The following is a 72,089-nucleotide window of genomic DNA, read 5'->3' on the forward strand; positions in this document are numbered from 1 at the left end:
ATCGTCAGACTTACTGGACGCAGGAACCCAAAGTCGACAGACTCACTTGACGCAGCAACAGCGTCAGCAGCCACTCACCCACACACGCTCGCCATAACACTTGGCGCTACTCAAATGGGTACAGGCGCATTAGAATCAACAACTAATACATCACCATTAAACAGCCATATCGTTTGTCTCACCTCCGATTCACTGGAGAGAGAGTCTGTGGTGAAAGCTCATAAGCCAGTTAACAACTACGCTGCACGAGCAATTGCTTTTGTATCATGATCATGTTACTGGACTGCGAGCCACAAGGTCCCAGGTTCTATCCTCGCCCATACCAATTCGCCACAGATCTCGGAAGTGTGGAAAAGAGTCAAAACTCTTGAGTCAGATTTTTCGACAATTCCAATACTCTCTTGTTATATGTTTCTTAAATAAGAAAGTAAAAAATTGGTATATAAGTAATGCGAAAGTAGATTCGCTATATGTAATTAAATTTTCACGAAGTAAGGGTTTATGTGGGAATGTCTTGCAGATTTGATAGACAATATAAAAGGATTGCTATACTTACATTATTACAATAATTATTTCTCATAGAGAATTTTTTTGAACATTTATACTTTCTCGCATACGTAGTAAAGAGAATATATTGCAATCGTTGAAACACTAGAACTCGAGAGTTTTTCGAATCTTCACATTTTAGATTTCCCTCGGTTTCGAAAAACACCTTTCTGAAAAAAGTCTGTCTGTCTGCCAGTCCATTTGTTTATTTATCTATGACAAAGATAATTCAAAAACGCTTTAAGCCACAAAGGTTGAAATTTTGTATATTTAGTGGTCCTTACACTAAATTTGTAGATTTCTATGATATTTTGAACAAAATCTGTCTTGAGGAAGTCTGTCTGTCCGGTTGTTTGAATATAAGTTAACACGATGATTACAAAATGAAGAGAGCTATACAGATAAAATTCATTACACAGATTTAACATCTATGGCGCAGACACCTGTTGAATTTTGTGCCAAATCCCACAAAGGGTTGACTGTCTGTCAATCTGTATTTTCATAAATATGTAAACGCGATGATTAAAAAAACGCACTGACTTAAAAATATCAAATTTGGTATGGAATTTTGTGACTACAAGTTTAGTTCTCTGTCAAATTATTGTTTTTATCAGTTTAGAAAAACGTGTCTAAAACACAGATTCAATTTTTGGATACTATCAACCGCATACCAGTGATTAATCGCCAAAACATTCGCCAAGGATCATTCGAAAAATTTAGTAAAAATGCTAAATTTAAGCCAAAGACTAATGTAAGGCGTTCGCTGGAAAACACCATTATTAGAAATTATGCGAGAAAATTTCGAGAAGACCACTTCCACTGGCTTAATAGGTTCTGGCGAAGTATAAACGAGGCTATACAATAAATTTCTTGTCCTTTAAAAATTTTTTTGTCTAATTTTTTCAGTCCATAATCCTAGCTTTACATATAATTTCCTTGATGACAATTATTTTTATTGGATTTTTCTCTCCTCTACTCTTTAATATGCTAATACATTTCTAATATGATAATACAATATGGCGTTTTTATTCCTAAATGGTGTAGGAAACCGATTATGAATTGTGGACGTTTTTCTTCTGTTGGATTCAAAATTTGATACAGGTGTACAATTCCCCATTTTTTTTCAACACATTCGTTTTTGTTTCAACTCCACAAATGTTTCTTGTTCTCCACAAATGTTTATTACTTAGTCTTGTTAATAAAAAGCTCATGGTTTTCTAAACTTTTACAAAGAAAAGAGTGAAAAAGGCAGGTCAAAATCAAATTCTAAATGAGAAGGCAACTAAGAAATTTCTCACCCAATCTTACACAAGGCACGAAGAATTTCTACATGTTTCAAGTGATCCGCCATCAACGAACTGAGTCGCGCGCATGTGCATGTAATGAAACATCTGGTTAAAATCTGGTTTATTACTACAATAATTACCCTCCCCTCTCACTTTCAATGATTTATTGTTTACACTAAGCAACTTTTTAAGCTACTTAGTGTAAACAATAAATCAGTTTAAAGTAAATCTGTTATTATCTATTACAGTACAAAAAAATCTGAGCTCTACGTTAATTCCTGAAAGTGTAAATATAAAACTATAAGTAATAGCCAATGAGTAGGGGGAGAAAATGCAAAGATATTTCTATATGTATTCTTTATTGAAATTTAATTATGACATTTATTATAGTATATAATTACAAATTTATATCTTAGCATTTATTAACACAAAATTTTCCATTCAGTTTATCTATTTATTCAATTGGTATTCTATGCTATTCTCTTGCGATGAACTTTGTGAATAATTGTGCTTGATGTGTTCTTAAAAGATCTTTTCTCATTGGAGTAATTTTTACTGCAATGAATTTAGATTATTAGAAGACGACGACGTCACGAACATTGATTCATCACTAGTGGCCAAAGGTATATATAAATTTGATTTGTATCTTGCGTGATTCGCTTGATGTGAGCTCAGTGAGAAATGATATTTGTTTTGGGCCTAAAAGACTATCTTCTGATTGCAGTAACTTTTACTGCAACGCACTTAGATTATTAGAAGCCGATAACGACATGAGCATTGATTCATCAATGGCGGCCAAACGCATGTATCTATTTGATTTGTATGCTATGTAATTTTCTTGAAATGAACTTTGAAAATAATTATTATGCTTTCTCTGTTCCTTTTATAATTGCAGCAATTTTTTTTCAATGAACTTGGATTATTTGAGTCCTAGGTTAGTATGAATATTGATTCATCATTAGAGGCCAAACAAAAATGAAAATTCTCTACAATAAATATTCGCAAATTTCAATAAAAATGAAATATTTTTATCAACAATATGAGAATAAATGTATATATGCAAAACTATTCAAAATTTGTTTACTTTCAACTTTCAGAAGCAACTTCGGACTATACTCCTAATAAAAAAATATCTTAAAGACTATGCTTCTAATAAAAAAATATCTTAACAGACTATGCTTCTAATAAAAAAATATCTTAACTGACTATGCTTCTAATAAAAAAATATCTTAACAGACTATACTTCTAATAAAAAAATATCTTAACAGACTATGCTTCTAATAAAAAATATCTTAACTGACTATACTTCTAATAAAAAAAATATCTTAACAGACTATACTTCTAATAAAAAAAATATCTTAACAGACTATACTTCTAATAAAAAAAATATCTTAGCAGACTATGCTTCTAATAAAAAAATATCTTAACAGACTATACTTCTAATAAAAAAAATATCTTAACAGACTATGCTTCTAATAAAAAAAATATCTTAACAGACTATGCTTCTAATAAAAAAATATCTTAACAGACTATACTTCTAATAAATAAAGACAATATTTCTAATAAAAAAAATATCTTAACAGACTATACTTCTAATAAAAAAAATATCTTAACAGACTATGCTTCTAATAAAAAAATATCTTAACAGACTATACTTCTAATAAATAAAGACAATATTTCTAATAAAAAAAAGTCTACCATCTTTAACTTGCCTCTACCATGAACCTATACATCGAGTTGTTACATCCAAGCCTCTTCAGCCCTTACAGCTGAAAATACCTAGAAATAAACAGAAATGTTTCATCAACGGAATGGATGGCGAAATCATGTTATTTTTAGGCAAGTTAAACTCAAATTACCGGGCAATGAATGATTTATAATACTGAAAAAACCCAAAGTGTATTTACCGATTTCGATTGTTGTGCAGAAGAAAAGTAATTTTATAATGCCTTAATCTTTATTTTTCAAATTTCAGAATCACGTCTACCATTTCCACCAATCAAATAAAATCTAATATTTTTCAGCTACATCTACTTCAATAAGCTGCATTTATGCTAAATGAAAGTTTTAATCAACGAAATGGATGTAAAAAAAATTTGAAATATTTCAGGCACGTGAAAATAAAACTACTTCGCAATAAATAAATATATTTAGTGTTGAGCAGAAATGCAATACACTTGTCAGTTCCATGCTTGTAGCTTCTTACGAGCAAGATAGCTCGAAAGATGTTCTACTCATTATTTTTCTGGCGATAAACTTCAGAATCACATTCATCATTTCTTTTAGTCAAATAAACTCTGACATCTTTCAGCTGCGCCTACTTAACAAGCGCCACATTTTTGCATTAGTAAAGCCCTAAAAAACAATTTATCTCTAACGGCGATATTCGTTGTTCCCCTCGCTCCAACAGCTGCTTTTGACGATGCTGAAAACAAGCAAAATCCAGACTCTTTTTCAAGAATATCCTCCCAAAGAGACTGAAAAACGAGGTTCCCGAAGGACGATAGCCTTTGTTTACCCAAACTCATCAACAGTTTAGGGGGAATCACTAAAAAAAGAACAATTCCACCCGACGAAAACCATGCTTCTTGGGCTGGCATCAACGGATCGAATGACGTCACGCAAGATTATTGGACTGTGAAGGTCCGTGAAGTCACTCGCGCATGCGCTCCGCCAGGTGAAGAAGCTGTGGATACGGGCAGGTAGGACAGATGCCAATTTTTCGTTCTAAGGATCGCATGCTGTGCTATAAGCTTGGAAAAATCTGTTACTTTTCTTTTCCGGCCCAACTTGGACGCTTTTTTTCTCGCGAAAATTAGCTTTTTGCAGCATTTTTGTTACTTTCTACTACTGAGTCAAGATGAGGATCGTGCTATATTGTATAAGTTTGCCATTTCAAGATTTCAGCTCAACTCAGTGAATCTGTAAAGGGTTTTAAGGAAGGAAATAAATTTTTCTTGCAAAATAATTTGATTAACGTAAATGAAGACTGCTGTGACTATGGATGACATATTTTGAATGGTGCCATCGGAGAGTGAATCTATTCTTATAAGTTTTAGGTGTTAGAGCAATAAACTCTATCTTCAGAGATATTGGAGCAAAAAAATTGCTAAAAGATTCATCTACAGAACTTACTGGATTCTAAAGAAGTTACGCTTAAAGACATTCTACATAGCTTGAATTGGAGTTTTTACTTTTAAGTTAAAAAGAATCTTTTGCAAAATTAACATAATGGCACTGATAAAATTTTGATGAGATGCTATTACTATAAAACACTAAAACAGCAGTTTGTTTTAGATACCATTTTCAAAAATAGATATACTGTTTATTTATAAGAGTTTTCAAAGATACATCTATATAGTATTTTTAATTCACAATTTTTAGATAAAAATTTAGCATTAATTAATGTTGACTTTATTTTGAAGAAATAATATACAACTGCATCGTCAAATCATCACATTTTTCATGATGACACATCAACTCAATCGCTCGAGTAGCAGCCATAGGATGTCCAGATCGCCTTCCAAATCCAGAAGCAGATCTTCCGAAAAAATTCTGGACAGCAAAAATGACTCCATGGATAAGCTAGATGCACCAAAATTCAGAATGATCACCAAAAGCCCCAGTCCTTGCAATCAGCGACGAGCCTCTGCTGTGCACTTCAGTAACTCTCATAATAATTCAAATGGTGGTGCCCGAGCCCGATCCAGGTCCTTGCGTGCCAAACGACATTCGGCCCACATCCCTCACTCTTTCAGTGGGACGCAACTGGACTCGAAAGTCTCCCCTAGCCCCAGAGCGAGTATCAGCCACTCACTGTCTGTACCATCTGGGGAGGAGGGAGATTTCCACCTGGTCAGAAATTTCAGCGTGACCTCGAAGGGTATAGTCAATCGTGGAGATTCCTTCAGATGCAAATCCAGGTCCACTTCGGTATGTTCGACTCCTACCTCGCCTGCTTCGGAAAGCGCATTCCCGGCATTTTCTGCAGATGCTTCTGCTTCTGCTTCAGGATCGTCCACACCAGCGAGTTCTTCTTCGCCAGTGACCACTGAATCCACTGAAGACAAACCCCTTCCGAAGTACACTGTTTGGTTGATGGGATCCAATGGTGTTGGAAAATCTTCCATTAGAAATCAGTTTATGACATCGGAGTATATCTGCCAGTATGAAAACTGGAGAGGTAGGTGGTTTGGTTATTTCCTTTATGGCAAAAATGTGGCTGTTGCTCTATTTGCATGCGATGATCATTTTTTTTAATATTGAGTTGAGCATTTAGAGTGAATATTCAAGATTTACTGTAAACATCTCATGAAAGTATAGAATAAGAATTTAAAATTTTTGAATGCGCCAATGTACTTCAAAGGAATGTTTCTATAGCTTCCATTCTTTTTATTCTAAAGAGATGAGCATCTTTGATTTCAACCTATGAAGTGCTGTGAATAAAATCAGTAGCGGATACTTAGTTAAGCAGTTGTTTTGGGCCCCTGGACTAAGGAGAATGATTTAAATAACGCCTAATGGTTAAATTTATTTAAAACACAAATTGTGTTATAAAGTAATGTGGCGAATATATTAAGATTTTAACTAGCATTACTACTTAGGTTCCTATTTCTTTCTTTATGTTTTAATTAGTTGTTACAGTATTTATAAGCATCTAGAATTTGTTAAATCATATCGTGTACAAACGGTTGTCACGTCATTATAAATAAATAAAATGGTTTACATTTGTATTTGCATTAAAGTTTTAAAATAAAGAGAATTAACCTATAATAAATAATATGTAAAGTTAAAAATATTCCGAATATCAAAGCTAAGATGTCCATCCACTTTTGATTAAACTTAGTAAAAGAAAGGTCTCATAATATGCACTGCCTAATACCGCTAAATGCCCCCAACTCATCCGCCACTGAATATAATCCAAAAATCAAGAAGAAAATATATCATGTGTATATTATGTCTAATACTTAAAAATGTTATGCCTGATACTTAAAAATAAACTAATTTTTCTTTATAACAATTTGTTAAAGTATAATTCTTTGACTTGTGACTAAAGAGCTTGTATTTTAGCAAACTATTACGAATTGCTTGCGAATTCCATTTAAAACGATGGAAATGTTGCATTTACTTTATAATATTAATCCGTTGATGTGATGCTGTTGTTTTTATGTAAAATTCAGTAACATTAATATATTCTGTCAAAATATATGAAACGCACATGAACGTGAAATGTCTAAAGTTTTAGATATGATCTCCAATAATATTGAAAAGGATTCTGACACATGAAGAAACATGAAAGGCCAGAGAGCTCTGCACCTACAATAATGTTGAAAAAAAGAACCCAAAATAAAAAAGAAATGCTTTGTGATAGTTATGTTAAATATGTTTAAAGATTTTTTTTTTTTTTACGTTTTATGATTTTGCCATCTCAATAATTATTCTTTATTAAAATCAATATTATTATTCATTTTAAAATCTGCTCAAAATGGAGGAGATAATACTTAAATTAAATAGTGTCACGAGCAAAAACAGATGTTGGCCTTGAGCCCAGAGTAGAGATGAGAGTCTGAAGTGGCTGCATAAATAGTCTTGTATAAATTAAAGCCACAATATTATGTTTTACACAGAATGCTAATAAGAAAAATAACACGGTAGATGGATATTTTTAACAGCTGCTGTAGACTTTAAACTCTGTTACTATTACATTTGACGAATGTAAAAATAATATGACCTTTACAGCAAACGTTTACATTGAACATGCAAAGTGATGGTATGGATTTATATATAATGCGGAAGTTAGATACTTCTAATATTTTGAACAAACACCCCCCCCCCTTTTTTTTTACTAATTCTTACACCATTTCTAGAGAAAATATTGTTATTGTCAAAAAACTTGAGATTTTGAGGAACTTCCACATTTCAGATATACGTGAGTTAGAAAATTATATTTTTGGCATCATTTTTGTCTATCAGCAATCTGTACGCCTGTCTGTGAACATGGTAACTTCAAAATGTTTTGAACTAGATGACTGAAATTCGGTATATGGAATTAAGACCAATTGTAGATTTCTATCAAATTTTGAACAAAATCCATTCAGAAGTAGTCTGCTTATCCGGCTGTTCATATAAAAGTTAACATGATAACTACAAAACGAAGAGAGCTAGATGGATAAGATTCGGCACACATATTTAACATCCATAGTGCAAACACGGTTCAAATTTTGAGCCAAATCCAAAGAAGTGTTGGCTGTCTGTCGGTCTGTATTTTCAGAAAAACGTAAATGCGATAATTTCAAATAACAATGACTAAAATATAAGAAATTTGATATGAGAGTTTCTGACTATAAGTTTACTTTTTTGTCAATTTTTTCGTTTCAATCGGTTTGGAAAAACGCATCCAAAAGACAGATTAGTTTAAGGGTATTATTTTCCACATAATTGGATTTATCGCCAAATTTGGATTAATCGCCAAATAACTTGCCAAAGATGACACAATAGATTCAGTAAAAATGCTAAATTCATGCCGAAAGTTAATATTTCGTAACTATTATATGCCACTGGCATGCAAGACGTTCTTCAATAACTTTATTAGAAAGTATGAGAAGAAGTTTTGTGAGGAACACTCCTGATGGTTATTAATTGAAAATGAAGCGAAATTTTAGTTTTCTTCTGTGAGAACTCATGAAAATATTTTTATGTAAAATCAATTTGAACACCATTTTGAAATTTTAAAAAATTGTATTTTTTACTATACCAATTTAAATATCAAACAATTCACCCCCACCCTTTCTCCAAAAATACTGCGTTTTCTTTTTTAAAAAATTTAAAAAATATTTCTTGCATGATTTTTGACTATAAATTTCATTGTTACAATGAAATTTTAACTCTTATCATTGTTTGATTCAATGCTCATTAAGATAATTTTCTTCCTCTGTTGAGTACTAAGAAAATACTTTACTAATTATCAGTGCAATTTACATCAAAGAGCAGAAAATTGAGTTACATAAACATCAAAGTCAGCGTGCAGTGTGAAACAGATAATACTTAATATTTCAAAGGTGCATGAGATTCAACTCCAGGTACGCAAAAAATAGAATAGGTAAAAATTCATGAAAATCAAACCCCGTTTAACAAGTGATTCTCAGAAACAAGCAAATCGAAATGTAAAAAAAGCCAAATTTGTAGATTTTTTTTTTCGAATTTTGGGCAAAATATGTTAAGAAGAAGTCTTCTGTTAAACAATTAAGAGAATAACTGCAAAATGAAGAGAGAGAGATAGATAAAATTAGGTATATATAATTAACATCTACAGTGTAGACATTTTAAAAAATTTTGAGCCAAATCTAACAAGAAGTTGACTGTCTGTCGGTCTGTACCTACAGAAATACGTAGATGCGATTACTCAAAAGCACAGTGACTAAAATATATTAAATTTGGTACTAGAATTTATAATTGTGGTATTATGTCAATTTTTTTTTCTCAATCGGTTGAGGAAACTCCGGTTAAACCGCAAATTCTATTTTCAGATACTTTAAAATACACACCAGAAATTACTCAACAAACAAATTTGCCAATGATCACACGATGGATTCAGCAAAAAACGCTAAATTTTTACCAGAGTTAATATTTCGTAATTATTGTACGCCACTGCCATGCATTTTCCAATATTATTAGAGATAGGTACCATTATCCCATTATTACCATTATTAGAGAATATGCGAGAAAATTTTATGGAAACCACTCCCGCTGGTTTATCACATAGATTTTTGCTAACAGATTATCTTAGTTATTTAAGTTTTAGTTTTATCATGTAGAGTTATTGCGTTCTAATTGGCAAAATCACGATAGAAATATACTCCGAATTTAACTAAAAAAATATAATACATAATATACAGAAAAAAATAATGAATCTAAAACCTAAAATCTAATAAAAATCATGATTCTTCTTTTCCCTAGTTTTTATCATATGTCATTATTTAAAGATATGACTTATAATGCTTGGCGAAGAATGATTGTGTCTGTGTATTATGTATTTTTTAAATATTTTTTTGCTGTAAATTATCTTTGCTGATCACGTTTTAACCCTTTCCAGTAAGAATTAATAATGGAAAAATTGTGCACGAAATAGCCATTTAATTTTTATTTAAAAAAGTTTCACTTTATAATTCTTACATAGTGTTAATTAAAACTATATTTTTAATACGGATATAATTGCAATTTATTAAGTTCATATTCAAAACTTCGTCAAAAACCTGTAATGACTTCGGATAAGCACATAGTTTTCCCAAAATCAGAGTTTTTACTCCAGGCACCCCCGTAAATTTCTTTATTTCAGGCACATTATCTATTTCCTTCCATTCTTCTGATGATGTGTCTACGATTCCAGATTATTCATTAGAATCAGTGATTAGTCACCTAGAATGTTCTAAATGTTCTAGAATGTTAGAATGTTTACATTACCATGAGTTTCATTAACAGTATGGCGTAAATATTTGCTTATTTCTTCCGATTCTTCAGAATACCTCCAATTATCTTGATATTCATAGTCTGCATTATCCATTATGGTGTTTATTTCAAATGTTTTTACTTTAGTAAAAACATAAATTGGCCTGACCGTTGTTTTCAGTAAATGTTCCCACTGATTCCCACTAATTAACAACAATCCCACTGATTCCCACTGATCCCACTAAAAATCCCACTGATTAACAACAATTTGGCCGTGACTTGTACTAAGAAATTCTAAAAATAAGTAATATGTGATAGATATCTATATCAACAAAAGTAATAAAAGTGCTGCCAAATTCAGTACTCTAGAATTTTAAAGAAAATTTATTATCACATTCAACAATAGCTTTAGTCGCATAGCGAGTGTTACTCGTCATCGTGCTGCATGGCATGAAAGTTCAACGACGAGCTATACTCATCATTTTATTGGAAGGGATTAATTTATTTATTGCTATTATGTTATCATTAGCAAGATTTCGATGGAAAAAATAGTATTTTGAATTTTTCCAAAATTATAGTGCGTTTTTTTTTAAATTACATAAAAATTATTAGAATATTTAACCATATCAAACCAAAATCATGAATGTTTTCTCCTAGATTTTATTTCATACTTTTTTAAAGATGTAATTTATAACACGTGATCAAAAAGGATTGTATTTGCTTAATATGTATTTGTTATATTTTTGCTAATATGTTATCTTCTTTATTTACATTATGATTTCATCGCTTATATTCATTATATTGTCAGCAGCTAGATCAAGATGAAAAGTGACTTCGAATTTTACTAAAATATATTTCGCCTTTTAAAAACACATAGAAATTATTATTTAAAAAATATGTTTAATAACGTAATATAACACGTTTTTAAAACGGATTAAATGTATAAAATACTTTCTCCTAGGACCATTCAGATTTATTGTCCCATAAAAATTATCCTAAAAATTTGTAATTGTGAGTTTTAAAAATTCCCAGTCACAATTTTTGAATAATTTTATGAAATTGTGCAATTGATTTTGAATTAATTTCCATATAAGCAAATGACACGGCGCCATCTTTCGGTAAGAAAGTTATTAATAGATTGCAAAATTTTTACTTGACTAACAAGCAAAGAGACAAACAAGAAAGCAAGTTAATATTGCATTATCATATATTTCTGAGTAAACAATTGAGTAAAAATTTGATTCAATTTTTTTTCTTTTAAGAGATTAATATTTTACTTTAACACTTGATGCTAAACTTTATTGATTTCCTTATGATTTACTGGACAAAAATTCATTGTCTTTTTTAAAAAGCTGGAATTATTCATCTTCAAAAATAAATAAATAAAATAAAAAAAGGAGAAAAATTAAATTCCTTACGAATCGATTTAAAAAGTGTTTTGATTTTTTTAAAGTAAAGTTAATGATAACGATTTTCTTAAAAATAAGTTAAAAGAAAAACACTAAAGGATTTCAAGATAATGATTTTGAATATCTAGTTCAGAATTGCTGATAAGAACGATATTTGTTCTTTTCATAAAGAGTTTAATGCAAACAAATTAAAGTTATGTTCTCGATTTTGATTTTACATTTATACAACGGTTATTGTATTCTTTTCAAGATTAAAAAAACGTCATTTTCACCCAATTAAGCATTTTGGAATTACTTCTGACATTCAAAAGATACATTGTAGAATATAGGAAAGTCACCATGCAAGTGACAATAGAAAATAATAATTAATTAATAAATAAAAGAAAACAACTCAACATTCTGAAATTCAAACCACCTTCTGGCGAAAGTTCTTTAACTATTATCGGCATATTCTGTTAAAATGTTTCTACAAAAAAGATGTTATAAAAAAGGAAAAAAATTCTTGATTAGTTTGATTAAATTAATTATTATATAGGATGTAAGTGGAAAAGATAAAAAAAGGGATATTGGCATATAACGTGTACTGACAAATTTTGTGATGAATTTCTAATGACAAGAAATGATGGTATGAATGAGGGTATCTAATGAATGATGGTATTATGCCTTCCTTCTTGTAGAAGTTTCGCAGTCTAAGGAAATTAACATACATTGTGTACTAAACAAATTCGGCGATGAGTGTCTTAGTGGCCAATAAGATCATTCCAATCAATGACGGTATTATGCCTTCCTTCTTGTAGAAGTTTCGCAGTCTAAGGGATATTAACATACATTGTGTACTAAACAAATTCGGCGATGAGTGTCTTAGTGGCCAATCAGATCATTCCAATCAATGACGGTATTATGCCTTCCTTCTTGTAGAAGTTTCGCAGTCTAAGGGATATTAACATACATTGTGTACTAAACAAATTCGGCGATGAGTGTCTTAGTGGCCAATCAGATCATTCCAATCAATGACGGTATTATGCCTTCCTTCTTGTAGAAGTTTCGCAGTCTAAGGGATATTAACATACATTGTGTACTAAACAAATTCGGCGATGAATGTCTTAGTGGCCAATAAGATCATTCCAATCAATGACGGTATTATGCCTTCCTTCTTGTAGAAGTTTCGCAGTCTAAGGGATATTAAAATACATTGTGTACTAAACAAATTCGGCGATGAGTGTCTTAGTGGCCAATCAGATCATTCCAATCAATGACGGTATTATGCCTTCCTTCTTGTAGAAGTTTCGCAGTCTAAGGGATATTAACATACATTGTGTACTAAACAAATTCGGCGATGAGTGTCTTAGTGGCCAATCAGATCATTCCAATCAATGACGGTATTATGCCTTCCTTCTTGTAGAAGTTTCGCAGTCTAAGGGATATTAACATACATTGTGTACTAAACAAATTCGGCGATGAGTGTCTTAGTGGCCAATCAGATCATTCCAATCAATGACGGTATTATGCCTTCCTTCTTGTAGAAGTTTCGCAGTCTAAGGGATATTAAAATACATTGTGTACTAAACAAATTCGGCGATGAGTGTCTTAGTGGCCAATCAGATCATTCCAATCAATGACGGTATTATGCCTTCCTTCTTGTAGAAGTTTCGCAGTCTAAGGGATATTAACATACATTGTGTACTAAACAAATTCGGCGATGAGTGTCTTAGTGGCCAATCAGATCATTCCAATCAATGACGGTATTATGCCTTCCTTCTTGTAGAAGTTTCGCAGTCTAAGGGATATTAACATACATTGTGTACTAAACAAATTCGGCGATGAGTGTCTTAGTGGCCAATCAGATCATTCCAATCAATGACGGTATTATGCCTTCCTTCTTGTAGAAGTTTCGCAGTCTAAGGGATATTAACATACATTGTGTACTAAACAAATTCGGCGATGAGTGTCTTAGTGGCCAATAAGATCATTCCAATCAATGACGGTATTATACCTTCCTTCTTGCAGAAGTTTCGCAATCCTCTTAATACTTGTGATTTTTTATTTTAAGCAAAACATTTGTAACTAGTATATAAGTTCACAACTTTGGGTTTGGTAAAATTAAAGATTTTCATTCACTCACTCACACACACATGCACACATATTTCAAGTTTCATGAGATCTGTTATAAGAATGGTCTCGTAATTTTTCACTCTGACTAGATGTTGAGGACGTTACCTGAGTAAGCAATTGTTCTGTAAATTCCCTATATACGAACGTGAAAATGTTTGACTCACCGTGATTTGAATAACTGACAAGCAAACAAATATAACAGGCCTTAGTTGCAACCAGTTCTCGAAGCCGCAGAATTTTCACATTAAAAGAGGAGATTTTTGTAGATTTTTTAATGTCGGCTGCATTGCATTGTCATTATATATGTATCGATGCTTTTACATTGTCAAAACTTTCTTTTCATCATTGCTGTCAATGTAATAATATATATGCTGCCAGCTTTTGTAATTTTTCTAGCGAGTTTGACATTTTTTTTTATTATTATTATTTACAGTAACTACTTATAAATGAAAGTGTATAAAATAGAAACTGAATAAATGTGTTTCGAAAACTGTTTCTGTTAAATTTATTAAATATAACATTTTATTTTTGAATCAACATATCTAAACTTCTTTTAGTTTAATTTCTTAATTGAGCAATTTTTTTTATTATTCTTCTTCAAAACAGGTGCGCATGGAATACAGAAAAAAAAATAAGTAACAGGCCATTCTGGACTTAAAACTTTAATTTAAAAAACAATTAATTTTTTAACAAGTTTTTTTTAACATATCTACAAACATTTTTTTTAACATAGCTTCAAAATACATCAGTCTAAAAATGGCGTAAGCATATTATTTCAAAAATCATTCATTAATTTATTCAAAATTTATTGAAAAAGATATTTAAAATTTATTGATCAGGTAATAATTATTATGATTTTGTTGTCTTCTTTTTACATGTCCTTGTGTCTTCCTTTCATTAGTTCGCTGCCCCTTAAAGATACAAATAATTGATCATTGTGATGAGCATATATCCATGCCCTTTGTAGAAATCGCTTTTAAAAAGAATTTTTTTTGGCATCAAACGAGAATAATTACGAAAGGACACTAAGAAGAATACTTACATACTTTATTCGATGTTAACTAAGTTGGTTACTCTTAAAGCATTTGAGAAAATCAAATCTACACGTGCATGTAAAAAAAAGAAAAAAAGCAAAACGATTTATTCTTAATTTAATATGTCACTCAGTTGGCAACAAGTTTCGTTAAAGAAGTATATAATGGATTCGATAGTTTAACGGAATTAGGAAGAATGTGTCACCCTGAAATTCTTTTGTATATTCACTAATAAAAGTAATTGCATATTATTAACAGCGTGCAATTGGCGAATAATAGCTACGAATAATAGTTAGAGTGCGATCTTTGACAATTAATTGTGCAGATGAGGTTATAAAAAGAGCGCCAGTATATCTATTTTGGATGTATTTATTTCGACTGATTGAAATCAAATTTTGATACAGCACTTCAATTATAATCACAAAATCACGTATCCAATTTCATATATTTATGTCATTGCGTTTTTGAAATCGAAATTAATAGCGTTTGCATTCTTATGAAAGTAAGGCCGGCAAACGGCCAAACCATTGACGAATTAAGTTCGAAATTTGATGAATATTTACACTTTAGATATTAAATCTGTGAGCCAAATTTTATACATCTAGTTATATTTGTATTTTGCTGGCTTTTTATATTTTGTGGTTATTGTGTTGACTTTTATTTGGACAGCCAACTAACCATCCTTCTTCTGAATGAATTTCGGTCAAAATTTGATGTAAATCGACGAATTTAATATAAAGTTCATATACCGAATTTCATCCATCTAGTTCAAAAGGCTTTTAAATGATCATGTTCTTAAACAGTAAAAACATAATAATTAAGGTATGTTTTCCAAACTCAAGGGGGTTTGAAATGCGCAGGTTCATCAAAATCTTGAGTCCGAATTTTTTGACGATTATATTTTGGTTTGGATTGGTTATATTAACGTCCCATTTTGAAGCAACACTAGGGCTATTTTGGGACGGACCTCGTAATTTTGAACCGCGGTCAGATGACGAGGACGACACCTGAGCTGACACCCCCATCTCCACACCACACCACACCAGCGGGAGGACGTTTGGTCATGACGGATTTAACGTGCAACTGACCCCCTTACACGCCGGTTCTTCGGTGGAATCGGGTCACGAACCTGAAACCGTCCGGTTCCGAAACCGAGACCTTACCGCCAGGGCACCGCGGCCCTTTGACGATTATAACATTTTCTCTTTCAATGCGAGAAAATTAAAAAGTGTATTTGAAATCTCAAATTTTCCTATTGGCTGAGGAAGGGGAGATTTTAAAAAAATGTTATTAGCGTAGTTAAGTACACAAATAAATTTATAAAAAATAATATTCTCCGAATATGAGATATTGGAACAGTAATGTATATTTATATTAAATTTTAAATATAGTATTGAATAAATTAAAGTATATTTGATTACTACTTTATAATATAATGAAAAAATGATTCATTTAAATGTTTATATTGCATTAAACTTGATTGGTTTTGTCAAATAATTTTTATTGTTATATTAATTTGAAATTAATTATTTTTTATAATCTTTCATGTTCATTAAACTCTTTGATTTGTATGTAAACAAATGATATAGTTATGGTGAAATTTTTTTTGGAATTATTTTTGGGTCATTTAATGATATACAGATTAAAATAAATAGAATATAAATTTTCACAAAATATTAAACTGTAGTACTTCTTTAACACGCTGACGAAGTTAAAAATGTATAGAAATAGGAAAATAAAGTGACAAGTTATTAAGAGATGGAATGTAAATTGATTAAATTTGCCATTCTATTTGAGTTATCAGAATTTCTAAATTTTGCGACATTTTTTTAAATTTTAAATCGAAATTAATTTTTATTAAAAATTTATTGAGTTTTTTTAATTTAAAATTTTTTAAAAATTTTTATTTTAAAATGATTTATCATTTTACTTTCTTCTATCATATACTTTAAAGTGGGCTGAAAAGAATTATTCTTTTTATACAAGAAACATATATCTACAAATAATAAAGAGGTGTGTGTGTGTGTGTGTATTGGCTACATATACAAACAATTGATCTATAAACAATTGACGGCTTGACATATACCTTCAATTTGATACATATATATTTGATTGAAGACAGGGAGATGTGCACTTTTGAGTGTTTTTGAATATGAATTATTTAAAAATTCAGCATGATTTTGACATTTTTTTCAACATAAATTCTGAAAATATTGGTTCTCAAAAATATCTTCTACATTTTTTCAAAATTAAAATATATTTTTTTCAGTAATAAATTTCATTTATAGTTATTTCTCTTTAATTCTAAATTATAGTTATTTTTCAATTTTCTCTTTAATTCTAAAAATCCCCCCCCCCAAAGTAAGTTCCCTCCGCCCAAAGAAGGTTTTACTAGAAAACATTTCATTATTGAAGTGAAACTCAAATAGTTTTCATTGTTGGTATTTACATTTCATTTTGGCTTTTTTTGCCGTTGTTGATTAAGATAAGAAAATTCAATTTATTTTCCATGTTGAATAGGTTGCAATATAAAATTAAGTGCAGTACTTTTAATAACACTTTGGAAATATTATTATGCTAACAATTAATCTTTAATTTCAGAGCTAAGCAAATGTTAAAATTTTAAAGTGTATTTGTTCGTTTTTAAATACTGCTGCTCTTTATGTTGGTATAATTATATGTATTAAAGATATTTACAAAAAAATTATGGAGATGCATTGCAAAATGAACATAGCAGTATAAGTCTTATAAAATGGTATTAGTTATATCTCTATTAAGAATTGAAGTTTAAAAATATTTTACTGAGAGAGTATTAAGACCAAGCTACATAAAATATTTAATTAAATTTTAGCAGTCGTTAGTTTCCGAGATAAAACTGGTCGCCAAAAGATACTAATAAATAAATAAATGTGTATTATTAAAAAATAATGATAAAAAATAAATTTAGATTATTGCATACAAAAGAAATAAAGTCTGTGATATATTAATAGATGTATATTGCTTCAAAGACATAAATGCATCCTTTTGAGCAAAAATAAATATAGATTGTTGCATGCAAAAGAAATAAAGTCTGTGATATATTAATAGATGTATATTGCTTCAAAGACATAAATGCATCCTTTTGAGCAAAAATAAATATGGATTGTTGCATACAAAAGAAATAAAGTCTGTGATATATTAATAGATGTATATTGCTTCAAATAAATAAATGGATCCTTTTGGGCAAAAATAAATATAGATTGTTGCATGCAAAAAATAAAAAATAATTAATCTTATCCTTGAAATAAACTCGTATGCATGTTTCCTGGGGAAGAAAACCCAATTTAGCATCTATTCCTTGCTCGGGAAAAATAGATATATCTTCCTTGATAAATAACATCTTGATATTTTATCCTTTCGAAATATATTTTTTTTTTCTATTTGATAGATGAAAGTGAAAACAGAAGTGTCATCGTATCTCTAGACGGTGAAGAAACAGAACTGGAAATCGAGGAATATGCAGCTGTCGAAGAAAAGGTAACGCCAATCAGTTTCTCTTTCTTGTAATAGAATTAAAGTATTTAATTTTGCTATTTCGATTCTAAAAATGTAACTAAAAATTTAATTAAAATTAAATTATTTTTTTTAAAATTTAATCAAATAGATTATTGATTTTACAGATAGAAATAATGAAAATTAATGATTTCATCGTTTCTTTCATGCCTGAAAAATTAGCCTACTGTATTTAGCCAAAAAAAATGTATTCAAATCTCTTGAAAATAACAGGTCCGAATTATTTATTTTTGTGTGTTTTTAATAAGGGGAATTTTAAATAAGTTCATATAGATGAATTGTAATTAATACGAATATTTTGGCATAGCATATTCATGTCAGATTATTCAATAATCTTAAATAAATACTCAAATGTTAGGTGGTTATATTGAAGGTCATATAGATCATGAAGGTCATATAGATGAATTGTAATTTGTACGAATATTTTGGCATAGCATATCCATGTCAGATTATTCAATAATCTTAAATTAGTACTCAAAAGTTAGGATAATTTTGAAAAAAGATGCATCTAAGATATTTGCGTACTGAGTGCTTGCTTTCGATGAGATTACTTAGCCAACCACACCACTAGTCTTCTAAAATCTTAAGGCTTGTTAAACTATTTAATATATGCCAAACTTTTTGAAGGTTATTTTCTCGGAGGCTGGTTATCTCTTCGCTTTAATAAATTGATGATGAGAATCCTACAGGGATACTCCCATTATACTAAATCTCATCGCGAATTCTATTTTCCAGTATGTCCCTTCCCCTTGTTCGATAAAAGCAATAAATTGAATATAATTAAATATCTTAATCTTAATTGAATATATCGTAATAAATTGAATATAATCTTCAATAAAATTTAATTTTATTTAAATATTTCTTTGTTTTGAAACAATATAAGGTCCATTTTGAAAAATGCCTTGTAATTTTGAACCATGGTCAAGGCTGAAAACTAGTCTTTGCTTTCCTCTCCAAATTTAATGCCTGACTTGCGGAAAGTTATTAGATTCTCGAGTCCTTGACTTAACATTTCATCAAATCTACATATATGACATATTTTGGTGGGATCGAGTTTCGATGGGCCATATCTTGAAACCTCATCATCAGATCACCATGATTCTCTGACCTTGAATATGAATATTTGATAACACTTAAGTTAAACTTTTTATACAACTGAGCGAAAATAAAAGGCATCGAAACTTAACGAATAAAATTCTCACTTGAAACAGAATATACTGGGAACTCGAAAACTACGCTAATGTTCAACTTGATATTTTTTGGGGAAAAAAAATCCTTTTCTGGCAGTGAGCTACGATGCTGATGAAAGGAATGTGACATTTGAAAGGAATTTTATTTATATTTATGGAAGTTTGGCTCTTTTTTTTTTTTGAAGTATTAGTTAAAACAACTGATACTTCAAAAAGAGTCACACTTAGATTTGGATTTTAAAATAATTCAAAACATATTTTTTTTAGAATATTGGATGTATTTCGTTAATAAATACGAAGAAATTCAAAAAAAAAAATAATACAGTTTTAAACATTTGTCTTCTTTTCCAACGGTCAAAATTATAATATATGCATAAATTATTCTTGCTTCCGTCCTGATGATGTCACATGTTGTATTATAATATTAACTCATCTAATATTGCTTTGTAAATTTCTCGTAAACTTTTGATTGTTTGTTGAAGAACATATAATATGGCCTACTCATTTCAATTTTCAGGGTCGCTTGAAAGAACCGTTGCCAGATGCGTTTATCATCGTTTATTCTGTGACCAATAGAAGAAGTTATATCCAGGCCAGACAGATTTTGTCCAAGCTCGAGACTACATTCGGAACCAAGGCAGCCATATTAGTTGGGAACAAAACAGATCTTGCACGGCTTCGAACCGTCCCCACAGTAGGTAAGTGACAACCCTAGGCCTTTAATATGAACCAGACATACAATCCTATAATGAAGCGCCATTTAAATAAGGATATACGAGAACACCAACCATCCTGATAGAGAAGGCAAATCATTATCAAAGACATTATGAGTCATCAGTCATCCACAATGTCATTTAGGCAGTTATTCCTCTAGGCATACAAATAAAGATTATTATTGACGGTATAATATTCCAGTAACAATGTCCTATATGAATCATTACTTACCATCGAATCAATTGCCCATAGTTCTTACGTACAGTTGACCATCCCAGTATGTTTGTAACCGACTGCTATATTTATCATAATTCATCAATAACCCTTATTAATTCACCAAACTGGCATGCTTTTCGAGTCGGTTGTCCCCAGCCATAAAGTGATCAATTTATAACCTTCCTCATCATCATCTCCTTCACCTATAACTAGGTCATGGTTTAACAAGGACTAGGTCATGACTTTGAGAAAATCTCCTCAAAATTCTTTGTATCCCTCTAAGTGTGCATTCCACAACAAAAGCAAGTCAAACACTTTTAAATTTTTAAACAATTGACAAAAAAACTGCCAATTTTCAACATGTTATCTTTCAATGCTTTAAGTTTTTCTGGTACCATCAATACTGTATTTAAGTCCTCATTTTCAACTTTTAGTTCCTAGACATCTACACGTTTTTTAAAGTAAGGTCAAATTATTCCAATTCCTCCACAGATGCAATTATTTTCCTGAATTCTTCAAACTTTGGAAATATGCAGGAAATCTCCCATGTCCTGGTATAATTTGCATTATTAGTGGATGGTATATCGATCCATTATTGTGTCATTTAGATAGTTGGCGCTCTAAACGTACAACTGAACAGTAGCATGACCGATATAGCATTCCAGTAACAATGTATTCGATGAATCACATTCACCATTGAATTATCCATAGTGTCATTTAGATATCTAGTGCTCCAAGCGTACAAATAAATAGTATTATTGCCAGTGTAGAGTTATAATAAAATCCGCAAAACCTCATCTTCCACTAGAGCATTCTTGGTTGAAAACAGGAAGATCAAAACTTTAATATTCTAATCATAAACACACATTTACCTAAGAAATCGCGATATCTTCTTACAGAAAGCCAATTCATTTCCTTCAAAACATCTTCAGGCATAATATCACTCTGACTCTGTCGTCATGACTATTCTTCAATTTATCTGCGATATGGAGTTATTCCAACAACAATTGAATATAGAATGTATAAAAGCAAATAATTTCGCATGGAGCTTACAAGGTTTCAATCAGTATTGTAATTTTCTTTTCAAAAAACAGCATATTTTTGTAAAAATATTCTATGATTTAAAAACAACAACATACAAATAGACTAAAATGAAATTCAGCGGTTAAATATAATATCCAGACAATTTAAGTTGTGTTAATTCTTTTTGTAGAACTCATCTATGAATCTAAATGAGAGATTTGATTTCTTTTTTTCTATTGTTCAAATTGTATGTAACTGGAAAACACTTCACTAACTTCTAATCATAATTCATTTTAGTAGCTAAGTTACTCGAAATTTCCCCGAAATTAACAATTCTGTTAAGTTTTAACAATCTTAAACGAACTTTCAATAAATTTTCGTTGTTAAACAACAATTACAACTAGGTGGCTTTGAAATTTATTTAAATTTCAAAGCCACCTAGTTGTAATTGTTTATTTAAATAATTACAATACAAAAAGTTTTGTTTGTGTAATGTTTAGACCTTCAGACAGTAAATATTTTAATAAAAGTGTAATATAAAACAAGGCTGAAATATAAAAAAATATTAATTTATTCTAAGATATGTTGAAAATATTTCAGATAAATATTCATTCTTTTCTTTAAATACTAAAGCATTTTAAACAGTTGGAATTAGGTTACATTTACAAATACTATTTAAATCTTTTATATAATTTTTTTAACATCCATTGTCCTAAAGTTTTTAAAAAATTCAACTTACACCGTTATCAACCGGTATCTTTAATAACTTTCTTTTTCAATCGAGGTATATGAGTGGTATGAGAACTCTTGTGACTCGTACCACTCATGCTGGATATTTATAGATTCAAGTAGGATATTCAGACAGCTATAATCCATCCAGTAAGATCACACATGCGCAGAAACTATACAATAGCTTGTACTTGTCCAGTTGAGACAAGAACATGCTGTTGCCCGCTCCTTCCGCGCATGGGTCATCTTACTGGAATCTTATAACTGGCTGAGTGTAACCCGCCTTTAATATGATTCAACTAAACCAGAATTATTGAAAAGGCATTTTTATCTTCTTAGTAACATTAGTTTGTTTTTAAATGACAAATTGAGAAATAATAATTGATATGTGTTACCTTGGTAATCATAAGCATCTCACAAATACACATGGCATTAGCGTACAATATTTACGAAATACAAAGCTTTAATGTGAAGTATTTTTATTGAATCTATCGTGCCATTCTTGGCAAGTTATTTGGCGATTAATCCACAGTATGCGATTAACATTATCCGAAAATCGAATTTGTATTCTAGAAGCGTTTTCCCCAACCGATTGAAACAAAAATTTAACACAGAAATTCCCTTGTAGTCACAAAATCGCATCTAAATGTAATATATTTAAGTCATTGTGTCTTTCAGTTATCACGTTTATATGTTTCTAAAAGTACCGATAGACAGACGGTCAATTCCTGGTTGCATTTGGCTCAATATTTGATAGGTGTCTAGACTATTCATGTTAAATACATGTATCTAATGTTATCTATTCATCTCTCTTCGTTTTGTAATATCTTTTACCTTATATTCTAATTGCCGGACACACAGACTTCTGGCAAAAATTTGATAGAAATCTATAAATGTGATGGAAAGATTTTAGAGGTGAGGGACGCGCTAGGATAGAACCTGGGACCTTTTGGCTAGCAGTCCAGTAATTTTACCAAAACAACTGTTCGGGTAGAAGCGCTGTTACTTGGCTTATATGCTATTCCCCACAAGACCATATACCAAATTTCAACCGTCAAGCTGAAAGCGTTTTTGAGTATCTGTCTCACAAACGAGCATTTTCAAACAATTGTTTTTCCGAGCTGAAGGAGGTCTAAAATGTGGAGATTCATGCAAATCCCAAGTTCGATTTTTTTTGACGATTACTATGCTTTATCTGTATTACGTATACGAGAAAATAAAGACAGACAACATTTATATAGACAAGTGAAACCTAACTATGTGGAAAAACAGAACTATGTAGGCATATTATGATGTCTTTTCTGTAATTACATATTTCTATCAAATTTAAGAGAGAACTACTGCATTTCTTTAAAAAGTGATTTTGTCTGTAATGACTAATTAAACAATATAGACACGTTAGTTTCAAACGGTCGGGAAAAAAGAAAGCCGTCCAAAATATATATTTGATTTTCGGTATGTGTACATTAACCACATTCCAGGGATTAATCACCAAAAATTCGCCTCAAATTGTATTCTAGATTGAGTAAAAGTGCTATATTCAAGTCACATATTTTTTGAACTATTGTTCGCCAATTCCATGCGTTTTTATTCCAGTTCCACAATTTTATGCAGAATAGAGGGGGTGGAAATGTTATATACAAGACAAAGATTCTTTTTTTTTAACTGTTGCTCGTTCAATACCATACAAAGCATTCAGGGTTTTATCCCAGTTCCACAATTTTATGCGAAGTAGAAAGGGGTAAAAATACTATATTCACGCCGATGATTCATATTTTTTCTAACTATTGTTCGCCAATTCCATGCATTCTTATTCCAGTTCAATTTTATGCGGAATAAAGGAGGTAAAAATGTTATATACTTGGAAAAGATTTTTTTTTAATGTTCTTCGTTCAATTCCATACAAAGCATTCAGGGTTTTATCCCAGTCCCACAATTTTATGCGAAGTAGAAAGGGGTAAAAATACTATATTCACGCCGATGATTCATATTTTTTCTAACTATTGTTCACCAATTCCATGCATTCTTATTCCAGTTCAATTTTATGCGGAATAAAGAAGGTAAAAATGTTATATACTTGGAAAAGATTTTTTTTTTAATGTTCTTCGTTCAATACCATACAAAGCATTCAGGGTTTTATCCCAGTTCCACAATTTTATGCGAAGTAGAAAGGGGTAAAAATACTATATTCACGCCGATGATTCATATTTTTTCTAACTATTGTTCGCCAATTCCATGCATTCTTATTCCAGTTCAATTTTATGCGGAATAAAGGAGGTAAAAATGTTATATACTTGGAAAAGATTTTTTTTTTTAATGTTCTTCGTTCAATTCCATACAAAGCATTCAGGGTTTTATCCCAGTTTCACAATTTTATGCGAAGTAAAGGGGGGTAAAAATGCTATATTATGCGGTATAAAGTCGTCGATGATTATGCGTTGATGATTCACGTTTTTTCTAACTATTGTTCGCCAATTCCATGCATTCTTATTACAGTTCCACAATTTTATGCGGAATAGAGGGGGTAAAAATGTTATATACACGCGAAAGATTCTTTTTTTTTAAACTATTGCTCGTTCAATACCATACAAAGCATTCAGGGTTTTATCCCAGTTCCACAATTTTATGCGAAGTAAAGAGGGGTAAAAATGCTATATTCAAATCAAAAATTCCTATTTTTTGAACTATTGTTAATCAATATCATGCCAAGCATTCACGACTTCCAAGTTCCAATCCAAGTTCCTCAATTTTGTGCGGAGAGAGGAGGGGGATTAAAAATACTATATTCACGTCGAAGTTTTATATTTTATAACTATTGTTCTCCAATACTATGCAAGACATTCACGGTTTTATCCGAGTTCAGCAATTTTATAGGGGGGCGGAGAGGACAAAACCTTTATTAGAGAGTATATGAGAAATGTTTGCTGAGACTCTTCTGCTGGTTTGAATACATAATGCAATTTGAATTGGGAATTATTTTACAAAGAAGAGGAAAAAGACCAACATGTTAACCATATTGTTTTCACATTTTTTCTAGTAGATAATAACTAACAATGCTTATTTCTTTTTCCTTAACAGAAGGACGATCTTTGGCAAAGGAGCGTGGCTGCAAATTCATCGAGACATCCGTGGCCATCAACCACCAGTTGGATGAACTCTTGGTTGGAATCATCACCCAAATCCGAATTAAGGCGAAGATTGCCGAAAAGCAAAAGAAGAGAAGCGACCGCAGTGCCCAGCACTCGCGCAATAAGGCCACCTGCATCATCAAACGACTGTGGAGGAAGACTTGTATGACGAGCAAGTCATGTGATAACTTGCACGCGCTTTGAGCTGGTCATGAGCACTTACATTAAGACCTCAACTAGCTTGAGGATATTGACTTTACGACACCAATATAGTGTTCTAATATCGTGAAACAGATTACATGAAGTGGCTTACTTCTAAAAAGTCTTAATACGTGAAAATTGTTGTTTCAGAGACTGATTCTTTGTAAATTATAACTAGTAGATTTTGTAAAAGCGGAAGATATCATATTGCTTTCTGCTATTATTACTTAAACAATTTTCCTTTGAGACCTTTTTTAAAGACTTTTGGAAAGCCAATGTTTTGCGAAAGCCAATCAGTGAGTAGTACCATTACATCAGAATGGTAACTGTTACTTTTAAAGGTATGGAATGGATTTCCATTTAGAAATGGTAATTAAATCTATCTGAAAATATCTTTAAAGACAAGACAACATATAAATGACTTAAGATCTTTAAAAAATAAATTTTATCTTACCGTGTCATATCATAGTTAATGAGTCATACCATTGTTAAAGAGTCATACCATAGTTAAACTTGTCATACCACAGTTCTTCTGTCTTATCCTAGACATATATTTGATGATATATATGTAAAAGTTAGGTCATGTGAAAGTTTTAAAACTATTCAAAAGTAAAGTTTTCTTAAGTTGAAAGTCATTTGTTCGATGAGAGCAACAATAATGTCGGTAAGAACATGGAAAAAGTAGATAAATATATTTGCGCAACTAATTCGATGTGATTTAGATGCCTTTTCAACCAGTTGCCAAGATTAACAATCGATTGTTTTTTTTCCAGAAATTTTAATACCCGTACATTTTTAAGGTCTCATATGAAATTTTTTAAAAACTAATCGAATTTGAAATCATTCAAGTTTTATCTAAAATAGCAAAAACCAATCAAATGTTAAATAATGAAATTCTGATTTTTAAAATCAAATGAAATATTAGATGTATATTTTTAATATCAAATCATGTCTTGTACTTTTAACAATATATGTGGTTCAGATCTTTTAAGGTTTGAACTATATACACAAAAAAGATTTTGTTTTCCTAAAAGATAAGATCGTGACAGATTCTTACAGATCTATTGTAGGCGAGTTTACCAAAACACTTATTCGGAATCCGTGTTTCAGGAAAAAGATTGGCATAGATTTGGAAACAGTTTATATAGCAAAGCACAATTGGCATTTTAGATCGTGCGACTGATTTCACGGAAAACAAAAAGCAAGCGTGCGTTCAAGGCGGTATATTTATATTGAGTGTTCTAGTTTAAAAGAACGGAAACCTTGTGGACGAGGACTTAAAAAAAGAATTTCGCAGACTTTTGGGGTTTCTTTTGGAAAGATGTCAAAAGACGTTATGAAGACGTGCTTTCTTTGGTGGCCCATCTATTGCAACTTCTATTTATTTGTTCTTTAATGAAACAAACAGAATAGTTTATGGTTTTCGAGAAAACGTATTTTCTACATATATTCTTTAACTATTTTCTTTCTGGAAAAAAGTTATGTTTTTTTGTGTCATGTTTTTCTTTTATACTGTTTTGTGCTTCTTGGAAAAACGTAAAGAGAGTAATGGATATTGTGTTGTATATATTCGAAGATATATGGCGGTTCAAAGTGTTGATACTTTGTGATTCGTTGATCAAAATGTGTAAATGAATGAAAATGCTACCTTTTCTGATTAAGTTATTAATTAAATACAAGTTAAGATTCATGGTTTCTAATGTATAAAGGAATGTAAGTTTTGACTTAAATTTCTGTAGAAAGCCTTGAAATTACCCTAATATTTCTGTAGATAATTTTCTCTAAATTCAATGAGTTTTTATTTCTACAGCAGCAATATTAATGTATTTTTATTTACATTTACACCGGCAATATTAATGATTTAATTATATGCACTAGTGATTTTATTTCAAAATTTCATACCAGCTTTTATTTTCTGTCTTAAGGGGATGGTGGACACTATTAGGCATTTTTGCTAATTCTTCACTTAGAGTTATGAAATTTTTTATGTATATGTATTAAAATATAAATATGTGAAACTTCTTTATAAAAAACTTTTTAAAACGAAATATGATTTTTAAAGAATTAAAAGATACATAACATACTTAAAATAACATAACATACATAAAGATACATACTTAAGATTTTAAAAATTCCAGCCCATTTAAATTTTAATTTTTTTCTATTATTTTTTTCTTTGTTTCTCAATATAAATTTATTTGGAATAAAATTGTTTATGATTTTGTAATTCCAACTAAATGCTAATTGTTTAGAAATACTTGTATATGCACGTATTGAATTTTCATAAGAATTTTATGTTTTTGGGAACTAAAATTGACTTTTAATGATATAAAAAATAGACATAATGATATAGAAAAAATAGACACAAAAAAGAAAATAGTGTATTTCTATTTTTTTATATCATTAAAAGTCAAACGATAATAAAAGTTTAACCGAAACTTTATTATAAATTTCACTTAATTTCTTCAAAAAGCAAGACACCTGGAACATTTCAAAGATATTTAAATCTAATTACAATATCATTTTGAAGAGTGCAATTAAAATGTGCGTTTTTTAATTTTGACCTTTCAAATATTTATTTTACTAAACAATATATCTTAACATTATTTTAGTTGAATATAAACATATATTTTGGTTTGGAAACGATAAAAATAAAATTTCATGTTTCTGTCCATTTTTTGCTTATTTCAAAGTCCACTATTCCTTTAAAAATATAAATAATAAATATTGATTTTCAAAATGTAGCGAAGAAAATTCACATACATAAGAAATGTATTTATTTTCAGTTTATGCTTTCCTTAGAGACAAAAATATATGTGTGAAAATACATGATCTTTTATGTATGAAAGCTTTAAGATCATGTTTTTTTTAACCACAACTTACCCAAAATGCACAGTTATAAGAAATTGTGCCCATTGATAATTTTAATAATTTTATCAATGAAAATAAAAACCTGAAACTGTTGGATGTGTTTTTATTTCTTCATTATCTTTTTTATTAACATCATCATTGCTCATATTTATTAAGCTTACTTTACAGCGACTTCATCATAGTACTGATGTAATTAGAAGTCAAAATAATTTTTTTTCTTGTGTTGGGAAACTTATATTAATGAAAATAATATAAATGACACAGTGGTACAGCCAGAAAAGTACCTGCATAAAATAGTGCCCAGGGTAAATGCAAAAATAGTCCCCCTTCTTTAAAAATTTTATATATCCCCTCATTTGCGCCTTCATCTAAACTAAAACTGAAATGGAAATCTATGTAATAATATATAAACTATTTTTAGATTTCCATGATTTAGGATCTCCAAGCTGGCATTTGATTTACCCCAACTTTAATTTCGTTACTGAACTTCTTAATTTTTGAAACTTTGGAAGCATTAATTGCTACTAATAATCAGAAATTAAATGGGAAAATATAGAAAAAAAACAGTGCACGAAATTGTATTGTTATTTCTTCATATTGCAGGGGTGTTTGTGCTCCGGGGAAACCCCGGAATTCCGGGGATTTTGAACTTCGATACCCGGAAATTCCGGGGATCGTCGTTCAAAAGGAAGTAGGAATAATAATGAATTATTTATTTTGATCTGTGTAATTTTGTTTGCTTTGAAAGCAGAAAACGCAAGGTCAGTGTGTGTGGTGAAAACTTTTCCTTTCTTTCTCCAAAGGCAGTGATTATGCGTGAAAAGGGGGAAAAAACTTCTTTTTTGTTCTTTCCTTATTGCGAGTTATGACTCATTCCCCCGGTTCTCGGACATTCTCTTCTGGATTCTTTTCGGCAAGTAGGCGCGGTAGAAAAAAAAAAGGGAGAGACTTTGTTCGACCAGATGTGCGATCACGTGACTCTGGGTTCAAAGGTCTTATCTCTCCTGGCGTGGCGCCAATAAGTAGAGAAGGGGGTTTTTTCGCCGTATTAGCTATTTGTCATTGATCGCTTCGCAACTTTTTTTTCTCCGCTGTGTAAAATTTTCGTTTCATTTATTGATGCACGTGTAAATTTTTCGTTTCGCTTATTGAAATATTTTTTTATTTATGTACGAAAGAGAATTTCACTTTGAAATTTCAGCATATGAAACAGAAATTACCCCTTAAAAATTCATGTCTAATTAGTTTTACAGCATTAGATCCAGAGCTAAGAGGTAAAACCAGTACAATATTAGCTTTTGAAAAATTATCATTTTTTATGTCGCATATTTTTAGTGATAGTGAAAAGTCAAAAGTAGAAGCTGAAATAAGGTTATACCAGAGTGATATTGATATCACCAAAGAAATGCTCTACACATCTGATGAAAGTGGAAATCAAGTCAAGTGTACAATTGATAAATATTGGTCTAAAGTTTTTAATTTAAAAGATGATTTCACAAATGATTATAAGTATCCTACATTGACTAAATTGGTCAAAGCCTGCCTTAGCTGCTTCCATGGCCCATTAGTGGAAAGTGCATTCAACTTAATGGATACACTTGTCACTGACTATAGAACCTCTCTTAAAATTGATTCCCTAGATGCAGTGCAGACTATTAAATATGATTTAATGGCTTCTAAAGAAACCTCATGTGAAAAATATGGCTCAAAGAATCCAATGACTGATCCAATTCACAAAGATCTCTTACTGAATATGAACAGAAGTTGGAAAACATATCAAGAGGACTTAAAAACATGTATTTCAGATGAGTCACCTATAAAAGTCTCTGAAAAACCTTCTACATTAGCAGAAAAGCAAACTGCTTCTACCTCTGCATGTGCTGTTCTCGAGGAAATTTCTTCAACTGTAAATGAGGAAAATAAAAGTCAACCTTCCTGCAATTATGAAGTTCACCACAAAAGAAAGACAAGCCCACAAACATCAGAAAATAAAAAAAAGCAGCAGAAATTAGATAATTTTTTTTAAAAGAATTAATTTCAGGTAATTTAAAATATTTGCATAAAATGTAGTAGTTTATATGTTTGAAAATTTATGGTTATTAATTTTGCAAAAAAAGTAATTCATTAAACTTTTATAATTAGGTCATTCAATACTTCATAATTGTAATTTTTCATTCCCCCCTCCCCCTTCTCGAAACTCCAAAATGCCGGTAGTAAGTCCATAAAAGTTTCAGGGGATTTTTTGGGGTTCCACAAACACCCCTGATATTGAATAATTCATTATTATCATTTTTATTAACATCATCATTGCTCATATTTATTAAGCTTACTTTACAGCGACTTCATCTTAGTACTGATGTAATTAGAAGTCAAAATAATTTTTTTTCTTGTGTTGGGAAACTCATATTAATGAAAATAATATAAATGACACAGTGGGTACAGCCAGAAAAGTACCTGCATAAAATGGTGCCCAGGGTAAATGCCAAAACAGTCCCCCTTCTTTAAAAATTTTATATATCCCCTCATTTGCGCCTTCATCTAAACTAAAACTGAAATGGAAATCTATGTAATAATATATAAACTATTTTTAGATTTCCATGATTTATGATCTCCAAGCTGGCATTTGATTTACCCCAACTTTAATTTCGTTACTGCACTTCTTAATTTTTGAAACTTTGGAAGCATTAATTGCTACTAATAATCAGAAATTAAATGGGAAAATATATAAAAATAAACAGTACACGAAATTGTATTGTTATTTCTTCATATTGAATAATTCATTATTATCATTTTTATTAACATCATCATTGCTCATATTTATTAAGCTTACTTTACAGCGACTTCATCATAGTACTGATGTAATTAGAAGTCAAAATAATTTTGTTTCTTTTGTTGGGAAACTCATATTAATGAAAATAATATAAATGACACAGTGGGTACAGCCAGAAAAGTACCGGCATAAAATGGTGCCCAGGGTAAATGCCAAAATAGTCCCCCTTCTTTAAAAATTTTATATATCCCCTCATTTGCGCCTTCATCTAAACTAAAACTGAAATGGAAATCTATGTAATAATATATAAACTATTTTTAGATTTCCATGATTTAGGATCTCCAAGCTGGCATTTGATTTACCCCCAACTTTAATTTCGTTACTGAACTTTCTAAATTTTTGAAACTTTGAAAGCATTAATTGCTACTAATAATCAGAAATTAAATGGGAAAATATAGAAAAAAAAAGTGCACGAAATTGTATTGTTATTTCTTCATATTGAATAATTCATTATTATCATTTTTATTAACATCATCATTGCTCATATTTATTAAGCTTACTTTACAGCGACTTCATCATAATACTGATGTAATTAGAAGTCAAAATAATTTTTTTTCTTGTGTTGGGAAACTCATATTAATGAAAATAATATAAATGACAGAGTGGGTGCAGCCAGAAAAGTACCGGCATAAAATGGTGCCCATGGTAATTGCCAAAATAGTCCCCCTTCTTTAAAAATTTTATATTTTCCCTCATTTGCGCCTTCATCTAAACTAAAACTGAAATGGAAATCTATGTAATAATATATAAACTATTTTTAGATTTCCATGATTTATGATCTCCAAGCTGGCATTTGATTTACCCCAACTTTAATTTCGTTACTGAACTTCTTAATTTTTGAAACTTTGGAAGCATTAATTGCTACTAATAATCAGAAATTAAATGGGAAAATATATAAAAATAAACAGTGCACGAAATTGTATTGTTATTTCTTCATATTGAATAATTCATTATTATCATTTTTATTAACATCATCATTGCTCATATTTATTAAGCTTACTTTACAGCGACTTCATCATAGTACTGATGTAATTAGAAGTCAAAATAATTTTGTTTCTTGTGTTGGGAAACTCATATTAATGAAAATAATATAAATGACACAGTGGGTACAGCCAGAAAAGTACCGGCATAAAATGGTGCCCAGGGTAAATGCCAAAATAGTCCCCCTTCTTTAAAAATTTTATATATCCCCTCATTTGCGCCTTCATCTAAACTAAAACTGAAATGGAAATCTATGTAATAATATATAAACTATTTTTAGATTTCCATGATGTAGGATCTCCAAGCTGGCATTTGATTTACCCCAACTTTAATTTCGTTACTGAACTTCTTAATTTTTGAAACTTTGGAAGCATTAATTGCTACTAATAATCAGAAATTAAATGGGAAAATATATAAAAATAAACAGTGCACGAAATTGTATTGTTATTTCTTCATATTGAATAATTCATTATTATCATTTTTATTAACATCATCATTGCTCATATTTATTAAGCTTACTTTACAGCGACTTCATCATAGTACTGATGTAATTAGAAGTCAAAATAATTTTTTTTCTTGTGTTGGGAAACTCATATTAATGAAAATAATATAAATGACACAGTGGGTACAGCCAGAAAAGTACCGGCATAAAATGGTGCCCAGGGTAAATGCCAAAATAGTCCACCTTCTTTAAAAATTTTATATATCCCCTCATTTGCGCCTTCATCTAAACTAAAACTGAAATGGAAATCTATGTAATAATATATAAACTATTTTTAGATTTCCATGATTTAGGATCTCCAAGCTGGCATTTGATTTACCCCCAACTTTAATTTCGTTACTGAACTTTCTAAATTTTTGAAACTTTGAAAGCATTAATTGCTACTAATAATCAGAAATTAAATGGGAAAATATAGAAAAAAAAACAGTGCACGAAATTGTATTGTTATTTCTTCATATTGAATAATTCATTATTATCATTTTTATTAACATCATCATTGCTCATATTTATTAAGCTTACTTTACAGCGACTTCATCATAGTACTGATGTAATTAGAAGTCAAAATAAATTTTTTTCTTGTGTTGGGAAACTCATATTAATGAAAATAATATAAATGACAGAGTGGGTGCAGCCAGAAAAGTACCGGCATAAAAGGGTGCCCAGGGTAAATGCCAAAATAGTCCCCCTTCTTTAAAAATTTTATATATCCCCTCATTTGCGCCTTCATCTAAACTAAAACTGAAATGGAAATCTATGTAATATTATATAAACTGTTTTTAGATTTCCATGATTTAGGATCTCCAAGCTGGCATTTGATTTACCCCAACTTTAATTTCGTTACTGAACTTCTTAATTTTTGAAACTTTGGAAGCATTAATTGTTACTAATAATCAGAAATTAAATGGGAAAATATAGAAAAAAAAACAGTGCACGAAATTGTATTGTTAATTCTTCATATTGAATAATTCATTATTATCATTTTTATTAACATCATCATTGCTCATATTTATTAAGCTTACTTTACAGCGACTTCATCATAGTACTGATGTAATTAGAAGTCAAAATAATTTTTTTCTTGTGTTGGGAAACTCATATTAATGAAAATAATATAAATGACACAGTGGGTACAGCCAGAAAAGTACCTGCATAAAATGGTGCCCAGGGTAAATGCCAAAATAGTCCCCCTTCTTTAAAAATTTTATATATCCCCTCATTTGCGCCTTCATCTAAACTAAAACTGAAATGGAAATCTATGTAATAATATATAAACTATTTTTAGATTTCCATGATTTAGGATCTCCAAGCTGGCATTTGATTTACCCCAACTTTAATTTCGTTACTGAACTTCTTAATTTTTGAAACTTTGGAAGCATTAATTGCTACTAATAATCAGAAATTAAATGGGAAAATATATAAAAATAAACAGTGCACGAAATTGTATTGTTATTTCTTCATATTGAATAATTCATTATTATCATTTTTATTAACATCATCATTGCTCATATTTATTAAGCTTACTTTACAGCGACTTCATCATAGTACTGATGTAATTAGAAGTCAAAATAATTTTGTTTCTTGTGTTGGGAAACTCATATTAATGAAAATAATATAAATGACACAGTGGGTACAGCCAGAAAAGTACCGGCATAAAATGGTGCCCAGGGTAAATGCCAACATAGTCCCCCTTCTTTAAAAATTTTATATATCCCCTCATTTGCGCCTTCATCTAAACTAAAACTGAAATGGAAATCTATGTAATAATATATAAACTATTTTTAGATTTCCATGATTTAGGATCTCCAAGCTGGCATTTGATTTACCCCAACTTTAATTTCGTTACTGAACTTCTTAATTTTTGAAACTTTGGAAGCATTAATTGCTACTAATAATCAGAAATTAAATGGGAAAATATATAAAAATAAACAGTGCACGAAATTGTATTGTTATTTCTTCATATTGAATAATTCATTATTATCATTTTTATTAACATCATCATTGCTCATATTTATTAAGCTTACTTTACAGCGACTTCATCATAGTACTGATGTAATTAGAAGTCAAAATAATTTTTTTTCTTGTGTTGGGAAACTCATATTAATGAAAATAATATAAATGACACAGTGGGTACAGCCAGAAAAGTACCTGCATAAAATGGTGCCCAGGGTAAATGCCAAAATAGTCCCCCTTCTTAAAAAATTTTATATATCCCCTCATTTGCGCCTTCATCTAAACTAAAACTGAAATGGAAATCTATGTAATAATATATAAACTATTTTTAGATTTCCATGATTTAGGATCTCCAAGCTCACAATTGATTTACCCAACTTTAATTTCGTTACTGAACTTCTTAATTTTTGAAACTTTGAAAGCATTAATTGCTGCTAATCAGAAATTAAATGGTAAAATACAGAAACGAACCAGTGCACGAAATTGTATTGTTATTTGAACTACATTCTGATGCATGACCAAAATGAAAATATTATAAGCGTTTTGCCTCGGTAGAAGAATAAAAAAAAGCAGATGAACAAGAGAAAAAGACAAAATATTTTTTTTATTCAAAATGCAACAAATCGATTTCCCAATTTTCGCATATGCCCTGACTGCTCCAGCCAAGTTACTCCACTAGGTGCAACATTTTGTCCAAACAAACAAACGGTTTGCATAGCATTGACGTAAAATAGTTACGAAATATTAACCTTTGACATAGATATTTCATTTTTACTGAATCTATAGCGTCGTGTTATTTGGCGATAATCTTTAGCATGCAGTTAATAGTATCCGAAAATCGAATTTGTGTTTTAAACGAATTTTTCTCAACAGACTGATACAAAAATTTGGCATAGAACTACAACTGTATTAAAAAAATCCAATACAAAATTTGATGTATTTAATTCATTGCGTATTAGAGTTATCACGTTTACATGTTTCTGAAAGAACAGACCGACAGACAGTCAATCCCTTGTTGGGTTTAGCTTAAAATTTGAAATATATCTAGACTATAGATGTTAAATCTATATACCAAATTTTTTCTATCTAGCTCTCTTTCTTTTGTAGTTATCGTGTTAACTTGTATTCGAACAGACGGACTTCCTCTGAGTGAATTTTGCACAAAATTTGATAGAAATCTACAAACCTGGTATAAAGACCCTATACCAAATTTCAACCATCTAGATCAAAGAATTTTTGAGGTGTCTTTGTCACGGACAGACATTTCTCGAAAATGTCTGTTTCGAGAAATTAGGGAGGTTTAAAACATGGAGATTCGTTAAAATCTGGCTTCGAATTTTTTGACCATGACTATATTTTCTCTATACTATGTGAAACATTCAAACTCTCAATTGAACCTAGAGTTATATGATTTGGCACGTATTTACATCTTAAGTAGTAGGTGCTCATTAAATGAGGGATTTTCAAAAATCATGAATTAGATGTTATTCAAAATTGAACGTTCTGCCTCAATAACTAAATAAATGAAGGATTTTACAGCACAAAAATGAATTTTGTACTATTTCAAAATTTTAAACAATTAGCTGATTAGTGCTAATACTAAAAATACAACCAATAATTTACTAGAAAACGTGTAAATTTGCTTCGTTTAAATCACATCCTATAGCAATAATTGATATTTTTTCTGTCCGAAAAAAGAAAAGCTCAAAAATCAAAACTGTCTTCCGACCGGCTGATCGCTTAGCGGAAATTAAATAACTTCAGACGATAAACATTTACTTTAAATCAAGGTCGTAGAACTCAGACGCTATTTCTGATAAGGATTTAACCAACGCCAATTTTGTTTTAATAACCAAAGAATATATTTCCATCTCTTCCTTTTTCTGTTAATATTATCAATGTCAATGAAAGACATTGAGAAAAAATGTGAAAAAAAGAAAAGCGATAATCTTTCGTTGAATCATGCTAATGAGTAGTTAGTGACGCCATCCTTCCTTTGGCTCATTGCCAAAACGAGTTCATTCGAAGAGATGAATGTTTCAAAAGGGGAATCCCCGTCTTTTTACCTAACTTGGCGTTGAGTTTTCAGAAAACGTTTTATAAATTAAGCGCGATGGCTGGAATAGCAATTAATGAAGACAGAAAAAGAGCACATTTCACATTAATTTGGACAATTAAAAATGCTCCTAGAGGTGCTTTAAAAAGAAGTCGTACTTTTACGGTGCAGTTGATGGAGATGACTGAATGGAAATTGATTTTGATCAAGAAAGATAGAAGGATATTTATCTGCATTGAGAGAGCGGGAGAGGACGGGGGACCGAAGAGCCTCGAAATAGAGTTTGAACTTTCATTCCTCGATACCAATGGATCTCCATTAGTTCAAACATCGTGTACGACAGATTTCCAAAATCACACGAGCTCAAAGTGGTTTGAATTTCCTGAAACTGATGTGGTTACCAAGCAAAAAAGAGACAAGTTTTGTCCAAAAGTTACATTGACAATTCGATGTCGAATCTGGAGAACAAGAACTGAAATATCAAAATCTGAATTGTGTTTCGCTGCTACTCGCTTCGATGTGCATAAGCGTTCTTATTTATGGGCTGTAGAAGGCTTTAGTTCCCTGCAGCTGGGAGAAATGAGGACGCGAACCCTGAATCCAACTACAGAAGGATGTCCTGAGCTGATTCTGACTCTTTCCTTAGCTCGAAATGATGGCAAAGAATGTCTATTCATTGGAATAAAAGCATCTGAAAGCATATACGGGCACGACATTGATGCTGAAATTGCCGTGATAAATAACGAAGGAATGTGTTTTCTCTATAAACGGCACTCAATATTCATGTATAAAATATCTAATATTTGCAAATTCAGTGTTTGTGAAAAACATGCATTGATGTCTGATGAAACAGTGTTGTTATCAGAAGATGTTCTACTTTTGCGATGTGAAATTCAATTTTCTTATCGTAAACCTACATTCTGCAAAATAGAAGATTACAAATTATTGGATTATTGGAATACGATTCCGATGGAAAAAGGGCAGATCCAATTTGATGCACCGAATGAGATTGCAGTCTGTCCCTTTAAAGCGACTGTCAATAAATTTAAGGGCAATGGAACCTTAAGTGACGTCTGCCTCCAGGCTGACAACATTTCCTTTCCTGTCCACAAGCTCATCTTGAGCAGCCGTTCTTCCGTTTTCAAAGCGATGTTCACCAAAGACATGAAGGAAAAGACGAGCAAATGCATCGATATTCCCGACATGGATGCAGATACACTGGATCGTCTATTGCTATACGTCTATGAAGATAAAATAAAAAAGCTCACGTGGGAAACCGCAGCAAATTTGTTCGAGGCGGCGGATAAGTACGAATTACTGGATTTAAAAGAAAAATGTTCCTGTTTTTTAAAGTCAAACCTCACCGTATCTAATGTTTGTGACATTCTAGTTCTTGCAGAAATGCACCAAGATGAAAGTCTCCGAAAGTCAGTGCAAGATTTCATGCAGAAAAATTCGGAAATAATTTATTCCGATGGTTGGAGAGTTTTCAAAGAGAATCATTCCAAATTGGCTTGGGAAACAGCGGAAGATATTATTTATAAAATGAACAATCCAAATCTGAAATGAAACAAATGAAAATTTAAGAAAAAAGAATGTGCTGGAAGGTACCGTGGTTTTATTTTCTAAATCCTTTAAAAGCCAATTTTTTTATATCATGGTATATTAAAATATGTTTAAAATTGAGATTGGCTTAAGAAAAATTATTCATTTAGCTTAATGGATAAAATTTGTTTTAACAATTAATTAATTTCGTTAATTAATAATTAAGAAAAAAATCAAGACATTCTATTTAATGTGAGATAAGAAACTGAAGCATCTAAATTCCTTTCCTATTGAAAAATTTGTGAGAACTTATGCCGGCCTACATAATTCCACACAAAGATTGATGAATTTGTTGGGAAGTCTACTTCCCACGGCCCTAGAAAGGGTTAAATTCATAATCAATCTTATCAAATTTAACTATTTTATTTCTGTGCTTTATAAAATGCTTTGAAAATCTATATAAATCTATCTCTAAAATATATCTGAATCTATGATATGTATTAAGGTTCTCTGATATAATGTTTATTAAAAATAATTCTTCATGTTTTATAATACTTGTCTTATATTTTTATTGTATAGAATTTTATATATTGATTTGGAAAAGCCATTTTTTTCTTAATTGTCTTATATGTGTTTTTAAAAAAAGTTATATAGCATAAAAATAATGTTGATGAACATTACAAAAAATATCAAATATGATTAATGATAAAGAATTTAATTTTTAAATATTACAGTTAAAGGAGAACTGTTAAAATGTTTATGGAAGAATATTTACTTATGCAATTAAAATTAATGTTTTTAAAAAGCAAGAAATTTTTCATCTTTATCTTTTTAATGCAAATGCTATTATCATGAATGTATTTTCCAAAAAATATTAGGCATCATTAACGACTAAAATATCCGGCTACGGTGAAAGTATCGATTTCTGAACATTTTGGAGAAAAACAAAATATTTTTATTTGTCGTTCAGAACTTTTACTTTCCAAAACCTGTTACCTTTATGTGCTCTAAAAAAGCTATAATGATTATCATATATAAGGTACCTGGAAACTCATAGACACATTTCTTAATTATGTAAAAGAATAATAAAAAAATAACGGCTTTTTTCCGATGCTAAATATTGCTAACATGGTACATAAAATTTTATTTCGTAACATTGTCCAGAATCCAATAGATGGCGCTGTGTTAGGCTTGATGATGATTTAACGAAAAAATTTCACCTAGTAGTCATATCAAAATTAAGTTGCTTAGTTTTTTTTTGTTTTTTTCCCATGTTGGAATATTAAAAGAAGTGATTTGCAAGTTTTGAAGCAGTGTACTCAACTAACGCTTGCAAATGCTTAACTTTAAATTGCGTACTGCTTGAATATACTATGCGCTATCAATGATTCTCACTTTAAAATATATTAACTTTAGCATTTCTAGTGTCAGTGATTAATGAAATTTTGTTTTTATATCTTACAGTTTTTTGCTTTGCATTATGTTGCCATCTCTCCAAGATTTCTTTCAGACCTTGAACTTTGAATGAAACAAAATCAAACTGGAATAATAATAAATAAAGAGGCCTTAAAGTTGCATAATTTTTATCTTTTCCTGGGGTTTGCCTCTAAAGCTGCAAAGCAGATTTATATTTTGAATTCTATGGAATATATTGGGTACTTTCAGTTAAAGTTAGAAATTGTTCTCTTAAAAATATATACATGTATGTAATAATATCTCTTAATCTAATTTAAATTCTAATTAATTTCCTAAATTTTATCTTATTTTAGTCATATTAATTTCATTCTAAAATGTTCTCTTTTTCATGATCCAATTCCCACTTGTTTTAATTAATAATTCTACATACGCTCTATGAAACTGCTGAATTCAGCATTTTCTTACGCTCTGAGCGATAAAAATATCTAATGCTTACAACATTCTGTTAAAGATACCTAAAATTCCTTTGTCTAAATTGACACGTGTCAAAGAAATCCCTATCAAAATATTGTGGGAAAAGGCAACGACCAGCATTAATATTTGAAATATATTTATTAAGATTAAAGTACAAAGGACAAAACATTACTACATAGAACATAAAAAATACATGAGCGTGAGCTACACGTCTTGCAGTCTCACTGCCCAACTCTCGTCTGCCAATAATGGCGGGAAAGCATCACGTGATTAATGACGTGACGCAACATGGCCGGCATGGCGCCATACAGGATACGGGATCTGTCAGCGCTTCCCACATCGGCCATCATGACAGGATAGGCGACCTCGCCTTATGGTATACAGTACAATGTAGTAAATATATAAAACAAACAGCAAATACAGGAAAATAATAATATGTAAAATTGAAATATTCACAAGATAAAACAAATAAAATAGTCATACCATCCGTGACAGCATAAGTATATAGCAATACAATAGCGTGCACTGGAAATATCGAATAACTAACTAAAAATAAAAATAATATTAGTGTTGAACATATAAAAATATAAAAACACAAAATAAACAGAGAAAAAAAAAATCAAAGTCTATATCGTCCAAATATACACACACAAAAAGAAGGAAAATAGTTCTCTTTCTCTTTAAGTAGTGTTCAGTGTTTTCTTTTGAAACACAATTCAAGTGATATGTTCTATATTGCTGGACCATGGTTTCATATATTCTGCACAAGTTGAAGTTTTTGATGGTCCATCGAAGAAATCATACTTTTCAACATCGTATGTGTCGTTTGCTGTAATTTTGATCATTTTATATGGTCCGAGAAATTTTTGTTTCAATTTCAGACCAGGGCCAAATTGAGTGCGCTTGATTGCGACGAGATCATTCAATTGAAATTTTTGAGCATGTTTCCTACGCAGATTGTAGGTACGGCTATTTTCTTCTTGGATTTTGAGGATTTGTTGTTTTGCATCTTTACGGAGCTCATCACGCTGTTGGAGAAATGCAGACTGGATCTCTTCGTTGACGATTTCGAGGATTTTTATATCATGCTCAGATTTCATTTTAGTTCCAAACAGAATTTCGAATGGAGTAGAATTGATACTTCGTTGAAATGTAGAATTAATAATTTGCTGAACGGAAGCAACATGGCTATACCATTTCTCAGGGTTTTCTATGGATAGCTTGGAGAGTACAGATATGATAGTAGAATTAAGTCTTTCTACCTGACCGTTTGATCTAGGAAGTCCAGCTGTAATAGCAATGTGGGTGATATGCTGATGTTCACAATATTCTTTGAATGACGTAGATGTGAAAGCGGTACCTCTGTCCGTAATAATCCTTGAAGGATTACCGAAAACTGATCTTTGGCATTCGAGCTTATTGAGAACTTCAGCGGTGTCGGTGGACTTGGTCGGGTAAAGCCACACAAACTTTGTAAAGGAATCGATGATCGCCAGAATATGCTTATATTTCTTAGAAGTGCTGGGAAGAGGACCCAAATGATCAATATGATATGTATGAAAGGGAGTATCGTCTTTGTCAAGTGGATGCAAAGTGCCATCTAATTTGCCACGTTTTCTGTTATTTAGAATGCATGTTACACAGTTGCGTATGCATCGTTCAATTTTCTCTTTCAAGTTCGGAATAAAGAATTCTTTGTTTAACATTTCCTGCGTGCGTTTTACTGCAAAATGGCCTCGTTCATGACAGGATTTAATAATGTTGGCCTGCATATCATCAGGTACGACAAATAAATCGATTCCGTCTAAGTTCTTATATAAAATGTTGTTTTTAACTATGTAGTTCTCGTAAGGTGCATTTTGAAGTAATGCTTTTATAGCTGTAATATGCTCATCTGTCTGTTGAGCTTTGAAAATTTGAAGATTGACACAGTCTTGAATGATCATACAGCATGGGCTTCGGCTAAGAGCGTCGACATGAGTCATCTTTGAACCGGTTCGATGCTCTATTTCGTAGTCAAAACCCTGAAGGTATAATGCCCATCTCGAAATGCGGGAATTCATTTCTTTTTTATTTAACGTTTTGACGAATGCATTACAGTCAGTGATAATTTTAAAGTGTGATCCGAGGATGTAAATTCGGAGTTTTTTAAGAGCTTCTACAATGGCGAGTACCTCCAGTTCATAGCTGGTGTATTTTCTTTCGCTGTCAGACGTTTTCTTGGACATATTATACACTGGATGGAATTTGTTATCATCTTTGGATTTTTGTAGTAGGACTGCCCCCAAGCCATCAATTGACGCGTCTGTATGAATTTCAACGGGACTGCCTTGATTAAAAATAGTTAAAACGGGTTTATCAGAAAGTAACTGTTTTAAGCGTAAAAACGCAGTTTTTTGCTGAGCTTGAAATAGAAAGGGGCTGTCCTTACGAAGAAGATCACTAAGTGGTTTTGCTATAGTAGAGTATGAGGGAATAAATTTTCTAAAGTATCCCGTAAGACCTAGAAAACGTTGTACGTCTTTTGCATTTTTTAATTCAGGATAATTAAGAACGGCTTTAGTTTTGGAGGGTGAAGGGAGCAATTTGCCGTGTTCTACTACGTGACCCAAAAATTCAATCTGACTATACAAAAATTGACATTTTTTAAAGTTTATATCTAGTCCATAATCGCGAGCTACTTTTAGAACAGTGTTAAGGCGTTCGAGAGCCTCAGATTCATTATTTGCGGGAATGACGATGTCATCCATATACGGGAGGACAATGCCTTTTGCAATAAGATCACGAAAAACGGCATTTATGTATCGCATAAAGACGGGAGGACATGAACTTAAACCGAATGGCATATAACGGAATTGAAATTGACCTGTATTTGTGACGAAACTGGTGTAACAACGACTTTTTTCTTTTACCGGGACAGGAAAAAATCCGTTACGCAAATCGAGAGTACTGAAAATTTTAGCATTTTGAAGACGATCTAAAATGTCATCAATTAATGGTAGTAGATAATGGTCTTTAACTAATTTACGATTTAATTTTCTATAATCTATACAGACTCTATGTTTTCCATCTTTCTTACGAACTACGACAACTTGACTAGCATAGGGTGAAGAACATGGTTCTATAATTCCATTTTTTAACCACTCGTCTATCTGCGCATTTACTATATCACGTTCGGCAAAGGGTAAACGTCGAGGAGTGTGAAAAATTGGCTCATCGTCAGTAAGCGTTATATCAAGTGCGATGTTCGTGGTTTTAGTTTTGTTAGGTTTATAGGCTAACAAAATCTGTTCAACCTCATTGCGAGTTTGTTTAGAAATATTCGGACCTATATCAAACGTGGGAGTTTCGGCAGAAATAGTCATTATAAAACTGTCAGTTTCAACAGGATCATCAGATTTAGAAATTTTGGAAAATACAACACCGTCAGGTTTAATTGTCAAATTTGCCTGATTTATTACGTCGCAACCTATTATTAGGTCATAAGTAGTACAATTATTAGGTACCACAGAAATAAAAACAGGAAAACTTTGTTTGTCAATAATAATTTCAGATTCAAAGGAACCTATTATTTTAGTTTGGGAAAAACCGAATCCAGTTAGTGTCATCTTGTTATTCGTCAACGGCGGCGATCCTAGTTTAATCCATGCAGAATGTTTGAGAAGTGTCGAAAAACTACCAGTATCGACTAATCCGGAAAGTGTATTATTAAGAATAACAACCTCTTTATGCATATTCGACGGAGAATGCAATAAATGTAAAGTGTTGACATTATCCCGTGGGGTAGAACTGTCATTCCGAGTAGTACGATGACAATCGGAAGATTTATGTCCGAAAAAATTACAAGAAAGACATTTAGGACCACGATTACGATTAGGGCAAGACTTTGCGATATGTCCAAAATCGTTACAGTTAAAACAACGCGTCTTAATGTTAGTCGGAATACTAAGATTCAATTTTGATTCTCTTTGTTGGACAGGGATTTTATGTATTGTATCACGTCTTTGGCCGTCATTAGCATATCTAGAATACGACATCTTTGAATTATTTGCGTTCATTGCACTTACGATAGTTTCGAAAATTCGTAATTTTTCTTTAAACTCAGAATAACATTTTGCACCATAAAGAATAATTTTATCAGAAGGAGAACCCTGTATCCCATTTATTGTGTATTGAATAACAGAACATTCATCAATAAGGGTTTCAGACTGATTCGCAATTTCACGCATGGCAATAAAATATTGCATAAAAGTTTCATTCGAGCGCATTTTACGTCTTTCTAGTTGTTTATGTATTTCAATCGAAGTTACTTTATCGGAAAATTCATTAATGAATGCACTTTTAAAAGCATGATAGGAATTTAGATTTCTTTGAGAGAATAAAAAAGATTTAGCTGCGCCGGAAACTAATCTCTTTACAAAGAATAATTTTTGTTGTTCGCTTAAAGAAGGAAAAAGAGAAAAATTCTCTTCAACATCATAAAAAAAACTTTTAATCGAATAGGAATCATTTCCTGTGAAGTTTCTGCTACTACCACAGAGATCGCGTAATAAAAAACAAAACTGAAGGTTTATTTCATTCATCGTTTGTTTATCCGAGGGATCATTTTCGAGTGATTCCCTTTTGGCGCCAGTAATTAATGCCTGACTGTTATTTATTAATGTTTCGTCTGAAGTTACGGGGATGGGGAAGGAAGAATTATTACCCGTATTACTCATAGAGCTGTTATTAATAGATGAAGTTTCGGTTTGAGAAACCTTTTGAGGAGACAAAGGTTTTTCTTCTGTTTCCGATAAAAAACTAATATCTAGCGAGTTCTGAAATTCATTTAAATTTGTTAGGGCTTTAAAAATATTTTCACACATAGCATCTTTGTCGGTCTCAGTTACTTCTAAGTGTAATAAATTAGAAACGGAGATAAAATCAGATAAAGAAAAAATCTTCAGCAATTCTTGTTTATGTTTTTCTACATCTAAATTTTCAAATCTTTCAAAATTTCTCATTCTTTTTCGAGAAGAATGGTCAAAATTACTGTAACCTAACACAGAGTTAAGCAATTTTACGGAATTAGTTTTTGCATATTTAAGGGAGTTAGCGATTAATTCAATATCGCCTAGTTTTAAAGACATTGTAATGAATTAAAACAGAACTAATGCACATTCATTCGGGATTAAAATTTAAAGGGAGAATGGAATAAAGTAACGTACTATACTATAAATTACAAACTTGGGAAAAAATTGCGCCTACCTGGTTGGGAGCAGTCGAATTAATCACTCTTAAAAGTTCATTTTTTTTAAAGCAGCCAGTATATGTCAGCACAGTTGCACAAGAACACGAAGTACTTGAACCTTTAACGTTTCCACTTGAATCATATCCATCCAAAACGTGCACTAACGTCCATTAAAATATCCACGGCAAAAATCCACTCTTATCAAAATTCTTAGCATCAATTTAACGTCTTAAATTGTACTAACGTCCACAGCTTTTCAACAATTTGGCGGGATTTGCTAGGGGTATTCACGAGAAAGGCCGAGCCCCCAAAAATGTGGGAAAAGGCAACGACCAGCATTAATATTTGAAATATATTTACTAAGATTAAAGTACAAAGGACAAAACATTACTACATAGAACATAAAAAATACATGAGCGTGAGCTACACGTCTTGCAGTCTCACTGCCCAACTCTCGTCTGCCAATAATGGCGGGAAAGCATCACGTGATTAATGACGTGACGCAACATGGCCGGCATGGCGCCATACAGGATACGGGATCTGTCAGCGCTTCCCACAATATCATAATAAAACAAATGAAGGGATTTTTTTTTCTTTTGCTCTTGTGTCGCGATGTAGTTTGATATATTTCTTATCAGTTATTCTTTGTACGTAAATTAAGCCTCCTATAATGAAATAAATCGAAGTTTTAAAATTTCAAAACTTTTTCTATTCGGCCGTGCAACTGCTATGTTTTGCATGTATATATGTAATGATACATTTAAGTCTAATTTAAAAAATAATTAATTTCCAATTTTTTTTTATTTAAATTAGTCCAATTTCAATTTAAAATGTTTCTCTTATTTCCTGATCCAACTCCCATTTTTTATTTAATTACTTCTAATAGGCTCTGTAGAAAACTGATGACTATTGCATTTTCTTACACACTGAGTGAAGTGATAAAAATCCATATCATCGCACATGCCTTTCAAAGATACCTTAGAGATACAAAGATACCTTTTTCAATGTGAATTACGACTTCTCCCCCCCTTCTCACAAGTACAGTATAATAGAAGACTACAATTCTTGGATTATTGTGACTCAGAACTGGCTCGCGTGGAAAAAAGTGTGACACATATTGAAGAGGTGAATGAGTCTGCTACCTCCCCTTTTAAAGAGATTTTTAGTAAATTTAAGGATGAAGGAATCTTATGTGACGTCTGCCTCCGGGTTGACGACAAATCTTTTCCTGTCTTCATTCTCAGCATTCGATCGTCTGTTTTCGAAGCGATGTTCGCCAAATCCGGGAGTGATAAGTCGAACAAAAGCATCGATATTCCTGATATGGATGCAGACACTCTGAATCGTTTGTTGTTGTACATCTACGAGGATAAAGTGCAAGATCTCACCGAGGATACAGCTGCAAATTTGTTCGTTGCTGCGGATAGGTATGAATTGTTGGATTTGAAAGAAAAATGCTCCAATTTTTTGAAGTTGAACATCACAGAGTCTAATGCCTGTGGCATTCTAGTCCTCGCAGATGTGCACCAAGATGAAAGTCTGCGAAAGTCAGTGCAAAAATTTATACTGAATAATTCAGATATAATTCGTTCTGATGCTTGGAAAACTTTCAGAGATAATCATACCAAACTGGCTTTAATAATAGCGGAGGAAATAATTTTTAATTTGAAGAATTCCAGATATTAAATGGAGAATATGAGAGAAAAAATATAAAAAACTATTTGCAGGTCTAATTTATTATTATTATTATTATTTAATTGATAAAAATTCGTTTCTGTATTAAAATAGCATTTTTGTAAAGCTCTCTTGCGAAAGTGGATACCTTTTACTATTACTATTTACTATCGTTTTAATAATAATTTTTGTCATGTTATTTTAATAGATTCTTGTATTAATTAATTTTAAATACATTGTTTTTCTAATTATAAAGTTTGTTCTTGATCAAATTTAAGTGAATATAGAGAATGTTGATGATTATTTGAAAATGGATCAGATATAATTACGAAAAGAAATATTAAAAGGATGTTAGGAATATATTACATTTGTAAAGGAACTATTGAAAAGTTATTGCTTTAATATTTCCCTAAACAATAGTTGTTTGTATAAGCAAACAACATTTTTCTGTTCATGTTTTTGATGTTTATATTTTTTTTTACAATTTTGTCATTTTTTTATTACTATTTCATTCTTTATTTTTTATTGCTATTACTTTTATTTATTGTTACTCTTAGTTTTTTTTCAAAGTGCCAGTTTTAATTTTCCTATTTTTTCTCATGAAATGTTTTAATTTGTAAGTTTCGATATAAGTTTCCATAGTTGAAAAATTTATCCAATACCGTTAAAAACTAATTGATTTTTACAAAAATCATTGAAATTCACATTAAACGAAAATTATTTGTTGAAGAATAATGATTTATATATATTTGAAATCATTAGGAAAACAAAGAATCAATCCCCCAGTTTCAACCATTGGTCTAATTTCGACAATATTTATCTCAAATGGACTTCCAGATATGCCATCATTCTTCTATCTCTTCCCCCCCCCCATTATTCCCCATTTTCCAGAGAAATTTCAAAATCACTGTTTTATTGTACATTCCCTAAATGGAAAATCCATGACAGATTTCCCCAGCCGAAGCCATGTACCGATTTTGCCAATGTTTATTTCGTATGAATTTCATTAATATATCATCAGTGTTTTCCTGTCCCACTACCCGTCCCCATTTTCGGGAGAAGTCTGAAAAACAGTTCTTCATTGCACAGCATCTGTGAGAAAAGAAACACAAGGAATTTCGAAGCTCCAGCCACTATACCGATTTTGCTGATTTTATTTGATATGAAAGTTGGTAACCCTGAAATAAGTTATCACTGGTCGTGTACCCATTACCTTCTTCCATTTTCAAGAAATATTAAACCTAACCACTTCACTGATTTATTTTCTTTACTATGAAATTAGATTAAGTCATTTGAAGTTTTTATTGTTTTGATTCAATTGAGAATTCATATAGAGCACTTGAGATCTTTATTTATTCTATGTAACTTTGGATAGCATTATAACAATTACGAGCAGCCTTATTGTAGTTTGACAGTGTGAAAATGAGATAAATGGATGCGCGCATGATGTACGGGCAAACCGGTTAAGGGGTTAATTAGATCTCAACGAACTTAACCATTTTGGCCAATCTTATTCACCTATCAATTTTATCACTTTATAAGCATAACTAATCAATCAGAATGGCCTCTGTTCCTTTGTTTGTTTTGCTAATTTAATTTGCAAGTATAATTTTGAAATATAAGATAAGATTTTTTTATGTGATAAATTGTAGTTCATCAATGTTATTTAACATTAGGTTTACCAAAGGGTCGTTTTGACCCCTCTGAGTAAACTTTTCGTTAATTTTCTTCAAGGAAATTATTACCGTATTTTATGTGAATATTTTAATTAATTTTTACTTACATTTGTAAGACATATAATTTCAAATCCTCTTTTCTTTTTTTTAGTTTTGAAGGAATGTATATAGCATACATACTATTACCCAAAAGGGTCATTTTGACCATTCGAATAAACATTGTTGAGAATACATACATTTATATTTAAATATGTAACGGCTTGATAGGGACGCACATAGATATAGATATAAATATAGAAATAAGTATGTATTAGTAAAATGTGTGTATATAAGAAGCCAGAAGACGAAGGCTGGTGTCCTGGCCTAGGGGTAGCGCATCTTCGTCGTGATCCCGACGTCCCGGCTTCAAGTCCTGGTTAGAGCATGATTGTTCTCCCTGTATTCTATCTGTGAGGTGTGTGAAAGAGTCCCCCTGCAAAAAGGGGTTGTGCAACCGAGTTTGTGACTGTCATCTTCATACGAGCTAAAAGTCAGACTTCTGCCCTCGGGTGCTCAGGGTTCTTTACCCTCAGAAGCTACTGCACACTTCTTTTCCCGGTCTCTTGGACTGGGTTTGAATTGGTGTTCAATCCAAGGGGGATAAACAATAACAACAAGAAGATGAAAATCAGTCAGATAGAATTATTATATAAACAATGAAAGCAAGAAGATGAAAGTCAGTCAGATAGAACTATTATATACACAATGAAAACAAGAAGATGAAAATCAGTGAGATAGAACTATTATATAAACAATAACAACAAGAAGATGAAAGTCAGTCAGGTAGAACTATTATATACACAATGAAAACAAGAAGATGAAAATCAGTGAGATAGAACTATTATATAAACAATAACAACAAGAAGATGAAAGTCAGTCAGGTAGAACTATTATATAAACAATGAAAACAAGAAGATGAAAATCAGTCAGATAGAACTATTATAGGTTGTTAGTAAGAAGACATGTGAGTCAATGTTTTGGTAGAAGAAGATGATGATGATAGAAGAATAAATGGTCTTGAAGACATAGATTAAAAAAATAAACACTTTTTTTTAGTAATAAACGCAGAGGAATCGTCTCTTCATCACACCACACCTCAACAAATATATTGAAAAAATAAAAGTTTTATAATTTTTTATTTCATTTATATTTTTTTAATTAAATACCGAAAGGGGTCGTTTTGACCCCTTTTGTTAGAAATAGGTATATGCCAACTCATGGTAATCTAGTTTTAATATGACTAAATTAATAATATTACTTAGCTTGAGTGAACAGCTGGTTTGCAAAGGCGGTTAGAATATAATTACAATTATTATGATTTAAAATTGATGATCATTAAAGCTGTTGCCAAACATGCTTCAATGAGACCAGTTCCTATAGGTCGAGATTTATGTTTATTATTTTCAAGCGTAAATCAGGTTCAAACTACAGTTGTGCCTTATATTTTTTTTAAAAAAATATTTTGATGGATGATAATGTGATTTCATAAAGATATAATGTGCTGAAAGATATTAAATATTTTATTACTTTGTAGCAAATATAATTACATTTGAGTCTATAGTATATATTAAATCAAAATGTTAATAAAATGTAATGTATTATTTTACATTTCATTTAACATTGTTGTGTAAGTTTTGCATTGCTAAAAATAATGAAATGTGCCATGTGTTTATACCTCCTGTTTACGTGAAATACGTTATCTGAGCCGGCGTCCTGGCATAGAGGTAGCGCGTCTTCCCCGTGATCTGGGCGTCCCGGGTTCGAGTCCCGGTTTGGGCATGGTTGTTCTTCTGTTGTTCTATCTGTGAGATGTGTGAATGTGCCCTCCTGTAAAAAGGGGTTGTGCAAGCGAATGAGTGATGCGTGAGTAGCAAAGTCGTACTCTTGGCCCTAGTTGGCGCTGCTATAATTAATAAGAGACGTCCCCCTCAGGCTTAAATCGCTGTCTTCGTAACAGCGGGCTTGTCAATGGCAAGTGCCATAAGAAACAAACAAACAACAACGTTATCTGAAATACGCGAATTTGTAATTTATAAACGATTTGCTTTATTGCTCGCTTGTCGTTCCTCGTTTGCTTGAGAACCTCGAATTGGCTTTTTTCTACGTGCTGCCCTTTCAGATCTATTACGTGCGAACGTTTGGAGACATATTTTTTGATCGAAGCAATCCACACGATATACGCTTGTATAATCGAAATATCGTTTGTTGATTCACTGAATAAATTCCAGAAAAAATACTGTTTGCACTGGAAAATTTCCATTATATATAACTTAGCTTTATGGGTATCGATAATAATAATTCAATTTTTTATGTGTGAGATAAACTCTGTATAATATGTGCGGTTTGCCGCAGACAAAATATTGTGCACGCTGAATGACAACATCCTGTGTCGATGACTATTCATTAAGGAGAAGAAAAAAAATTGCCCTTGCACTAAATATTTTCGATTTCGTTTCACTCACATTGACTGGCATCAATTATAATAATTGTTTTGTTTGATATGTGTGCGATTAACTCTGAATGACATGTGCCGTTTGCCATTTACTATTTGTCTTTTATTAATTTTAAAATATAATCTTCGCGCAGGTGCAAGCAATAAGTTGACCAGATTTCATCGCAGTCGGTTGAACGTTAAGATACGAACAAACAAAAATCCATTTTTATACAGGGTGTTTATAAAGTCCCGGACCCATTTTGATGTTTAATAACTCATAAAATAATAAAGATAGATTTAAATTAATAACATAAATGGTTAAATAGACTCAAAAAGTTTCATGACCCTTGTCAATGAACTTCCACGTGAGCCCACTTCGTCGCACGGAGAATATCAAGTCGATAGTCAATTTCACGCCAGGTAGCGACAAGCATGTCGGCATCCACAGAGCCATTTGCGCACATTATGGCGATTGACAATGCCAGAAACATGAAAGGATGCTTCATCGGAGAACATTATGCTCTTCAGAAAATCAGCAGCATCTTCTATCCTCCTTAGCATATCTGTTGCAAAGGCCATCCTCCTAGGACTATCGTTCGGTTCCAAAACTTGAACAGTTTGAACTTTGTATACATGCAGTCTTAATTTTTTCTTAATAACCTGTACACCGTCGAAATTGGCATATCCAATTATGTTGCCGCTGATCTCACAGATATTCTAGGATTGTGTAAAAATGTCTCTTTGACACGCTCAACATCAAAATCATTTGTGCAAGGACGTCTGGAACGCTTCTTATCTTCGATACTTTTAATTTCTAGAAAATTCTTTTTCCACCGCAAGATGCTGTTTTTGGATGGAGGATCTTTATGGTAAATTCTTCTGAAATTTCTCTGTGCTTGCACTATCGATTTCGTTTCTATGAACCACCATAAAATCTGTGCTTTCTCTTGTGGTGTATGCATTCTCCTTAATATCCGCTCGAATAAAACATCACATACAAAAGTACTGCATAGAACAAACACATCCAAAGTAAACATAATATTGCAATAGTTGCCAAAAACAGAAGAGAGAAAAATGCAATTAATAAGCAGACAATATTTAGAAAAGTACAGATATTTAGACTGGAAAATGAAATTATCTGAAATTAACCACATGTGCAGACGATATTTACAAAAGTAAAAATATTCAAACCTGAAAAGGAAAATATATGAGTTATTTCATCAATAAATGCCATAAGTTTGTTTATATCTTTATTATTTTACGAGTTATTAAACATCAAAATGGGTCCGGGACTTTATAAACACCCTGTATATTAGATGTCACAGTAAGAAAGATCTTGACAGACAGCCGTCTGTCATGGGTAATAGGAAAACCCACTCAATTTACAAGTTATCTTCAAAATGAATTATTTTGACTTCTTGCAGATTCAGTGCTTAGATAAAAGCACAGGGAAAAAAACGAATCGAACACAAATTAAGTAATAAGATTCAATCCTTTTGTTGCATTTCAATGAAAAACACTGAAATAATTTGTTTTCTACCGTTAGATCATTTTGGAAAAAAAAATCGCATATATTTACGATACATAGAAACTAAACAGAAATAATTTTTATTTTTAAATACAAAGAAAAATAGCACAAATCTGATTTTTACAAACAAATTGAAGATTTTTAAATACAAACAAATACAAATTTGATTTTTACAAACAAATTGAAGATTTTTAAATACAAAGAAAAATAGCACAAATTTGATTTTCACAATCAAATTGAAGATTTTTAAATACAAAAAAATACAAATCTGATTCTTACAATCAAATTGAAGATTTTTAAATACAAAAAAGGCACAAATCTTAAAATTTTGATATTAGTTAATAAAACTTTTTTAAATGGAAATTTGAGAGCAACAATCATTGATCCAGACTGTTAAGTTTTACAATCCTGTTTTAATTCTTTACTGTACTGTTCCAGATAATTTATTTGTTGGAAAATTTGCTGACACATGATATAGATAATATCACTTACTAAGTAATATCATTGCCATGTATTTCTCAATTCACCTGTTATACGCGGAGATAAAGAGTCTTAAGTTCAAACACTTCGTGACTTATTCCCTTCAAATCGGCGAAATGGTTGGAAATGGATAAGAAGACACTTCTTTGGATTCATTTTATTCGTAGGATTTGGGAAATCACCGCTAGCATTTTGAAATTTGTCGTTTGATTTTTAAATACAAAAAAGGCACAGATCTTAAAATTTTGATATTAGTTAAGAAAACCTTTTCAGAGGGAAATTTGAGAGCAACAATCATTGATCCAGACTGTTAAGTTTTACAACTCTGTTTTAATTCTTTACTGTACTGTTCCAGATAATTTAGTTTTTGGAAAATTTGCTGACACATGATATAGATAATGTCACTTACTAAGTAATATCATTGCCATGCATTTCTCAATTCACCTGTTATTTGCGGAGATTAAGAACCTTGAGTTCAAGCACTTCGTGACTTATTCCCTTCAAATCGGCGAAATGAAATGGATAAGAAGACACTTCTTTGGATTCATTTTATTCGTAGGATTTGGGAAATCACCGCTGGCATTTTGAAATGTAAGACCTTACATGAACTGCATTTGATTCTGAATAGCACACAATCCGCAGATAGTGTAGATTAAAGCAGGAATTCTTTTTTCACAACATTTGCATTTGAAGTTGACAGTAGTTGAAGCAAGAGATGTGCTTTGCTATTATTTTATGTTGCCATTCCGGTATTAAGTGCTAATATTCAGCAAAAATATTTTATCACATATATTATATTCAATTGTTTCCTTTGTTCATTCTTTTTCTACATTTCTGAAATATATTCCAAATTTCTGTGTTATTGCGTTTACGTTGAGAAGTGCAATCCTTTGTAGAGAGTATTAGAGTTTCATCCTGAAGAACATTGGATATGTTGGGCATGCAGAGATCAGCTTTCAAGTAAGACGAGCATCTTTTCTTAAGATCTGTTAATCCATATTCATCTGCAACGCATAATAAATCCAATGCATCTTCCCTTCTTAGATTATCTAGATTATCCGTGTATATGTAAAGCAACAGGTGATGCAGGGTGTTTCCATTTAAATTCTGGAGATCGATAACACTACTGTCTCCATCCGCTATATCACAGCTGAGCATTGCTTTGAAAATAGGACATCTGGCAATCAGTATATTCTTGTGCGCTGGAAATAACTGGAGACCAGTTCGGAGAATTATATCACTAAATATCATTTCTTCCCCTACAAATTTTAGAGTCTTCTTGAGAGAACAATAATCATTACAGGAAATGGAATCTTCATTGGTAGTATAATTATTCTCTGACATCGCATGGTCATCTGCATTTGGATTCCTTAAGAGACAACGGGCATCAGCATTAGAAGTAGAATTTTCATCGATATTACAGTTGTTCTCTTTTCTTGCATCATCTGGACAGAAAGATTGTAAGGAATATTCGATTCGATTCGAATTGGTCCCACCAAAAATGTCGAATTCACATCTCAAGATTAGTATATCATTTAATAAATAAAGATCTTTGTTCGCCATCAATTCCTTTTTTCCAATCAATAATTGAAATGAGATTATCTCTTCGTTTAAGTGTAACCGACACCCATTCTCAACCGAATGGATTATTTTCCCTTTAGTATCCATTGCTGAAATTTTATACTTGATACTGCAGTATCTTCCACCAAGTGCATGAATTTCGATATGAAGCATGTCATCATCTTGCTCCAAGTAAAGAATTAAATTTAATGTAAAACCACAATGTTGGAGAGTGTAGTTTATTTTATGTCCAAGTAAAAGCAATGAAAAATTCTCAACGGCCCAAATAAAACTTAGTCCCTCATCTCGCAGCTGAGTACGAGCAAAGCATAAATCTCGAACAATGCCAATATCCCTTCTCCGAATTTGGCATCTAATTGTGAGAGTATTATTTGGTAAGAATTCTGCCTTCCTTTCACATAAAACGCTATTTTCAATTAGTTTTATAATTTTCGAATGGGGATTAATGTGGAAAATTATATTCCTCTGTCCATTAACCAGTGTGCCATCAGCTGTAAGGATTGCCAGTTCGAAATCCAATCCCATGCTTTTTAGAGCACTTCTATCCATTTGTCTCTTAATATAACATAACACACAATGTTGGTTTACATGCAAAACTAAACACCATTTCGTTTTTTCTATAGAATCCACAGTGAAAGTAGGACTTTGTAGTTTTAAAAAAGGAGGTTGTCTGTAGTTTTCAATCAACCAGATGAAGGTGAATTGGGTAGAGCTGTTCAAGCCGGAATTTGCCATTTTGTCATACAGCAGCTAAAAAATTCATGAACTTTAAATGAAGAAAAGGACTGTCCTGTTTTCCGATGCTATTCCATTTGCCTGTAGTCTGATAAAATCAGTTATCTCTGTGTTGCCAAAGCGATAATGTAAAAGAAACAAAATTTCACCTTCCGGTGGTAAATGTTTTTTCATCAGAAGGGAAGTTGCGCATAGTTTCGAAAGAGTAGATTGCGAAATGAAGACATATTATGTTTCATTGGACGTTTATTATTATTTTTTTATTCAAGGTCTTAAAGACTAATTTCACGAAGATAAATTACTAAGGGTTACACAAAATTGTGTAGTATTAACATAGATGTTTTTTAAGTATTAGAAGTGACTAACATAGCCTGAATAAGTTGTTATTAATTCATTCCTTTATCGTTTTAATACATAATGCTATTGTTATTGAAGTGTAAGCTAATTTTATTTATTTAAATTAACCACGAGTATCGGCATTTGGTAGCTAAGCGAAAGGTCTGCTAAGCTGAGTATCACACACACGCACACTTTCATATTAGTAGTGAGAAATTTTTTTCTACATTTAAGAATTAATTCTAATTTACAATGTTGTTATGATTTGTTTAATTGTTAGTATAATTCGAACCATTTCGGAATTTTAAAAAGTTATGATTTGTTATTTATGGAGGTGAGATTAGATGGTCACATTTCTTATCATTATTCGAAAATACTGCTTTTTATCAAAAACTTATCAATTGATGGAAGCTACACTCGTGAGTGAACCTAATGTTTATTTTAAAGTCCCGTTTTCACTTTCGAAGTATCAAAAGATAATATTCATTATCTTCATTGTATAAATGCGTGTTTAAATACGCCTACTTTCAGATTGAATAGATTTAGTAAGTATTTCCATTCCACGCATTTATTTAAATTGATTTCTTTCGTATTGGTAAAAAAAATTATGAAATTAATTTTTTTCCCTGATTAATATTCTGAGTAGTTATATGTCTCCCTAGGACAATACAGTATCTTCAAGTTTTCATAATTTAATTGATGGTTGGTCGATACTTTTGCGTGCGAGTAAACGTAATAGCGTAACTGAATGAAATTTAGTATATGATCATTGTAATTTTGTGTCAAATTTTAATTTCATTTGACTGGAAAGATAGCTTCCAAAATATTTATTTGTTTTTCCATTATTTGTGTATTAACTACATATCAGCGATTAAGCACCAAAGATCGATATTACGAAACGATCGTTCACAATAAAAATGCAATTAATATGCAAATACCGGTTTTCTCTTTTACTCTATTTGAATATTACAGCTCTCGTGTGTAGGACTCTGAAAATAGAAATCTGAGCACTCGCGGTATTCACGACTTTGCCCATAATCCACGATTTTATGCGTAGGAGAGGGAGTTAATACTTTTATTACATAGTATGTGAGTAAAATATAAGGAGATACCTCTCCGCAGGTTTTATTATTAAAAATGTAAGTAAAAATGGTAAATTGTATAAATTGAGGAAAATTGGAGATATTTTATCCAATGTGTTTTTCAAAATCAGGGAGATCTAAAACGTGGAGATTCATTAAAAACTAGAGTTCGAATTTTTTAACGATTACTATAATTTCTGTACTACATAAACGAGAGGGTAAATATGAAGTTTATAAAAACAATTTTAACTCTTAAAATTCAAAATTCTTTAGTATGTCATAAAAAATTAAAGATGCGATCGTTACTAATTTCGTTAAAATTAAATTTCTTATTCAGACGTTCAAGTCTGTAAAAATTAGAATCTTAGTTGGTATTCAGTTCTATAGAAATTAGAATTTTATTTGATATTCTGTTTTATAAAAATGAGAATCAAATCCTATTTAGAATAAGTATTGCTATCAAGCTGGAGGCCAATTTGACAGCAATATTTATTTCAAACAAAATTCAAGATAAGTATTTCTACGAAGGATTAAAATACTTGTGAGTATCTATATATTTAAAAGAATAGGGAAAAAAACCAGTCAAACCTGAGAGCCAACCTCCCAACAGCAACCACTAGTCTGATATCTATAATTTTTATTTCATCTGAAATCTCATGATACTTATATATATTTCATCATTAGTCGCTTGCCTTTCAACCGCTTTCTTTTCAACCGGAGAGATCTCAAAAACACTGTTTCACTGTACGCTCTCTATGGGAAACTAGAGTGTACGCTATCTATGGGAAACTAGAGTGAGTGGTTTCCTCAAAACATTCTCGCATACTCTCTAATAAACTTGTCATGCCAGAGAAACTCTTAGATGGCATTGACGTACTATAGTTATGAAATATTACATTATGGCGAGATTTTAGCATTTTTATTGAATCTGTCGTATCATCCTTGGCGAGTTATTTGGCGATTAATTCTTAGCATGCGGTTAATAGCCTCCAAAAAATGGAATTTGTGTTTTAGACAACGTTTTTTTCGTTCTATTAAAACCAAAATTTAGCACAGCGCTATAATTGTAGTAATAAAATTACTCAATATTTTTTATATATTTAAAAGTCCTCCCGTTTTTAATTTATGGCGTTTACATACTTGTGAAATTATAGATCGAAATATAAACAATCTGTTGTTGGATTTGGTTCAAAATTTATCCAGTGTCTACACTATAAGGTGTGTTTCAAATTTTTAGGGACACCATATAAAAACATAAAATCGGAATAAGTTTTACCTAATATCTGTAAAAACTTCTTTAAAAAACATAAAAAATTAAATATAATAAAAAAATCTAAAATAATTAAATAAATATCAATGCTAATAAAAGAAGAAAATAGAAAAAAAATGCCAAATTTGTGTTTCAAATTTTTAGGGACAGCTAGATGAGATGGTATATAAATTCAAGTTAAATCTTTATTATTGCTCATTTTCATTTACTACCAGTTATTTTAATAACTAAAAAAGCTTATATTGAAAATGTCCATGTTAGTACTTAATTTTTTGCCGAAGAAATATGGCTAAAGGTAAATGATTATCAGATCTTGAGAAAGGCCAAATAAAAGCTCATTACAACGAAAAAAAGTCTTTGAGAAATATTGCAGCGCTCATAAAACGTTCAAAATGTGCTGTGGAAAATTATGTGAAGCAATTAAATGGGAAATCAACTGCCATTCAAAAGCGAGGACCTAAACCAAAGCTCGATTCACGTACCCGCAGGAGAATTATTCAGAAATATGTAAATGGAAAATCATCAGTACGAAAAGTAACAAAAGAATTGAAACTGGGATGTTCTTATACTACTGTTTGGAGGTCAATCAAGAGCAATAAAAACATGAAATATGCGAAAAAGGCTTGCAAACCACCACTTTCCAAACAACACAAATTACAACGTTTATCCTGGGCAAAGGAATACATGCATTTAAAAGATGAGTGGATAGAAGTCATGTTCAGTGACGAGAAGAAGTTTAATCTAGATGGGCCAGACGGTTGGAGATATTACTGGCATGATCTAAGAAAAGAACCAGAGATTTTCTCCAAAAGGCAATTGGGCGGTGGATCTGTTATGATTTGGGGAGCTTTTAGCTTCAATGGTACATGCGAACTGGCATTTGTGAATGAAAGAATGGATTCTGATCGATACCAAGAAATGTTACAAACACATTTACTTAATGCAGGACCTGAAATAGTAGTCCAAATTGGACTTTTCAACAGGATAATGCATCTATCCACAGCTCAAAATCAACAAAAAAGTGGTTTAGAGATAACAATGTGAAAGTTATGGATTGGCCAGGTAGAAGCCCCGATCTAAACCCCATTGAAAATCTATGGGGTCTTTTGGCAAGAACAGTTTATGAAGGAGGGAGCCAATTTCATTCGAAAATGCAACTTCAACAAACAATAATGGATGCTTGGTATTCTCTGGATCCAACACTTCTACAGAACCTAATATATTCCATGCAAAACAGAATACATGATGTCATCAGAAAAAATGGTGCTAATATTGAACGATAAAAAAGTTTAATTTGAAGTTTTGAAGCTTTCAATTCCACTGTCCCTAAAAATTTGAAACACAAAATTTGTGCTACTCTTTTGTTTAGTTATTTCAAAGTTGAAATTTATTTGTTTAATCTTTATTTGTTTAATCTAAATTATCTTACAATATTTACTTTTGTTATTTATCTAACTTGTTTCAGAAATAAATGTCAAATATTTATTATTTACGCTTTTATTTTCATTTTTACTGGTGTCCCTAAAATATTGAAACACACCTTAGATGTTAAATCTGGGCACCGAATCTTATCTATCTAGCTTTATTTATTTAGTAGTTATCGTGTTAATTTATATTCGAACAGCCAGACAGACTGACTTCCTCTGAGCAAATTTTACTCAAAATTTAATAGATATTTACAAATTTGGTGTAATGACCGTATACCAAATTTCAACAGTCTAGCTCAAAGCGTTTTTGAGTTCTCTTTGTCACAGACAGACAGATGGACATTTTCCAAAATTATGTTTTTCGAATTCAGGGAGACGATTTTGACGATTACTGTACTTTCTCTATACTATGTAAATGAGAAAGTAAAAAGTCAAAGCAGAGTTTTCTAGTTCCAGCCTCTGTACCAGCTTTGAAAATTTTTATATTTCTATGCATCTACAAAACCCTCACCTACATTGGAAGTTGAAACTTGCGTGAAATGTTAGTAAAAGACAGTCGAAAACAGATGGGTGAGGAAATATCATCACATAATTGCCACTACTCCATTGGCATATAGAGTGATCTCGAATGACTGACATTGATGGATGGGCAATAAACACTATGTGGTATGGAGGATCATTACTCCATTGGCATGATGTGGAGGGACCGATTTAAGTATCAATCGTCATTAGAGATAGGAAGGAATGCCGCAAAAACTCGAAGATCACGGCAAAATCTACAAGAGGAATTATAATAAATAAACACTACGTGGTATGGAGGATCATTACTCCATTGGCATGATGTGGAGGGACCGATTTAAGTATCAATCGTCATTAGAGATAGGAAGGAATGCCGCAAAAACTCGAAGATCACGGCAAAATCTACAAGAGGAATTATAATAAATAAACACTACGTGGTATGGAGGATCATTACTCCATTGGCATGATGTGGAGGGACCGATTTAAGTATCAATCGTCATTAGAGATAGGAAGGAATGCCGCAAAAACTCGAAGATCACGGCAAAATCTACAAGAGGAATTATAATAAATAAACACTACGTGGTATGGAGGATCATTACTCCATTGGCATGATGTGGAGGGACCGATTTAAGTATCAATCGTCATTAGAGATAGGAAGGAATGCCGCAAAAACTCGAAGATCACGGCAAAATCTACAAGAGGAATTATAATAAATAAACACTATGTGGTATGGAGGATCATTACTCCATTGGCATGATGTGGAGGGACCGATTTAAGTATCAATCGTCATTAGAGATAGGAAGGAATGCCGCAAAAACTCGAAGATCACGGCAAAATCTACAAGAGGAATTATAATAAATAAACACTATGTGGTATGGAGGATCATTACTCCATTGGCATGATGTGGGGGGACCGATTTAAGTATCAATCGTCATTAGAGATAGGAAGGAATGCCGCAAAAACTCGAAGATCACGGCAAAATCTACAAGAGGAATTATAATAAATAAACACTATGTGGTATGGAGGATCATTACTCCATTGGCATGATGTGGAGGGACCGATTTAAGTATCAATCGTCATTAGAGATAGGAAGGAATGCCGCAAAAACTCGAAGATCACGGCAAAATCTACAAGAGGAATTATAATAAATAAACACTACGTGGTATGGAGGATCATTACTCCATTGGCATGATGTGGAGGGACCGATTTAAGTATCAATCGTCATTAGAGATAGGAAGGAATGCCGCAAAAACTCGAAGATCACGGCAAAATCTACAAGAGGAATTATAATAAATAAACACTACGTGGTATGGAGGATCATTACTTCATTGGCATGATGTGGAGGGACCGATTTAAGTATCAATCGTCATTAGAGATAGGAAGGAATGTTGCAAAAACTCGAAGATCACGGCAAAATCTAGAAGCGGAAATATCGATTTCCTTCCTCCCGACTTTAATGTATATTGGTGCAATGCTTTGTAGCATAATCATGAAAAGTGATTATACAATTTAGACGCCTTTTTCTTCGTTTATTTCAAACCAAAAACTCGATGAAAATCTACAATTTTGGTTAAGAACGCACACCAAAATTAAATACAGATCTGCAATTTTCATCATTCCAAACTTCCATAAGGATTTATAATTTTGGTTGAGAGCGCATACCAAAATTCGATACAAATCTAGAATTTTGGTTAATAATCCACACCAAAATTCGATACAGATCTATAGTTTTGTTTAAGAATGCAGAAATGTTTGTGCAGATCTATAGTTTTGGTTAAGAACGCACACTAAAATTCGATAGTGGCATACATTTTTGGTTAAGAACGCACACTAAAATTCGATAGTGGTATACAATTTTGGTTAAGAACGTACACTAAAATTCTATAATGATAAAGAATTTTTATTAAGAAAGCACACTAAAATTCGATAGTGGTATATAATTTTAATTAAGAAAGCACACTAAAATTCGATAGTGATATACATTTTTGATTAAGAACGCACATTAAAATTCGATAGTGGTATACAATTATAATTAAGAAAGCACACAAAAATTCGATTGTGGTATGCAATTTTGACTAAGAACGTTCACTAAATTTCGATAGTGATATAAAATTTTGATTAAGAGCGCACATTAAAATTCAATAATGGTATACAATTTTGATTAAGAAAGCACGCAAAATTTCGATTGTGGTATACAATTTTGATTAAGAGCGCACATTAAAATTCGATAGTGGTATACAATTTTGATTAAGAGCGCACACAAAAATTCGATACAGATCGGAAGCTTTGGTTAAAAGTGCACATCAAAATTTGATATATATCTACAATTTCCTTTAAGAATACTCATAGAAATGATTAAATAATCAATTCTCTTTTAATTATACACGAAAAAGTATCTACGTTATTTATTTTTTACACGTTTTTTTTTAATTAGAAATTTAATAATTGTTTAATATAACGATTTTCTTTTCCCATTTTTTAAATCAGGGATGATAATTTTTAAATAAAATTTTAAAAAATGATTATAGTTTTAAATTATATAATTTGTTTCAAAATTGAAACTCAAAACTAGATTTTAAACTGCTTTTCTGGATATCCTATGGATGTAGATTTAAATACCAATGGCAGCATATAAGAAAAGGAATACATTATAGATTGCCAGGTTTTATAAAAAATATTAAAAAGTTTTTAAGGTAATTATTTTCAATTCATTTGCGAAAGTTGTGAAAAAAATTGTTGGCCCATAAAAAGATTTTTTTTTTCTATGTTTGCGTTTCATCTGTACTTGATAAATTGTGAAAGAAAAGGCTTATTTCGGAGCTATCTTCCTTTAAATTTCCTAAGAATTCCAAACAAAAAATGGTTTTAAAAATTATCTTGACTCAGAACATTTTACTCACACTGGTCACATTTACTGAATGAAATTTTAATTTAGTTTTGTTTTATTTATCATAAATTAAACTTCCATGCATAATCTCCAATTTAAAAGCAGCTAAAAAATATATGAATGTTCTTGTACCCTAAAGCCTAGACCCTAAAATTTCTCTTTCAACAACAAAGGAATCGCGATTGACTTTTAAAAATTGCGGTTGTGCAATGAAGATGAAATAAGATTATCATTTACATGCAACCATTAATAATTGAAAAGTTAAAATTATTGAAAAGCAGATGGCAGCACGATATTTCAAGATGTAGAAGATAAAATTAGTTTTATGCAATACCTCATTATTAAAAAGTAAAAACTTCTTTTCGTCAACTATAGATGGCAGCACCACATTTCGTGATGTGCAATCGTTATATAGTTTTTTAAGATATTCTCGCTCCCTTACAACAAATTTTCAAAAATTGAGTTCCGATCACAAGCAAAAATTACAAAACTTGGAATCAATAACAAATTGCAAAAGAAATAAAGTCACCTTTGAATATTTAAATATTTCTTAATTTTTAAAATACTTGTTGCGGTCCAGCTAATTATATTAATTAAATTTCTATTATTTTCATTTTATAGTGAATTAACAGATTCATAATTGGACAGACACATGCCATGAAATAGCAAAAGCAACTCGCGCCTAGGGCAAAATATGATTTTTTTTTCTCTCATTTACTATTAGTGGTTAGTTAAGAACTCTTTGTGTCTGGATTTTTTTTTTTTTTTTTTTTTTTTTTTACCCTTTATGAAATTTCACTTTAATAAGTGACATACGCTCACTGGTGTCTCTTTACCCAAAGCACCCTATAATACTAGGGCATCTGTGCCTCTCAGTAGTGCCCTGGAATCTATGTCAAAAACATAAATGAATATTTTTTCTGTCTGGAAGTTTCTTAATTGGCCTTCTAACGGCAGACACTGGGCTTTGAAACTTCAAAAATAAGTAAAGAGAAGTACTTTTAAAGAATGGAAATTTCTGGATATCGCTCTTTATACTTGAGATGTATATGAGATCATGTATAAAGAAGTTTTATTACTCTTTTAACTTGCCATTTTATTTTCTTAGATTCAGTAAATGTTTTTAATAGGTTTATAAACAAAACCAGCAGTAGTAGTCTTCCAAAAACTTACTCGCATACTCTCTCATAAACTTGTCATGTCAAAAAACGTCTGGCATAACATTGGCGTACAATAATTACGAAATATTAACCTCTGGCGTGCATTTAGCATTTTGACTGAACCTATCCTGCCATTCTTGGCAAATTATTTGAAGATTAATCTCTGGCATGCAGTTGAAAGTATTCGAAAATCGAATTTGTGTTTTAGATGCGCTTTTTATCAACCGATTGAAATAAAAAGTTGACACAAAACTGCACTTGTAATCACAAAATCCCATACCAAATTTGATATATTTGAGTCATTTTGTTTCTGAATTATCGCGTTTGCATGTTTTGAAATTACATACCGACAGACGGTAAACCTACTGTTGGATTTGGCTCAAACTTTTACAGGTTATATGTTGTGCTAGATGTTATATATTCTAGTATGTGTATGTATATATGTATGTTTATGTATATATGTATGTGTATGTATATGTGTATGTGTATATATATATGTATGTTTATGTATATATGTATGTGTATGTATGTATATATATATATATATATATATATATATATGTTTATGTATATATGTATGTGTATGCATATATATGTGTGTATGTATATATGTATGTGTATGTATATATGTATGTTTATGTATATATATATGTGTATGCATATATATGTATGTGTATGTATATATATGTTTATGTATATATGTATGTGTATGTATATATGTATATGTATGTGTATGTATATGTGTATATGTATATGTATTACTAGATGTTATATGTATCGAATTTTATATATCTGACTCTCTTCTCTTATAATTATCGCGTTTACTTATATTCGAACAGTCGGACAGACTGACTTCCTCTAAACTTATTTTACTCAAAAGTTAATAAAAATCTGCAAATGTGGTGTAAAGACCGTATACCAAATTTCTTTGATCTGGCTCAAACCGTTTTCGAGTTATCTTTGTCACAGACGGATAGACGGACATTTTCCAAAAATAGGTTTTCCGAATTCAAGGAGGTATAAAATGTGGAGATTCGTCAAAATCTCGGATTCGAATTTTTTGACGATTAATATACTTTCTCTATAAAACAGTCATCCAAATATATTAACTAGATTATGAAAAATATCAAAGAATAAAGTACTATTGTATGACCATGTTTACACTTGACTAAAAGAATATTGTATTTGTTGATTTTTTTCATAATTTCTTTTTAAAAAATTAATTAGAGACCAGGTTACAGGTGGATAATTAATTTTGAGAAAGGTATATGAAAAGAGTAAAAGAATAACCATAACATAATCATAGGGGCTAAAAATAAAATTCAAACTACAACGCACGTATATGTAGAAAAGTATAGAAAACATCATTTAATTGATACGAAATACAGCAAATATTCCTGCACAAGCTGGCATTAACAGATGGTAAGTCTCTAAAATAATATTACCATAAAAAATGTACCGTTTGGTCGATCAGATCCAATGAACCTTTATGGTATAAAATGTCCCATACCATTGTCATGATATCTTCATGGTATTCAAAGACTTTCAATATATCGTACAACGTCGTGAATTTAATGAACAATATCGTGCGCTGACGGGTAATAAATGATCGTTTTAACATAGGTGCTATGTTTTGCGCAATATATCTTCCAATGGGACATGATCCGTGCACAAACCAATTTTTAAAGAAGCGATACTCATATTTGGATAGTTTAGTTATACTGACGTCCCGCTTTAAAGCAACACAAGGGCTATTTTGGGACGGACTGCATAGTTTTGGACCACGATCAGATAACGAGGACGACACCTGAGCTGGCACCCCTCTCTCCGCACCACAGCAGCGGTAGGACGTTTGGCCCGGATGGATTTTACGTGAACCAGACACGTCTTCACGATGGTTCTTCGGCGGAATCGGGTCACGAACTTGAAACCCTCCAGTTCTGAAGTCGAGATCTAACCACCAGGCCACCACGGTCCACTATGAAGAAATATTTTCCCTATGAAAATCTCAGGTTATATAAGACGAGGGATAATTTATTTCTCGCTTCTTCCTCACTTCTGTTTTCCAACGCGCCTTCTTGTAAATAATCATATTTACCTCCCGGAGAGAAGAAATCGAACTTTAAGAATTACAGTTACAACAGTTAAAAATCATGAACATTAAGCTTCACTTATATTGATTTTGAGTACCCCTTGTTAAAAGAAGAAACAATAAAAAATCAGAACTTGGCATGGCAACAAGAAATCAACAAATGCCGGGTCAATTAATGCACAAAACGCACCTAATCTTATGGTTTGTTTGGAGAAGTGAAAATGCATTTCGAAGTCGATGGGTTGGTCGCGGAACTCGCGTTTGATATTAAGAATTACTTCGAAACCTTTTTGGTCGTCGATTGAGTGACTTGTTGTTCCGTGAATATTGCAATTGGTGAGTGAAATGATCTGCTAATTGTCCATCTGGAGGTTCTTGGTCAACCTGTCGATCTTAGTTTGAAATAACCTTAATCTGAGAGAAATTTTTCACATCAACCTTGTCTATTGTGTCAGACGGTTAGGCTTTGAAAATGAGTGGATTTTGGCATTTTACGACTTTAGACTGATTATATTATAAGACCCCTTTTTCAATAATGTCAGATGTAGTTTCACATTTCAAAATATTTTTTAACTTAATCCACCTGTTAATGATTTATTTTACTTTAATTTTTTGAAGTATCATCCATAATTATTACTTATTATGTTTATTAGTAATGTAAATCATTAATTAGATATTAATTGATGATTTTCTTTAATTACAAATAAAAGCACGTAATTATTATGACATATTAGAAGAAACTAATATAACAGTAAATATTCTCAATTTATAAGACTCGGCAAATGGAATGTAACATTCAATAATGAAATGAATAATTAATATTTTTAGAATATTATAAATAAGTAATTAATTATACTTCATTAAGTAATTCAACTTTATTTAGTAATCTAACATATAATAGACCCAGTGTTTTATGATTCATAGAATTTGTATTTTTTGCAAATTTATTTGTTTAGCAATTTGGAAAATGAAGTTTTTTTAATCGATTTGCTTGAGGCCCTGTTTCAGCTCAGTGGATCTAGGGCAACGGCCTAGTCTGCCTAATTTGAAATTCGTCATTGTATTGGTGCACAGTTTGTATTTTGTTGTTGAAAAATTACTGCAAATTTGTATTCTACCCAAGTATATAGTATTCCTTTGATTTGTCTACACTTCCTGGTAGTTCTCAAACAATTACATTTCCAGATAACTTCATCTACGAAATTTATTCTGAAAATGGTAGTTTTTGTGGAAGATATTGTTATATAAAAGTAGTCAAAAAAATACCGTCGAAATCAATTAACACAATACATATACACACTTTATCATTTCTCTCTATCAGCTCTCCGCTTTATCATTTCCTTTCTATAAATGCATTCGTCTGTCTGACTTAGAAGGTCAGCTGCTACTGTTGATAAGATTCGGTGAAATTTGTTCCCAACAGTACTGACTCGAAGTGATAAAAAGAGGGCAAATATTCTGAAGGCGTTTAAACTCTAACTAAATGGCTTCATCTGAAAATAGTGGTTTTATTTTTACATGGTCAATTGAAAACATCCATTACATAGCTCTAAACAGAGAACTGACAAGTCCGACGTTTATTGCTGACTGTTTGGATAAGACCGAATGGCGTTTGGGGGTGGTTTTGAGACTTAATGAAGACCAGAAGATAGAGAAGTATTTACAACTGTATAAAGTACCAACTGAACCTTACTACTACCCCATTAGTTATGAATTCTCGGTTTTCGATGCTAGCAATAAAAAATTGGAATCCTTTAAAGTCAGAGGGTTTCGATTTCATAGAGGTAGTTCCACCGGAGAATCAAAGCTTTATGATCGCACAGAATATTTCTCAAAGATAAAAACCATTCAGTGTCGCTTGTGGGCGAATGAAAAAGATAGTGTTACTGAGCAAGGCTTCGGTCACACATCTATATGTTTTGAGAGAAGATATTTCGCATGGACAATTGAGAAATTTAGTGAACTGTGGAGGAAGACCAGTTATATGACAATCGAATCCAAAAAATGCCCATCAAAGAGCATTAACTTGATACTGAACACTTCACTTACCTGTGAAAGGAAATTGCAAGTTGAGTTAAGAAATAACTTGACTTGCAAATGGTGCTACACTGGCAACTGTTGTCCGTATCCGTACGTGCAAGGTTGTGAAATTTCAATTGTAGATTCCAAAGGCAATGTAATGGTCCTTACTGGCCAAGAGAAATGGAAAAGTGCTGAAGAATGCGATGGAATAAAAGCTCCAAAAGGCAAAAGTCACGACAAATATTATTTTCAGTTTCCGCTGAACTCCACAAACAAAGAGTTTGTTGAAACTTGCGTCCAAAATGATTCATTATCATTTCGCTGTGAATGTGATATATGTTTCGGTTTTGAGACAAGTCAACTTGAAAACGCACCAAAGGAATGTACTGATATTGAAAAACGGCAGGACTGCGACTGCTGCAAGACAGCAATTTCATCAAGTGCCCCTCCCACCAATTTTATGGAAGAAATGCAACAGTTACTTGCTGAAAAACAGTTTTGTGACTTCACACTGAAAACTGAAATTGAAACTTTTCCTGTGCACAAAGCCATCCTCAGTGTCAGATCTCCTGTCTTCAAAGCTATATTCTCCCATGACATGAGAGAAAACACGAATCAGAATATCGACATTCCTGATTTAAATGCGGCCACTGTCAGACGAATGTTTGTATACATATACACCGACAAAATTGACAACATTTCATGGAACGATGCTTTTGACTTATATATCGCGGGTGACAAATATCAAATGTTGAATCTGAAAGAGAGGTGTTCGTTCATATTGAAATCTAACCTTCATCCATCGAATGCTTGCGAAATATTGGTTCTAGCAGATGAACGCCATGACGAAGAGCTTAAAAAAGCAGCAGAGGATTACATAATAGATCATGATGTAGAAATAATCCGCATGGATGCGTGGAAAGATATAGAAAAAAACAATCCCAGTTTGGGAGTCGATATTTTGAGACAGATTGTCATCAAAAGACAAAAGGTTTGATTTAAGTCAAGATTAATTGTAAAATAAAAGTTTACATAGTTATGCAATCGGGAGTTAATAAGAGATTTTGAATTTATTTTTGAAAATTGTTCTTAAGTGCGTGTATTATCCTGTAAAAATCGTATCATCTTTTTTACTAGACTTCTTACACTGATTGACGAGTTTTAGTAAAAGTTCCTTGATAGAAATAGCTGTATATCAAAATATCGTGAAATTGATTCCTTTTTGAGTAATACCGTCTATATAAAAATAGATTTTTATTAACCCTTAACTGGGGACGTGCGGTCCGTGAGACCGCTAGCGATGGATTTTCTGTCACCCCTATTCTATTTTTAGCTCAATTGAATGGATTGACCCTATAGCTTCCTGTTTTGAGACTTTCAATACACTTGCACTGTTTCAACCGATTTTAGCAGATGCTTTTTAAAATAATTCAGTTATTTCTTCTAGCGCGGTCTCTAAGACTGCATCTCCCTGTTAGTGTCCCGATGATAAACAAGGCTTAGCAGAGGACGCTAAAACTTGGGCCCCGAAATATCATCCAGTTTACTGATCCTATTATGAAGCAGTGCTCCAGACACTTTTAAATGAAGCAGAAAGTGATTTTAATGATAAGGATAACTGTACAGAAGAGTTTTTCGATGAGAGTTCGCATTCAACTGATTTTGATATGTATGTTCGAACATAATTAATTTTTCTAGTGATAATGTATTTTGAAAAACTTATAAAATATATTAATATACCAAGAGATATATATACAGAATTTATAGATTGATTTTTATACTAGTTCTTAACCTGTATGTTTAAAATGCCCTAGAAAACCGTGCTATGAAAATCACACAAGCCGATAAAAAAGGGTAACTTTTACCCATTATCATTTTTTTTTATTTTTCATATAATTGTTGAATTTTACATTATATTGTCTTCTATGTACCTTCATATACAGTAAAAATAAATATGATTTAAAGAGTAAAAAGTAATAGGCTTTTTCAAGAATATTATTTATTGTAACATGTAATTTGAGAAGAAAATGTATGTTTAAACGCAATTACTTTTTTCAATGACAATATATTTTGAAAAATTTATAAAACATATCTATATATCAAGAAAAATATCTGCAAAATATGTTGGCAGTTTTTCATACTAATACATTCATTAGAATTAATTATAGAATTAATTCTAACGAATGAATTAATAATAGAATTTAATTTGAGTCTAAATAAAATGCGGTCTCGTAGACCGCATCTTCCCAGTTAAGGGTTAATCTATGTTATAAACTGGATATATTCAGTACTTAACAGCCAATGTTTCTGATGTATATCTAATAAAAGTTTATGCTAGATATAATTGTGAAGCTAGAACTTTTTGGTACTTTTCAGCACTTTAAAAGAATAGAATTCGAAAGTAAATTCCATTCCTTGATTTCCATAATTTAATTTATGCTTTCATTAAACTTTCACTTTTTATACATTTTTATGTATTTTTTATACATTTATTCAGTATTTCAAAGGATTAATTTGCTGGTGCTTTTAAGTCATTATATTTTAAATTACTAAATGTGTAGATATTATTTGAGTTTATTAAATAATTTTACTTTTTTGACTTGTATCATATTTGTGAAATTGGTTATTAGAAACAGATACTTTATTCTTTTCCCCCGATATGGTAAGTTTTGTAATTTTGTATATTTGTCATTGGATTATACACTATTATAATATATTCAGGCTATCGATAAGATGTTTTAATATAATTAAATTGTCATTTCTTACCAGTGGCTCCATCTGATTGTGATATTAAGAAGAATAGATTTCATAACTATATAAAATTTATGGCATTGAATTGTTAGTTAAAAATTTTTAATCATTTTTAGAATAATAATAAAAATCTGTTTTTAAAAATTATTATTTTTTTTTATTTATTTTCTTGTTGAAATGATGATCAAAATTTCATCTTAAGAAGATTTGAGTCTTAAAAACGATTTAAGAATTTTTGCGTGTTGGTATGAAATAATTTTTAGATTATGAAAATATAATTCTCTGAGTGATACGATACGGATAAGCATCTTGGAAATTTTTCTCCATTTTCTAAAAAAAACTTTTTAACTTACGTAATATCCATAATATCCTAATAGACACTAGTTGATAATTTAATGTCCATTAAGTCATGGTAATTTCCTTCTTCTCTTGCAGCTACTTTCTGAAAAAATTAATTGAAAAATATTTTTTCTGTCTTATTAAGTTGTATATATCTCATTTCAATTGAGAATATTTTATTTATTATTGTAGGTTTATAATATTTTTAAGCTAGATAATATCTGAAATTTGCAAAATACTATATAGCAGATCATTGAACCTAAATCTTCCAGATTTGACACGTGGTTATTTCTTGGATAGTAAACATTCACTGAGAAATGGCTTTTTTATTTTTCAAGATTCTGTGCAAGATGATAAAATTTTTAGTCTAGATATTATCTGTAAATTGTAATATACTTGATGAAAAAATCGTTGGAAAAGCTCTGTAGAACAGACCATTGGACCAAGAGCTACCAAATTTAACACGTGGTTATTATCTTGGATAGTAGGTACTCAGGGAGAAATGGTTTGTTTATTTTTTAAGATTCTATTTAAGATGATATTTTTCGTCTAGATAATATCTGAAAACTGCAATATACTTGATAAAATAATAGTTGAAAACGCTCTACAGAGCAGATCAT

At 31.3% G+C, this 72,089-nt stretch overlaps 2 protein-coding genes across 2 annotated transcripts; both read left to right on the forward strand.

The window, feature by feature from the left end:
- Positions 1-4,531: 4,531 nt before the first annotated feature.
- On the forward strand, positions 4,532-28,533 carry LOC129987911 (GTP-binding protein REM 1-like). The gene is made up of 4 exons (XM_056095906.1): positions 4,532-6,015; positions 18,260-18,348; positions 20,092-20,272; positions 25,335-28,533. Exons 1-4 carry the CDS (start codon positions 5,298-5,300, stop codon positions 25,586-25,588), a joined length of 1,242 nt encoding a protein of 413 aa, XP_055951881.1. The 5' UTR covers positions 4,532-5,297; the 3' UTR covers positions 25,589-28,533.
- Positions 28,534-67,794: 39,261 nt separating this feature from the next.
- On the forward strand, positions 67,795-70,815 carry LOC129988653 (uncharacterized). The gene has a single exon (XM_056096924.1). The coding sequence runs from the start codon at positions 67,841-67,843 to the stop codon at positions 69,374-69,376; it is 1,536 nt and encodes a 511-aa protein (XP_055952899.1). The 5' UTR covers positions 67,795-67,840; the 3' UTR covers positions 69,377-70,815.
- Positions 70,816-72,089: the final 1,274 nt, after the last annotated feature.

The sequence above is a fragment of the Argiope bruennichi genome, chromosome 10, assembly GCF_947563725.1.
Source record: "Argiope bruennichi chromosome 10, qqArgBrue1.1, whole genome shotgun sequence".
Taxonomy (NCBI): Eukaryota; Metazoa; Arthropoda; class Arachnida; order Araneae; family Araneidae; genus Argiope; species Argiope bruennichi.

What these genes read in the sequence shown, in the direction of transcription:
- LOC129987911 (XM_056095906.1), top strand. Translation starts at nt 5,298, where the DNA reads ATGATGACACATCAACTCAATCGCTCGAGTAGCAGCCATAGGATGTCC. An exon ending in ATGCAGCTGTCGAAGAAAAG is followed by an intron (nt 18,349 to 20,091) that starts GTAACGCCAATC and finishes TTCAATTTTCAG; the next exon opens with GGTCGCTTGAAAGAACCGTT. An exon ending in TCGAACCGTCCCCACAGTAG is followed by an intron (nt 20,273 to 25,334) that starts GTAAGTGACAAC and finishes TTTCCTTAACAG; the next exon opens with AAGGACGATCTTTGGCAAAG.
- LOC129988653 (XM_056096924.1), top strand. Translation starts at nt 67,841, where the DNA reads ATGGCTTCATCTGAAAATAGTGGTTTTATTTTTACATGGTCAATTGAA.